This window comes from Gossypium hirsutum, chromosome D10, assembly GCF_007990345.1.
Source record: "Gossypium hirsutum isolate 1008001.06 chromosome D10, Gossypium_hirsutum_v2.1, whole genome shotgun sequence".
Lineage (NCBI taxonomy): Eukaryota > Viridiplantae > Streptophyta > Magnoliopsida > Malvales > Malvaceae > Gossypium > Gossypium hirsutum.
Window position 1 is genome coordinate 40,177,957 of NC_053446.1, and position 72,089 is coordinate 40,250,045.

Here is a 72,089-nt window from a genome sequence, read left to right on the forward strand (position 1 = left end):
CGAGCCGAAGAAGGAATGGGGAACGGCCAATATCCAGTTGGGCCGAGATGAAGGCCGTGATGCGACGTTGTTTCATTCCCTCCTACTACCATCGGGAACTCTATCAAAAGCTTCAAAATCTCACTCAAGGTTCAAAGAGTGTTGAGGATTATTTCAAAGAGATGGAGATCGCAATGATCCGAGCTGATGTCCAAGAAGATCGTGAAGCAACAATGGCGCGATTCCTTGCTGGTCTAAACCGAGATATCGCTAACATTGTGGAACTCCAACATTATGTTGAGATAGTGGACATCGTACACATGGCCATTAAGGTGGAGAAGCAACTCAAGCGAAAGAGTACCACTCGAAGTTTTCCTACCTCAAGCACAACTAGATGGGGGCAAAGTTCGAGTAAAACTAATCCACCAAGCCGTGCCAAAGAGCCAATGGTGCCTACCAAAGCAAACAAACCTATGGGCGATACGAGCAAAGGTAAGGCAACCGATTCATTTGCTAATCATTCAAGAGATATTAAGTGTTTTAAGTGCCTTGGAAAGGGCCATATTGCGAGTCAATGTCCCAACCGCAATGTCATGGTGGTTCGAGCAAATGGAGAAATCGAATCGGAGGAGGAAGAACTTGAAGATGAGCCCGAAATCGTTTCTGACAACGATGAAGAAGTTGAATACGCTCTTGATGGAGAACTCCTCGTTGTTAAAAGAAGTCTAAGCATCCAAAGCATCGACGATGAACAACAACGAGAGAACATCTTCCATACTCGTTGTCAAGTACAAGGAAAGCTATGTAGTGTCATCATCGATGGAGGAAGTTGTACGGACGTAGCGAGCACTCTCATGGTGGAAAAATTAAATCTACCAACCACCAAGCATCCAACTCCGTACAAACTTCAATGGCTCAACGATGGAGGAGAGTTAAAGGTGACAAAGCAAGTTCTAGTCTCCTTTTCCATTGGAAAATATTCTGATGAAGTGCTTTGCGATGTTGTTCCGATGCACGCGGGTCACTTGTTATTGGGCCGTCCATGGCAATTCGATCGTCGAGTTATGCACGATGGTTACTCAAATCGATATTCTTTCAAACATATGGGAAGAAATGTAACCTTAGCCCCATTGACACCAAAGCAAGTCTATGAGGATCAACTTAAGCTGAAAACTTCCGTGGATCAAATGAGAGAAAAAGAAAAGAGCAAAAATACAAAAGAAAAGAAAAATGAAAAAAAGAAAGAAAATTAAAAAAAAGAGAATGAAAAGAGAGTGAGAAAAGAAAAAGATGAAAAAGAAAAAGTGAATGAAAAATTGAATGTCTTTGCAAAAGTAAGTGATGTTCGAAAAGCGTTTTTGGCAAGACAATCGATCCTTGTACTTATGTATAAGGAAAATTTGTTTAATACTAACGATTTATCCGGAGATCCCCCTTCTTCTATTTTGTCTCTCTTGCAGGATTTCAAAGACGTTTTTCCGGATGAAGTGCCAAGTGGTTTGCCACCACTTCGTGGGATCGAGCACCAAATCGATTTTGTGCCTGGAGCCGTTATTCCAAACCGACTGGCATACTGAACCAATCCCGAAGAGACCAAAGAGCTTCAGCGTCAAGTTAACGAACTCATGGAAAAAGGATACATTCGAGAAAGTCTTAGTCCATGTGCCGTACCGGTTTTGTTGGTGCCAAAGAAGGACGAAACATGGCGCATGTGTGTCGATTGTCGCACCGTAAATAAAATCACCATCATGTATAGGCATCCCATACCGCGTTTAGATGATATGCTCGATGAGTTAAGTGGTGCCAAGTTATTCTCAAAAATTGATCTCAAAAGCGGATACCATCAGATTCGAATGCGCGAAGGTGACGAGTGGAAAACCGCTTTTAAAATGAAACATGGTTTGTATGAATGGTTGGTAATGCCATTCGGCTTAACCAACGCCCCTAGCACTTTTATGAGACTTATGAACTATGTTTTACGAAATTTCATTGGTAAGTTTTGCGTTGTGTATTTTGATGATATCCTCATTTATAGCAAATCGATGGATGAGCATGTAATTCATTTGCGAGCTGTTTTGGAAGTTCTTAGAAAAGAGACTTTGTATGCTAATCTTAAAAAGTGTACATTTTGTTCTAACAAAGATATCTTTTTAGGTTTCGTGGTTAGCTCGGAGGGCCTCGAAGTAGATAGCGAAAATGATACGCCCCGGCCTCGTTGATGAATCCGAGTCGTTTTCGTTGCCCGATCGTCCAAACGATGAAGTTTTGTTCGTCTTGAATCAAAGAGTTATATTTGTTCAATGAAGATGTTTATGGTTCATTTAAGGTTAAAAAGGAATTGGTTGGTAAGGTATTTCGGCTAAGAAGAAGGAAAAACAAATATTAAAGGTAGGGAATTTTTCGGTTTAAGGTGAAATGGAAAGAAAGGCTTAAAAACAAGAATGAACCAACACTAAGGAAAATGTTGACCCGAATCTTATATGTCTTTAAGGTGGATGAAACGGATGAAAAAGGACCTCGACCCACTATCTATCAAAAATAGGAACCTCGGTATCAAATGAACGCCACACTTTGGGTTGAAAGTGATAAGTTCGAGTTTTGTAAAGAGCAAGGTTGACGCCACTAACTAGTAGATAAGCCAACGAGTCTTTGACGAAATTGAGAGAAGAAAATCTCACAAATCTTCAATATATTATCAAAATGGCAAAAAGTCCCTTACAATTGAAAATAACCAACTATTTATACTAGTATCTTATGCTAGCCGAATAGTCCATTCATGAACTTAACAATTAAGTAATGTACCTAATTAAAACATGAAACTTCTAGAAAAATGTCCAATGATGTTCTTGTCCATGTTCGGCCGAATGGGAGGTGAGTGGTTAGCTTCATGAATATGCATTGATGTACTTGGATAAATGTTCTTCATGCATGCATGGCTAGATTCGGCTAACTCCTTTAATGGAGCCTTTAATTCATGTTGTTTCACCATGAGTGGCTTAATTAAATGAAGCTTCATGAAGGATCAAACTTGGTGTGAACAAGGAGCTTGAGTAGACTCTTGTGTGTGAACATCCAACTGAATGGTCATCATGGTGTGAACACAAGGTGTGAACACATGATCAATACATGAACCGTCCAATGCATGGTCCATCATTAATTTGATCCATGAATCTTCAAATACATGAATGACCATCATGAACATGCAAATGCCTCTTGATTGCCGTCCATTGAACCTTTCTATGCATGCACCTTGCATTAATTCCTTACATGCATGTGCCGTCCAAAGGGATGTACCTTCACATTCATTGAATCTACATGCATGAATCTGCCCAATGTATCTTCAAATTCGGGTGCACCTACATAAGACAAATGAACTTAATTAAAAACATAATGTGAACATCCTAATTAACATTGTGACAACTTGAATATTAATAAACATGACACATAAATTCGGCTGGACAGATTTAATAAAGTCTTAAGCTAAACATATTAAATTTGGCTAAGACAACTTTAAAAACATGAAATAAATCAAAACATAATTATGAGCTGTAATAACTTAAACTAAGTTAATAAATACTCTAATTATTCAACCAATAAAATAAATGAGCTGAATTGTAGCTAAATTGAGCTCGATTGAGCTGACTTGAGCTCGAGTGAGCTGGAAACGAGCTAAACGGAGCTCAACGAAAAGGAATTGAACTATTTCAGCTTGCATGGATTTGCAAGCAATGCTTAGGGAGCTGGTCCAAAAGTGTGCCCAAGGCGTGGCCGTATCATCCCCTCCCTCTTTAAAGCGATTTGTCCCCAAATCGAGCCATTGGTTCACTCGATCGCAGCAACTTTTACTTAGCTTTCCTCGGTCGAACGGGATGGATTGGAATTGGGACAACTGAAAGGAATAACCATGAGTTAACAAAAATGGTTTCAAATAAATTTGTAATCCAAATGCAAGCAAAATAGAATAAGAAAATCCCATGGGAGTGGACGGATGCAAAGCAACATGTTCACAACCATGCAAACAAACTAATTTACTCGTTAATGCCTCGTCAATTATTCGAAACGTAAATGAACATGTTCTAAGGCAATCAAATGTCTCAAATCGTTTCCACAAGTCATAACCAATATGTGAATAACGAATCAAATCAACAAAACAATCTTTGGCACCACCTAAAGAGAACAACGATGTTTCAAAAAGTTCATGAGCCTTACCTTTAAAAGTAGTAAAACAAAGATCATTTTTAAATAAAGCTGAACAGTTAAACACATCACAATTTAAATTCCTTGCAACAACCAATTCTTCAACAAAAATTTTATTACCAACCGAATAGGGCAGAGAAATTTTAAAGTTATCGTAAATCATACCTTGTTTACCTCGAGGGATGGAAAAACAAGGATCATTTTTACCTTTTTCGATCATCATAAATCTTCTCTCCTCGGAAATGTAGTCTAGTCGAATCTCTGTGGCTGAATTAACCTTAACGAAATGAAATGCGAACTTCAAATACAACCACAAAAATGGATTAAGGAATGAATTTAAATTGAAATCAAATTTTTCATACCTCAGTTCCTTATTCAACACCCAATTATCAAAACAATAGAAATTGTTCACACAAAATTGATGAAGCTGGACTTTCCCATAAAACGAACCAAAATAGATTCCAGGTTTAAAAACTTGATTTTGAGTATTCATGCCAAAATGTAGCAAAAATTTCATTAAACCAAACACGTTAAACCAATGGGATTTTTGCATACACAGGGACAAACAATTAAAACTTTTTACATTCATCAATTCATACTTGCACAAATTCATGGATTTTCCACAAAGCGTTAATTGGTGCACAAAATTGTCACAAATGAAGAATTTAATCGCCTTTCGTGAAAAACCGTCATCACGCAAAATTAAACCTTTGGTTTGTTGATTGGAACAAAAATCAACCACATTCAGGGAGTAGCAATTAATCAGACCAAAATAAAGAGAGCGTTTAGAAATTAAGTCACTAAAAAGTATTTCAACAATTTTCAAACCTGGGGGTCGTGACTCGATCGTTAACATTTCCTCACCTCTCTTACCTTTGAACTCTTGAGGCACGTTTTCATCTTCAACCTTACCTATACTGACCATATGAAAATGTCTTTCATCGGAAAGGTAGTGAAGTTGAAAATTATCGTTTGATATCTCGGGCACCTGGAAAGAAGAAACAGAACAAGAACAAGTTTCATATGGATTAGTCGAAATGCTCCTCACTTTTTCTGGTTCGTTTATCTCTTTTTCTCTCGTTTCTTTTCTAATCTCAACTTCTTTTTTTCTCTTTTCATTTCCTCTCTCATTTTCACTTTTATTTTCGACCTCACTCTCTTTTTGGATTTCTTTTTCTTTTTCAATCTCTTTTTCTTTTCTTTCGATTTCTTTTTCTCGCTCGTACTCTTGTACAATCTCAATTTCTTTTTCGAATTCTTTCTCTTCATTTTCTTTTTCTCTCGCTTTTTCGATTTCATTACAATGTGCAGTCGACACGAAAGAATCAAAAATATAATCATTTGCCCCAAAGGAAGAGAAAATATTTTCATAGGCTTCTCGTCCATTTCTTCGGGAACAATCCTCCGGGAAGGACTTTTTGAGTCATACGATGAATAACTCGTCCTCTCTCGTTTGTCATGTCGAGAAGTTGCAAGCTCTAGGTTGTCGCGTCTTGAATTCCTTGACGAATAGGAATCCCGATAAGAATCTCTTAGCGAATAGTCTTTGGACGCGTATCGCCGTGATGATCTCGACTCCGTTTCTCGACTTGGTGGATTTTGTTTTCGTCTGGCTCTTTCCTCCACTCAATCCAATCGATCATGCAATTTATCAAAATTTGATTTCACAATTCTACGTATCTCTTGCTTCAAATATTGGAAATCTGATTCGGAAAATTCTTGTGACATTTTTTTTAAATGATTAAAATAAAATAGAAAGTAAATACCTCACCACAAAAATCTCACGTTTCACTCACAATGAAAATTGGATAACACTCCACTCGTGTTTACACTCTTTAATGGCTTTTTTTTCTCTCTAATGCTCTCTCAACACTCGTGCCTTTTTACACTCAATCTCCTCTCGTGATTTCGTAAGCGACTCGTCGTGACCTTATCGTAGTTCAATGGGTCGGCTTCAAATGGCTTTACAAGGGATTGATGTTAGGTTACGGGTAGGCTAAAAGATACAAGAAAAGCTTTAGGCTAAGTGTGGCTTAGAAGATGAATGGAAGAAAATGCCAAACTTACAAACTCGAAACACTTTTTTTTTTTTATATCGAAATTTTTTTTTAATTGCGTGAAATTTCACTACGGGGGATATAAAAGGGTGTAAAATGAGATTTTGGAAAAATTTCTATTGAAGTGTCTCCAGACTTTTTTTTTACGGATCTTTCACGTTCTTTTCGTCCGCACCTAAACCGTATGCAATTTTTTTTTTCAATTTTTTTTTCCTTCTTTTTTTTTCGGATTTTTTTTTTTTCGAAACCTTTTTTTTTAACTTTTTTTTTTTGAAGCTACGATTTACGTACCTATTTCAAATTGACTTCGAGTGCTCGTACTTCTCGTTTTTACCAGCTCTGATACCAAATGATATGCCCCGGCCTCGTTGATGAATCCGAGTCGTTTTCGTTGCCCGATCGTCCAAACGATGAAGTTTTGTTCGTCTTGAATCAAAGAGTTATATTTGTTCAATGAAGATGTTTATGGTTCATTTAAGGTTAAAAAGGAATTGGTTGGTAAGGTATTTCGGCTAAGAAGAAGGAAAAACAAATATTAAAGGTAGGGAATTTTTCGGTTTAAGGTGAAATGGAAAGAAAGGCTTAAAAACAAGAATGAACCAACACTAAGGAAAATGTTGACCCGAATCTTATATGTCTTTAAGGTGGATGAAACGGATGAAAAAGGACCTCGACCCACTATCTATCAAAGATAGGAACCTCGGTATCAAATGAACGCCACACTTTGGGTTGAAAGTGATAAGTTCGAGTTTTGCAAAGAGCAAGGTTGACGCCACTAACTAGTAGATAAGCCAACGAGTCTTTGACGAAATTGAGAGAAGAAAATCTCATAAATCTTCAATATATTATCAAAATGGCAAAAAGTCCCTTACAATTGAAAATAACCAACTATTTATACTAGTATCTTATGCTAGCCGAATAGTCCATTCATGAACTTAACAATTAAGTAATGTACCTAATTAAAACATGAAACTTCTAGAAAAATGTCCAATGATGTTCTTGTCCATGTTCGGCCGAATGGGAGGTGAGTGGTTAGCTTCATGAATATGCATGATGTACTTGGATAAATGTTCTTCATGCATGCATGGCTAGATTCGGCTAACTCCTTTAATGGAGCCTTTAATTCATGTTGTTTCACCATGAGTGGCTTAATTAAATGAAGCTTCATGAAGGATCAAACTTGGTGTGAACAAGGAGCTTGAGTAGACTCTTGTGTGTGAACATCCAACTGAATGGTCATCATGGTGTGAACACAAGGTGTGAACACATGATCAATACATGAACCGTCCAATGCATGGTCCATCATTAATTTGATCCATGAATCTTCAAATACATGAATGACCATCATGAACATGCAAATGCCTCTTGATTGCCGTCCATTGAACCTTTCTATGCATGCACCTTGCATTAATTCCTTACATGCATGTGCTGTCCAAAGGGATGTACCTTCACATTCATTGAATCTACATGCATGAATCTGCCCAATGTATCTTCAAATTCGGGTGCACCTACATAAGACAAATGAACTTAATTAAAAACATAATGTGAACATCCTAATTAACATTGTGACAACTTGAATATTAATAAACATGACACATAAATTCGGCTGGACAGATTTAATAAAGTCTTAAGCTAAACATATTAAATTCGGCTAAGACAACTTTAAAAACATGAAATAAATCAAAACATAATTATGAGCTGTAATAACTTAAACTAAGTTAATAAATACTCTAATTATTCAACCAATAAAATAAATGAGCTGAATTGTAGCTAAATTGAGCTCGATTGAGCTGACTTGAGCTCGAGTGAGCTGGAAACGAGCTAAACGGAGCTCAACGAAAAGGAATTGAACTATTTCAGCTTGCATGGATTTGCAAGCAATGCTTAGGGAGCTGGTCCAAAAGTGTGCCCAAGGCGTGGCCGTATCAGAAAAGATTAAGGCGATTCAAGAATGGCCGAGACCGACGAGCATAAGCCAAGTGCGAAGCTTCCATGGCCTAGCAAGTTTCTATAGGCGATTTGTACCCAACTTTAGCACGTTGGCTGCACCGTTGACAAGCACTATCAAGAAGAATTCGACTTTTCATTGGGGCGAAGAGTAAGAAAATTCTTTTAATATTATTAAAGATTGTCTTACTAAAGCTCCGTTGTTAGCATTGCCTGATTTTTCTAAAACATTTGAAATTGAGTGTGATGCCTCAGGTGTTGGAATAGGTGCCGTGTTAACTCAAGACGGGAGATCGATCGCTTACTTTAGTGAAAAGTTGAATGGTGCCGTGCTAAACTACCCCGTTTATGACAAGGAGATGTATGCACTTATCCGCGCTCTCGAGACTTGGCAACACTATTTGTGGCCGAAGGAGTTCGTGATCCATTCGGATCATGAAGCGTTAAAGCACATTAAAGGACAACACAAATTAAACAAACGCCATGCCAAGTGGGTAGAGTATTTGGAGTCATTTTCCTATGTCATTAAGTATACAAAGGGTAAGGAAAACATCGTAGCTGATGCTCTTTCAAGAAGGTTCATGAACGGATTGGTGCAATGTATGGGAGTGTGCATGCACAATTGAGGTTCAATGGATGGCATTTAAAGGAGCACATGCATTTGGGACGTTCATGCAAGAGGGAGTTGCTGAAAGTTCATGTATTTGAAGATTCATGGATCATATTTATGGGGGAAAATACATGGGACGTTTCATGCATGATTCATGCATTTTGAAGATGACCATTCAAGTATTTTAGGCACATTAATGCGTCATTCAGCCAAGGGAGATGTAGGATCATTAAAGAGCTGCACATTCATGGAATTATGGAGATTCTTCAAGGCTAAGGATGCATGAATGCATCAAGTGAAGCATCATGATGGTTCGGCCAATTCATATACCATCTTCAAGCATGAACTGGATTTTAATGCTATTTGTGTGAACATGTTAAATACCTGTGTGAACAGAATTTAAGTTAGTGTTTACAACATAGATGCCGAATATCAATAGGCATTTTAGGCTTATAAATAGCTTACTTGTTTATTGTAAAAGGTTACAGAATTTGATCAATTAAACTTAATAGAACTTTTGTTCTTGTGAGGTTACCTCCTCTCTTCTTTCGTTCGAGTCTCGAAGCGACTTATCTAGCTTGCTAGTGGTGTCAATCCGAACTCCATTGAACTTATCACCAAATCGTTGTGGCGTTCAACCATCTTCCTATACCTTTGGTTCTTACCTCCATATAGGTAACGGGTCAAGGTCCGCTTCTATCCTTTATCAAAATTCACCTTAAGCAATATAAGACTCGGGGCAATACTTTTTAGTATTGAATCATTCTTAAAGTTTGAGTTCTTTATCCATTTCCATTTATTTATCATCTTTGTAACTTAATTCCTTGTTAAACCGAACCTATCTTTCATCAAACCAAAACCCATCCTTTGAACCCATTTTGCCTACCTTCCGCTTATAAAACATTCAAACTCCATCTATCTACAAATTTGAACGAGCTTCTCGTCGACGATCGGGCATCTTAAGTGAACCCGACTCAATTAATCAGGCCGGATCACATCATTTGGTATCAGAGCTTGCAAAATGAGGAGCACCGACGTTCGTAGCTATCTCGAAAGATAGGTTTGTAAAAAAAAGTTTCAAAAAAAAATCAAAAAAATCTCGAGTTGTAATTTTATTTTATTTTCTCTCTTCTTTATTGTATTTACCTTACTATTGTATTGGAGTATAAAAAAAAATCAAAATTCCAAAAAAAAGTAAAAAAAAGAACAAAAAAAAAGTAAAAAGTCTTGTGAGTTTTATTTTCATCTCTTATTACTCCGATCATCAAGTTTCCCTTCCTACCATTATTTACACATCCCAACGCCACACTTTAAACCAATTTTCTTCTTTATTCAGCCTACCCTACACCCGACATTATCCCTTGTAACCAATTTGAAACCGACCCTCAAGCAGCAAATTAAGTCTACCGAGACAAATCACGAAATTGTGAGAAGAGGTTGAGTGGAAAAAGGCACGAGTGAAATTACATCAAAGAAAAAGCCAAAATTTGAATGTAAACACGAGTGCGAGTGAAAATCATTATTTCCTTTTCGAGCGAATTTGTGAGGTTTGTGGTAAGGTATTTATTTTCTTTATTATTTTTTTCTAACATCTTCTTGTCATTACTTAATCATGTCTCGAGAAACATTTCCCGAATCAGAATCCCAATATTTTATGCAAGAGATGCGTAGAATGGTGAAATCAAAATTTGATAAATTGCATGATCGATTGGATCGAGTGGAGGAAAGAGCCCGATGGAAGCCAAACTCACCGGGTGAAGAGACGGAGACAAGATCATCACGAAGGCACACATCCATTGATTTTTTGGGAAGAGATTCATACCATGATTCCTATTCAACGAGGAACTCAAGACGAAGCAAAGCAAGTTTTGAGTTTAAAGCTTTCTGAGGTGACGAACGAGAAATCACAAGTAGTCCTTCGTATGCACCGAGGTATTTGTCCGCCAAGAATCAATCTCGAAGAGGTGATCATTTTTTGTATAAAAGTCGTTCCAATTATACCCAACGAGAGTCATTTCATGCTGATTCATTTGTAACATCTCCATCCTATAATGAAAGAGCGAGGCAAAAAGAAAAAGAAATAAGAAGAAAGGAAAGACAAGAAATGTTGATGAGAGAAAATGAGCATATATGGAATGAAATCGAGAGACGAAAAAAAGAAATGAAAGAAAAGGAACAAGAAATTGAAAAAGAGAGTGAGATTGAAGAAAGAAACGAGAGTGTAAAAGAAACGAGTGTCATGGAAAAAGAAATTGAGATTGAAAAAGGATGTGAAAAAGAGAAAGAAATCGAAAAAGAAATTGAGATTGAACAAAAGTGTGAGGAAAAGAGAAAATTGAAAAAGAAAGAAAAGACAATGAGTTAGAAAAAACAAACGAGAGAAAAGGAGGCAAAAGAGCAAGAAAAAGTGAGGAATCTGTTTACTAAACCACATGAGAATTTGTCTTGTTTTGTTTCCTCTTTTCAGGTCTCCGGAAGGCCAAGTGACGATAATTTTCAACTCTAATACCTCTCGAATGAGAGAAGGTTCATTTTGGCTAAAAAAGGTAATGTTCTCAACGATCCTAGTTCGCCTATGCCAAAAGGTAAGCAAGGTATGAATGTTGAAAATTTTAAAGCACTTCTGCCTTACTCGATTATTGATGGACACACTGTTGATGATTTGGTCTTTAGAAAGAATCTGAACTTTGACGTGGCTATTTGTCATTCTTTGATTGATGATGATCCATTTGTTTTGTCTAATGATAAGAAGATTCTTGCTTTTGAAAAATATCATTTTGATGGTATTGGTTGTTTATCTTTAACTTGCAATGGAATGCATGTTTTGGATGCGCAAGGTGAAAGTCCATATAAAATGATATGACCCTGGTCAAGGATGCCCTTGACCTCAGCTTGAATTCAGCTCCTCAAGCTCCATTTAGCTTGGTTCAGGTCACCGAATTTTTTTTTTAGCTCACATGAGCTTAATTCAGCTCGTTTGAGCTTGGTTTAAATTCAATTCAGCTCATTATTAGCTCTTTAGCTAAATTAACTTTATTTGCTGGAGTTTTAGACCATTTAAATAAGCATGTAAATAAGTTTCATTACAGCTTTTAAATATGTCTTAATTTATTACAAGTGTTTAATATGTCTTGATTTGGCTGAATTAAAGGTGTCTAGATGTCATTTAATTTGTCTAAATTATTACATGTTTTAAATTTGTCCAGCCGAATTTATGTGTTATGATTTGTTAATATTTAAGTTGTCTCAATGTTATTTAGGATGTTCACATTATACTTTAATTTAGTTCAGCTGAATTTGCTTGAAATTAATTAAGTTCATGTGTGTTTTTAGGTACAGCCGAATGTGGAGATTCATTCAAGCTAGGTGCATGAACGTCTACTTACAATGCATGATGTGGGAACACAATTAAAGATGATTCATGAATGGGCTGGTTCAATGAACGTAAGGATGATGCATGAATGATTTAATACAATGAATGGAAGAATGCATGAATATTCACTTACATGCATCGGTTGCTGTCCATTGATCTCCTAAGTACCTATTCGGCCAAAAGGCATCTCTTGGAGTGTCCATTCACACCTTGGCCAAACCTAGACATGTCCATTGCTCTCCCATACATTCACCAAGCCTTCAAGTTCATTTCCTTAGCCATGAAGTTGCCCATTGAAGTACCATTCGGCCGAACATGGACAAGGACACCATTGGTCATTTTTCTAGAAGGTTCATGTCTTAATTTAGGTTCATTACTTAATCATTAAGTTCATGAATGGACTATTCGGTTAGCATAAGAGACTAGTATAAATAGTTTGTTGATTTCATTTGTAAAGGACTTTTGACTTTTGACTTTTGACTTTTGATCATTTGAATGAACTTTGTTCAAAGAGTGAGTTTTCTCCTCTCTAAAATTCGTACGAGTTTCGATCTGACTTATCTAGCGTGCTAGTGGCGTCTATCGTTCTCTTTTGAACTTATCACCATCCTGGTGTGGCGTTCATCCACCTTTTTATACCTTTGGTTCCTACCTCTCTATAGGTAACGGGTCAAGGTCCATCTTCGACTTCCATTAAACCCACCTTAAGCAATATAAGTCCCGGGGCAATACTTTACATAGTATTGAATCGTTCTTAATACTTAAGTTCATTTTTCCATCTCCATCCTATTTATTAAATATAAACTTTATTTCTTTTCTTATTAAACTGAACCTACAAAATATCCGAATTTAGCCTATCTTTTGAACCCTTTTAAAAGTCTTCCGCTTAAACTGAAAACAATCTTCATCTTAAAACAATTTCGAACGAACTTCTCGTCGACGATCGGGCAATCAAGTGAATCGACTCAATCAACCGAGCCGGATCACATCATTTGGTATCAGAGCTACTAAAACGAGGAGTACCGATGTTCGTATCAGGCCGCAAGTAGGTTCGAAACGTGAAAAAAAAATCAAAAAAAAATTGAGTTGTAATTTAATTTTTTTCCCTTGTATTTAGCTTACTATTGTATTGGAGTAACAAAAAAATCAAAAAAAATTCGAAAAAAAAATTTGATTGAAAAAAAATTCAAAAAAAAAGTGAAAAAAAATCGAGCAGAAAAAAAAGAAAAAAAAAGGTGAGCAAAAAAAAAAATCAAGTTTAAAAAAAAAGTGAAAAGTCTTGTGAGTTTTTATTTTCTTCTCTTATTTACTTCGATCATCAAGTTTCCCTTCCTACCATTATTTACCATCCCAACGCCACATTTTAAACCAATTTTCTTCTTTATTCAGCCTACCCTACACCCGACATTATTCCTTGTAACCCATTTTGAAGCCGACCCTCTAAGCCGCAATAAGTCTTCTTGAAACAAAATACGAATTCACGAGAGTGAGACGAGCGGAAAAAGGCACGAGTGGTGAGTACATTAGAGCGAGCAAAAGCCATTTAACGAGTGTAAACACGAGTGGAGTGTTATCCAATTTTCATTGTGAGTGAAACGTGAGATTTTTGTGGTGAGGTATTTACTTTCTATTTTATTTTAATCATTTTTTAAAAAAAAAAAATCATGTCACAAGAATTTTCCGAATCAGATTTCCAATATTTGAAGCAAGAGATACGTAGAATTGTGAAATCAAATTTTGATAAATTGCATGATCGATTGGATCGAGTGGAGGAAAGAGCCAGACGAAAACAAAATCCACCAAGTCGAGAAACAGAGTCGAGATCATCACGGCGATACGCGCCCAAAGACTACTCTCTAAGAGATTCTTATCGGGATTCCTATTCGTCAAGGAATTCAAGACGCGACAACCTAGAGCTTGCAACTTCTCGACATGACAAACGAGAGAGGACGAGTTATTCATCGTATGACTCAAAGAAGTCCTTCCCGAAGGATTGTTCCCGAAGAAATGGACGAGAAGCCTATGAAAATATTTTCTCTTCCTTTGGGGCAAATGATTATATTTTTGATTCTTTCGTGTCGACTGCACATTGTAATGAAATCGAAAAAGCGAGAGAAAAAGAAAATGAAGAGAAAGAATTCGAAAAAGAAATTGAGATTGTACAAGAGTACGAGCGAGAAAAAGAAATCGAAAGAAAAGAAAAAGAGATTGAAAAAGAAAAAGAAATCCAAAAAGAGAGTGAGGTCGAAAATAAAAGTGAAAATGAGAGAGGAAATGAAAAGAGAAAAAAGAAGTTGAGATTAGAAAAGAAATGAGAGAAAAAGAGATAAACGAACCAGAAAAAGTGAGGAGCATTTCGACTAATCCATATGAAACTTGTTCTTGTTCTGTTTCTTCTTTCCAAGTGCCCGAGATATCAAACGATAATTTTCAACTTCACTACCTTTCCGATGAAAGACATTTTCATATGGTCAGTATAGGTAAGGTTGAAGATGAAAACGTGCCTCAAGAGTTCAAAGGTAAGAGAGGTGAGGAAATGTTAACGATCGAGTCACGACCCCCAGGTTTGAAAATTGTTGAACTACTTTTTAGTGACTTAATTTCTAAACGCTCTCTTTATTTTGGTCTGATTAATTGCTACTCCCTGAATGTGGTTGATTTTTGTTCCAATCAACAAACCAAAGGTTTAATTTTGCGTGATGACGGTTTTTCACGAAAGGCGATTAAATTCTTCATTTGTGACAATTTTGTGCACCAATTAACGCTTTGTGGAAAATCCATGAATTTGTGCAAGTATGAATTGATGAATGTAAAAAGTTTTAATTGTTTATCCCTGTGTATGCAAAAATCCCATTGGTTTAACGTGTTTGGTTTAATGAAATTTTTGCTACATTTTGGCATGAATACTCAAAATCAAGTTTTTAAACCCGGAACCTATTTTGGTTCGTTTTATGGGAAAGTCAAGCTTCATCAATTTTGTGTGAACAATTTCTATTGTTTTGATAATTGGGTGTTGAATAAGGAACTGAGGTATGAAAAATTTGATTTCAATTTAAATTCATTCCTTAATCCATTTTTGTGGTTGTATTTGAAGTTCGCATTTCATTTCGTTAAGGTTAATTCAGCCACAGAGATTCGACTAGACTACATTTCCGAGGAGAGAAGATTTATGATGATCGACAAAGGTAAAAATGATCCTTGTTTTTCCATCCCTCGAGGTAAACAAGGTATGATTTACGATAACTTTAAAATTTCTCTGCCCTATTCGGTTGGTAATAAAATTTTTGTTGAAGAATTGGTTGTTGCAAGGAATTTAAATTGTGATGTGTTTAACTGTTCAGCTTTATTTAAAAATGATCTTTGTTTTACTACTTTTAAAGGTAAGGCTCATGAACTTTTTGAAACATCGTTGTTCTCTTTAGGTGGTGCCAAAGATTGTTTTGTTGATTTGATTCGTTATTCACATATTGGTTATGACTTGTGGAAACGATTTGAGACATTTGATTGCCTTAGAACATGTTCATTTTCGTTTCGAATAATTGACGAGGCATTAACGAGTAAATTAGTTTGTTTGCATGGTTGTGAACATGTTGCTTTGCATCCGTCCACTCCCATGGGATTTTCTTATTCTATTTTGCTTGCATTTGGATTACAAATTTATTTGAAACCATTCTTGTTAACTCATGGTTATTCCTTTCAGTTGTCCCAATTCCAATCCATCCCGTTCGACCGAGGAAAGCTAAGTAAAAGTTGCTGCGATCGAGTGAACCAATGGCTCGACTTGAGGACAAGTCATTCTAAAGAAGGGGGGAATGATATGACCCTGGTCAAGGATGCCCTTGACCTCAGCTTGAATTCAGCTCCTCAAGCTCCATTTAGCTTGGTTCAGCTCACTGAATTTTATTTTAGCTCACATGAGCTTAATTCAGCTCGTTTGAGCTTAGTTTAAATTCAATTCAGCTCATTATTAGCTCTTTAGCTAAATTAACTTTATTTGCTGGAGTTTTAGACCATTTAAATAAGCATGTAAATAAGTTTCATTACAGCTTTTAAATATGTCTTAATTTATTACAAGTGTTTAATATGTCTTGATTTGGCTGAATTAAAGGTGTCTAGATGTCATTTAATTTGTCTAAATTATTACATGTTTTAAATTTGTCCAGCCGAATTTATGTGTTATGATTTGTTAATATTTAAGTTGTCTCAATGTTATTTAGGATGTTCACATTATACTTTAATTTAGTTCAGCTGAATTTGCTTGAAATTAATTAAGTTCATGTGTGTTTTTAGGTACAGCCGAATGTGGAGATTCATTCAAGCTAGGTGCATGAACGTCTACTTACAATGCATGATGTGGGAACACAATTAAAGATGATTCATGAATGGGCTGGTTCAATGAACGTAAGGATGATGCATGAATGATTTAATACAATGAATGGAAGAATGCATGAATATTCACTTACATGCATCGGTTGTTGTCCATTGATCTCCTAAGTACCTATTCGGCCAAAAGGCATCTCTTGGAGTGTCCATTCACACCTTGGCCGAACCTAGACATGTCCATTGCTCTCCCATACATTCACCAAGCCTTCAAGTTCATTTCCTTAGCCATAAAGTTGCCCATTGAAGTACCATTCGGCCGAACATGGACAAGGACACCATTGGTCATTTTTCTAGAAGGTTCATGTCTTAATTTAGGTTCATTACTTAATCATTAAGTTCATGAATGGACTATTCGGTTAGCATAAGAAACTAGTATAAATAGTTTGTTGATTTCATTTGTAAAGGACTTTTGACTTTTGACTTTTGACTTTTGATCATTTGAATGAACTTTGTTCAAAGAGTGAGTTTTCTCCTCTCTAAAATTCGTACGAGTTTCGATCTGACTTATCTAGCGTGCTAGTGGCGTCTATCGTTCTCTTTTGAACTTATCACCATCCTGGTGTGGCGTTCATCCACCTTTTTATACCTTTGGTTCCTACCTCTCTATAGGTAACGGGTCAAGGTCCATCTTCGACTTCCATTAAACCCACCTTAAGCAATATAAGTCCCGGGGCAATACTTTACATAGTATTGAATCGTTCTTAATACTTAAGTTCATTTTTCCATCTCCATCCTATTTATTAAATATAAACTTTATTTCTTTTCTTATTAAACCGAACCTACAAAATATCCGAATTTAGCCTATCTTTTGAACCCTTTTAAAAGTCTTCCGCTTAAACTGAAAACAATCTTCATCTTAAAACAATTTCGAACGAACTTCTCGTCGACGATCGGGCAATCAAGTGAATCGACTCAATCAACCAAGCCGGATCACATCATAAAATGTTCATTCTCACTGATCATGTTGAAAAGGAATGGAAATGTATTGATGAATACGCCATTGGCAAGATATTTGATGAAGGGCGAATAAATCAGCACCAACAAAATCTGGAATTGTGTGATCAAAAGTTGACATATCATCTGCTTGGTTGTGTTGATCATGTGGATTATCTAATTTTTGGTGTGAAATTTCCATGTTTTTGTAAATCTTTTCGAATGAAATTTAAAGGGTTTGCTTGTTTGAATTTGAGTATGTTAACACCCTCGTTGTTTAATTTGTGTAAATTGTTGGAGATAAAAGGACTCTTTTTGCCATTTGGATCGAGTAGTCAAAATCATGTCTTTAATCCTGGAGTTTGCTATTATGAATCATCCATGAAAGAAAGCAAGCATCGTAAAATTTGTTTGAATGAATGTGTAAACAATCTTTGTTTGTATGATACTTTGTCTTTAAGTTTGAAAATGAGCCATGTGAATCTTGCTGGTTTGTTAAGTCAAAATCAAAATTTTGTTTTCGGAGGATGTTCTCAACTGTGGACTAAAAGATCCGAACATGTTTTGAATGATAATGATTTTGAGTTGCTTAGTGCTCTTTCTATGAAGTCGGTCATGAAATTGCCAAATCAAATTGAAATGGCAAGAGAAAATTTTGTCTTTGACCCCGGTGAACACCATTTTATATCATTGCCTAAGGTAATCGAACCATGGAAAGTTGACTTCCAAAACCATAGCTATCAAATGCCTTGTGATTTATGTTTGTTTCCATTGAAGAAAAAGGTAAGAACGATTTCTATTTTCGACCCCGGTATTGGATTATTTGTTCAAACTGTGAATCAAATCTCAAAAAGTTCCTTTGTGTTTAATCTTCATCGTGTCACTAATTCGTTTTATTCTTTTAAAGGTGACAATGTGAAGTGGTACCCTCCTAAAGAGGGAGGGCATGCGAATGAGCTTCTTTTGATCCAAGTTAATTGTGGCTTTCAGAATCTTCAACGATTTTTCGCGAGTAAATGGCCCGATTTAGGGACAAATCGCTTTAAAGAGGGAGGGGATGATACGACCATGCCCCGGGCACACTTTTGGATCAGCTCCCTAAGCATTGTTTGCAAATCCATGCGAGCTGAATTAGTTCAATTTCATTTCGTTAAACTCCGTTTAGCTCGTTTCCAGCTCACTCGAGCTCAAGTCAACTCACTCAAGCTCAATTCAGCTCAATCTTAACCCAATGAGCTTATTTTTAGCTTTCTTTAGCTTGCATTTATTTTGCTGAAATAAACCATTTAATTTGTCATTAGTTAAATTAGTTGTTTATCTTAAGTTAGTTAATTTGTTAAAATCTGGACAAATAATTAATTAAGTGTTTTAATTATATCTAAATTAAATACTTAATTAATTATGATGTTTTAAATATGTCTAAAATTGTTAATATGTATGGCCAAATTTAATGTGCAAATTATTGAGTTCATATGCTGCTAATTTAATGTGTTTGAAATGCATTTAACTTGCTGATTTAATTTGCTGCAGGTTCATGAAGGGATTGGTGGAATGTATGGGAGTGTGCATGCACAATTGAGGTTCAATGGATGGCATTTAAAGGAGCACATGCATTTGGGACGTTCATGCAAGAGGGAGTTGCTGAAAGTTCATGTATTTGAAGATTCATGGATCATATTTATGGGGGAAAATACATGGGACGTTTCATGCATGATTCATGCATTTTCAAGATGACCATTCAAGTATTTTAGGCACATTAATGCCTCATTCAGCCAAGGGAGATGTAGGATCATTAAAGAGCTGCACATTCATGGAATTATGGAGATTCTTCAAGGCTAAGGATGCATGAATGCATCAAGTGAAGCATCATGATTGTTCGACCAATTCATGTACCATCTTCAAGCATGAACTGGATTTTAATGCTATTTGTGTGAACATGTTAAATACCTGTGTGAACAGAATTTAAGTTAGTGTGAACAACATAGATGCCGAATATCAATAGGCATTTTAGGCTTATAAATAGCTTACTTGTTTATTGTAAAAGGTTACAGAATTTGATCAATTAAACTTAATAGAACTTTTGTTCTTGTGAGGTTACCTCCTCTCTTCTTTCGTTCGAGTCTCGAAGCGACTTATCTAGCTTGCTAGTGGTGTCAATCCGAACTCCATTGAACTTATCACCGAATCGTTGTGGCGTTCAACCATCTTCCTATACCTTTGGTTCTTACCTCCATATAGGTAACGGGTCAAGGTCCGCTTCTATCCTTCATCAAAATTCACCTTAAGCAATATAAGACTCGGGGCAATACTTTTTAGTATTGAATCATTCTTAAAGTTTGAGTTCTTTATCCATTTCCATTTATTTATCATCTTTGTAACTTAATTCTTTGTTAAACCGAACCTATCTTTCATCAAACCAAAACCCATCCTTTGAACCCATTTTGCCTACCTTCCACTTATAAAACATTCAAACTCCATCTATCTACAAATTTGAACGAGCTTCTCGTCGACGATCGGGCATCTTAAGTGAACCTGACTCAATTAATCAGGCTGGATCACATCATCAAGTCCAACCTAGCTCGAGCAAGGAGCCTTTGGAGCTGCCTCAGGGTCCAATCACCCGATCACGAGCTAAACAATTCAAGGAGGCTGTTTCGGCCTTAGTAGATCATGTTTGGGGCGAGACTTTGGTTGGACGCATTGATGAAGCTTGGACAAACTCGATGAGCCTTCCTTGCACTTTGTTACGAGCTGAATTAAGCTCCACTTCAGCTCATTAAATTCGAACCAGCTCAAAATTAGCTCAAAATAACTTAGTCAATAATATAGTAGCTGAAATAATTAATTGAGTTAGTTAAATTAGTTATTTACAAGCTTAATTAATTTTCGTTATTAAATTGGTCTTAAATCTGGTCAAACTTAATTATGCATGATATTTTAGTTATTATGACATGTTATTAATTTTGTCTTAATTTATACAGCTTATAAATATGTTTTTAAGCTTGTTTTTAATATGTTAACTTTATTACTTGTTTTAATTATGTCCTAAGGCTGCCGAATTTAATGTGCAGCATTTTTGTGTTAAGTTAATGTGTCTAAACATGAATTTGAATTATTTTATGAATGTTGCTGCAGGTACATCATCCATGAACGTTTTTGGAGCATGAAAGGTATTAAAAGAGGGTACATGAAGGGGACGGCACATGCATGAATGGGAGAATGAAGTTGGCTGCTGTTTGAAGTCTCCTAAGTGACCATTCACCCGAATTTATTGCTTACACACTGTTGAATACATCATGGCTGTTCGGATCAAGGTGTTCACATTCAAAGACTCTTCAAAACTTGGTTTTCACACTCAAAGTGACTACTCAACATCTTCTTAATTACTGGTAATTTTTCAGCAATAGTTGCCAATTAAATGAGCTCCTTTAAGCACATCAACCGAATGTAGCTGCTGCCATTTACTCCCTCAAGCTCCAAGTTCAATTGTCCATCTAGAAGGTGACCATTGGAGCTCCAAGTTCAGCCGAATCTAGCTAGCCCATTTAAGTAATTCATTTGCTTAATTTTTAAGGAATTTAAGTGACCATTCGGCTAGCCTAGTGGATTATTATAAATAGATGAATTTTCACTTTGTAAGGAACTTTTGACATTTTAATTAGCGAATTGCTGCCAAATTTGTGAGGCATTTTCTCTCAAATTTCGTTCTAGACCCGTGAGACTTATCTAAGGTTTTAGTGGCATCTTTTCGAGTCTTTTCCAAACTTATCACTCCTTAAACCCGAGTGTGGCGTTCACCTTTGATACCTTTGGTTCATACTTTCCTAAGTATCGGGTCAAGGTCCTTTTCAACCATTTCCAATTCATTTAGGTCCTATAAGTTTCGGGTCGACACTTTTCTTTAGTGTTGGTTCATTCTTGACCTCTTTGAACCATTTCCAATTCGTACCAAATTTCATACCATTTCGTACCAATTCCCAAATACCAAAACGTACCAAAACCAAATACCATTTCTTAATTATCCTAAACCGAACTCTTCCATTCTATTCATACCATTTCGACTTAAACCAAATCCACATCCAACTTTGCACGAACTTATCTTACTTCTTAGTACACAAATATATTCTAACTCCTTCTCATCTAATCTACTTCTTCGTTTACAATCGGGAACTAAACGACACGGACTCAACTACTAAACCGAGATCGTATCACATGCATCTTGCTTAAATGCACTCCCACATTCGGCCAACCTACAAAAGGGATAAATGGACTTAAATTAATTTGTATTCAGCTGAACATAATTAAGAACATAATCTGGACAATTTAAATTCACATAATTAAAACTAGACACAATTAATTAAGTTAAGACATAATTAATTCGGTTAGGACAAGACACATTAAAAACATGGAATAAAAACATATTTATAAGCAGTAGGATTTAAGAAGACTTAATAACATGTAATAAAACACAATTAACATGCATACTTAAATTCGTCCAGATTTTAGACCAATTAAACAATGATAATTAATTAAGCTATGTATAACTAATTAAACTAATTCAAATAATTAATCCAGCAACTATATTAATGTCTAAATGAAATTGAGCTGAATTAAATTTTATTAAGCTGAAATTAAGCTAAGTTCAGCTTGCAACAAGGTTCATGGAAGACTCGAAGGGCTGGTCCGAATCTCCTCGATGTGTCCCGCTAGGGTATCGTCCGACACTTTGTCTACTAAAGCCGATAGTGCCCCTTTGAAGTGCTTGGCTCACAATCGAGTGATAGGACCTCAGGGCAGCTCCAAAGGATCCTTGCTCGAGCTAGTTATGACTTGGGGCATGGCCGTATCAATTCCATTCCGTCCATCACCGTCCCCAACCTAAGTATTCACATAAGTTTTGGGATAACACACCTCTATTGTGTTAGTTCAACTTTGAATCCTTAGCCACTTCCATCCATTGAATTCTGAAGCATTCCAAAGCCCCTATTGAACATATTTTGAGCCTATATCTCTTCTTCTCGATAACCTTATTTTGAAAAGCTAACATCCTACTCCATTCACGATCGGGCAAACCATTACGACTCAATTCTCTCATCGAGGTGTGCGCGTATCTCTGGTTGCAACGAATGCATAGATTCATGCACGATTGGCTACATTGCATAATGGCTGGATGTTTGGCTTCTCCAAGAAACTATTCGGCCAAGGAGTAGCTGCCCATTAAATTTCAAGCTGGCCGAACAACTCCCCAAGGCAGCTTTGAAGGTGTTCACATTTTCCAACTTTCCCATTCACACCTTGATTTGTCCAATCAGCTTCTATACATGTATGGGTAAAGTCATGAACGTCCAAGGGGGGAATGACACATTAATTCAGCACATTGAATGAATAAAGTGCTTGCACAAAGGGGAAAACGAATTTATAAGGTACATGCTGCCTTTCATGAACCAGCTCATCATTAATGCTTCAATTATGAGGGATGCATGGGACATGCACCTAGCATTCGGCCAAGGGGGGATTCAAGGGATCTTAAAGGCTGGACATTCATGGCCTTAAGAATTTGATACGATGTAGCCTAACGAAACAGACTATCTTCGTATGTTACGGATCTAGGAATGTTGTAAGCACGTTCCTGCAACAAGAAAACAGCAAGGAATTAAAGAAATAATCATGGGTAAATATGGGTAAAAGAAAAGAACGAAAATGGAAGGAAAATAAAGTTGTTGGCGATTAAAACAAAAAAAATTCAATCGGTGAAGTCGAACGCTTCATGAAATGGCCAAGGCAGCAACTTGAGTGTTCAACAATGGCAAAAGTAATCGTTGGGAATAGAATAACGTTAAACTCGAAAGAACCTGCACAATCTACTGAGCAAACCCGAATCGAATCTGTTCAACGTCAAAAGGACTTGGACCCTCTAGATAGCGATCTAGGAACCTGAAGTATCAAGAAAATTTGACACAACAAACTAAGTCTGAAATGCCAAGGAAAGTTCAATGAAGAACCGAAATTGAGAGAAATTCTTTCAGAACTAATGCATTTGTGTCCTATTTCAAACTGAGATGAGCTGGAAACAATCTTTCAGAACTATTTCAAACAATAATAGACAGCTGAAATGAGCTGGAAACAATCTTTCAGAACTATTTCAGAACTATTGAAAACTTATTATCAAGCGGTAAACATAATGCAAACACACTTATATACTCAATGGAACTAATGCAAATGTTACACTTCAGTATGTAACACATTATAGAGCTTAGTTTCTACACTAATACAAGCTGTAAACACTTGCAATCTTATTCATTAAAACACAAACAACATCGAATTAATACCAAAACATACTTAAATACACACATAATACATAGTAGAATCTAAATACGTCACATATTAGCATGCAACATGTTATAAAGCCTATGTTCTAAGGCATGAACATGATCGAATAAATCTGGAATCATAGCACAAGTAAGGAACAAGGCTTCCCTAAATTTCTTTACCTTAGATCGAGTAATAGGTCCTAATGGTAAGACCTCCGGATCAGTTTGCTTTGTTGGTGTGAGCGTGCGCACATCATCCCCCCTTCTGGAAAAGGATTTGTCCTCAAATCTGTAGAATCATCATAAGGGGTTAAATCAGTAACATTAAATGTGGCTCTCACATTGTATTCTCCCGGCAAGTCTAACTTGTAGGCGTTGTCATTCACTTTCTCCAACACCTGAAAAGGACCATCACCACGCGGTAACAGGTTGGACCGCCTCTGGGCTGGAAATCGTTCCTTTCGGAAATGAACCCAAACCCAATCTCCTACTTCGAAGATGACTCGCTTTCTGCCCTTGTTTGCTTGCTTTGTATACTGTTGAGTCCTTCGTTCGAGGTTCTCCTTAACCTGTTGATGCAATTTCTTCACGTATTCTACTTTTGCTTTACTGTCCCTGTTCATCACTTGTTCCTGCGGCAAAGGCAACATATCTAGAGGCGTAATAGGATTAAAGCCATAAACAACCTCAAAAGGTGACATCTTAGTAGCAGAATGTACAGCATGTTTATAAGCGAATTCAACGTGTGGCAAACAATCTTCCCAAGTTTTGATGTTCTTTTTAACGATGGAACAAAGTAAAGTAGATAAAACTCTGTTAACAACCTCAGTTTGCCCATCAGTCTGGGGATGACAAGTAGTAGAAAACATAAGTTTCATACCTAGTTTGCTCCAAAGAGTCCTCTAGAAATGACACAAAAACTTCACATCACTGTCAGAAATAATCGACCTAGGAATACCATGTAATCGTACAACATCTTTAAAGAACAAGTTAGCCACATTAACAACATCATCAGTCTTATGACATGAAATGAAATGTGCCATCTTCGAGAACCTATCAACCACAACAAATATACTATCCCGACCTGTTCTAGTTCGAGGTAATCGCAAAATAAAGTCCATTGAAATATCAGTCCAAGGGGATTCAGAAATAGGTAAAGGTAAGTACATACCATGTGGTGAAACCTTCGATTTTGCTTTCTTACATGTCACACAACGTTCACAGTAGCGTTCAACGTCCCGGCGCATCTTAGGCCAGAAAAGATGCTCTTTTAAAGTGTGTAATGTTTTAGTGACCCCAAAATGACCCATCAATCCACCTTCATGTGCTTCACGGATCAGTATATCACGCATTGAACCCTGTGGAATGCATATCCTATTTTCTTTGAAAACATATCCATCATGCCTGTAGAATTTTCCATCTGCACCTTTCTCACAAGCATTATACTTATCGCAAAAATCATGATCATCAGAGTATAACTCTCGAATATATGCAAATCCAATCAAATGTGAATCAAGATAACTCAATAGTACATATCTACGTGATAATGCATCAGCAACGACATTATCTTTCCCTTTTTGTATCAAATGACATAAGGAAAAGATTCTAAGAATTCAACCCATTTAGCATGTCGTTTGTTCAATTTATGCTGACCTGTGATATATCGTAAAGCCTCGTGGTTAGTGTGGATCACAAACTCCTTAGGCAACAAGTAATGCTGCCATGTCTCCAATGCCCGAATCAGTGCATACATCTCTTTATCATAAACCAGATAATTCAATGTTGCTCCACTCAGTTTCTCGCCAAAATATGCAACGGGCCTCTTTTCCTGTATTAAAACTGCGCCTATACCAACTCCAGAAGCATCACATTCAATTTCAAAAGTTTTATCAAAGTCAGGTAAGGCTAACACTGGTGCTTTTGTCAAACAATCCTTAATTTTTAGAAAGGCATCTTCTTGTTCTTTACCCCACAAGAAGCTGGAATTCTTCTTAATAATTTCGGTTAAGGGTGTGATAATAGAACTGAAGTTAGGAACAAACCGTTGATAAAAACTAGCTAAACCATGAAATGATCTAACCTGAGTAATCGATGTTGGTCGTGGCCATTCCTGAATTGCCTTTATTTTCTCATGATCAACTTCAACACCCTGTGCACTCACAATATAACCAAGAAATGTAAGTCTGTCAGTACAAAACACACATTTCTCTATGTTACCATACAATCTTTCTTCTCTCAAAGTCTGCAATACAGCTCTCAGATGTTCTACGTGATCCTGCAAAGTCTTGCTATAAACTAAAATGTCATCAAAGTTGATACGAGCTCGTTTCGGATGTAAAGACGAGTCGTAATCTTTCCCGATCGAAATTAGGTAGTGTCGGAATTGAATCAAATTCAAGTCTTGGTGTTTGAAGTTGGATGGCTTTAGGAACAAAGGAGTTTAATGGGTTATTGTTTGCTGGGTAATTCGATGAAACAAGATCGAACCCTTATTATCAAATAAGGACCCGGGCTTAAGGTTTCAAAGAAAGAAATGGAAATAGGATAAAAATCGAGACCCTCTATTTAGCAAAATAGGAACCTACGGTATGAAGAACGCCACACCAATGGGTGATAAGTTCGAACAAAGTCAGATTGACGCCACTCGTTAAAGATAAGTCAATTTGAGCTTTGGAGAATAAAGAGAGTGAATTTCTCACTAAAATTATGTTTCATTCAGAAATTTGGCAAAAAGTCCTTTTACAAGAAATTCAACAACTATTTATAGCCTTTCTACTAGTAGCCGAATGGACAAATTCAAGACTTAGTTTCTAAGTAAACAATAAACTAAAATTCAGCATGAATGCAAAATTATTAGCCCATGTAGATTCGGCTGAATGAGAGCTCCAATGGTCATCTTCTAGATGGGAAAATGCACCTTGAACATCTTGGATGTGCATGAATAGGCTAGGTTCGATCAATGATCATAATGGGGTCATTCATGAAGCAACTATTGCTGAAAAATTACCATCATTAATTAGCAACTTGAACAGTCATTTGGAAGTGTGAATGGACGGTTTTGAATGACCATAAGGTGTGAACATCATGAACCAAATAGCCACAATGTACCCAGCAATGTGAAGGAAATAAATGGCAGCTTTGGAGAATGGAAAATCATCTCTTTTGGCCGAATGGTCACTTAGAGAACTTCAACAATCAGCACACCATCTTTAATATAGTCCATGCATGTATCATTTGGTGCATTGAACCCAACATGCATGCATCTTCACATCCATTGAATCTTCATGCATGAATCTGCCCAATGAATCTTCAAATTCGGCTGTACCTAAAAAACACACATGAACTTAATTAATTTCAATCAAATTAAGCTGAACTAAGTAAATACATAATGTGAACATCCTAATTTAACATTGAAACAACTTAAATATTAATAAAGCATGACACAAATTCGGTTGAACAGATTTAAAACATGTAATAATTTAGACAAACTAAATGAAATCAAGACATCTTTAATGTAACTAAATTAAGACATATTAAACACTTATATTAAATAAAAACATATTAATAAGCTGTAATAAGACTTAATTAAATGCTTATTTAATTGGTTTAAAATCCAGCAGCAATTTAATTAGCTAGAACGAATTTCAACTTCAAAGAAGTTGAAAATATTCAGCTCGTCTTTAAGCTCTTTGCTTTCATTTTCCTCAATCCGTTCCACCAATGCTAAAATAGCATCTTTAAATCGTTTAGCTCTAGCTCGCGTTATCGGACCAATGGGCAGCTTAATAGCTTCTTGTTCGTTCTCCATTTGGTTCGTAGGCAAGCTCACATCAAAAGTACACAACACAAAACTTTCCAATAAAAGATCGCAGAACATGATTCATTAGTCGCATAAAAGTACTAGGTGCATTACTTAAACCAAAAGGCATCACTAACCATTCATACAAACCTAGCTTTGTTTTGAAGGCTGTCTTCCATTCGTCGCCTTCTCGCATGCGAATCTGATGATATCCACTCTTCAAGTCAATTTTGGAGAAGATGACGACTCCGCAAAGCTCGTCCAACATGTCATCAAGTCTAGAATAAGATGACGATACTTAATTGTAATTTGATTCACAGCTCTACAATCTACGCACATCCTCCAAGACCCATCTTTCTTCGGTACTAACAACACCGGAACAGCACATGGACTCAGACTTTCTCGAATATAACCCTTGTCCATCAATTCTACAACTTGCCTTTGAAGCTCTTTCGTCTCTTCAGGGTTAGTACGATAAGCTGGTCGATTTGGAATGGTAGCACCTGGAATGAAATCAATCTGGTGCTCAATGCCACGAAGAGGTGGTAATCCCTTCAGTGTTTCTTTTGGAAACACATCCTCAAACTCTTGCAAAAGGGACACAATCGATGCAGGCAAATCAGTAGGGAACTCAGCAAATAAACAATGATCTTTAAACATTAAAATAAACAAGGATTGGTGAGAGGAAAGACATTTCCTGATTTCTCGACTGCTTGCATATACACTTATCTTTTTCTTCTTCTTTGCAACTTCCTTACTCTTTTTCAAGCTTGTTTGATCTTCAATTACTTGACTCGGTGTCAAAGGAGCCAAAGTAATCTTCTTACCTACATGCATAAAAGAGTATCGATTTGTAAAACCATCATGCATTGCCCTCTTGTCATACTGCCAAGGGCGCCCCAAAAGAAGGTGAGTAGCATCCATCGACACAACATCACAAAGGACCTCGTCCTTGTAATTTCCAATTGAAAATGGTACAACCACTTGTTTCGTCACTTTAAGTTCTCCACCGTCATTCAACCACTGCAACTTGTACGGATTCGGATGCTTTGTCATCTTAAGACCTAATCTGTCAACCATCACTGAACTAGCAACATTAGTACAACTACCGCTATCAATAATCACAACATATACCTTATCTTGAACCTTGCATCGTGTGTGAAAGATAGTCTCACGTTGTTGCTCGTCTTGCACCTGTTGCACATTCAAACTACGTTTGACAACCATGATCTCCATAAATTTACCAGATTCAGCAACTTCTAGGTCATTCTCTTCATCTTCTTTAGTCGGGAGTTCATGTACTTCTTTCTCAGAATCTAACTCGATCTCTCCATCTTCTCGCATCAACATAACCCTCCGATTAGGACACTGGCTAGCAACATGTCCTCTACCAAGGCACTTAAAGCACTGAATATCTCTTGATTGTTCTGGTGCCACCATTGGTTGTTTGCCACGTCCATTATCAGCAATGGGAGGCTTTGGTTTGCTGGATTCGCCTGGCTCTCGAATCCGTAGTGGTGGTTGTGGTGCTTGTTTCCTGGTATTGTTAGGGGTATATAAAGGATTCGAAAAAGATTTAAATGGAGTATTACCTCGAGTAGAAGCTTTTCTACGTTGTTGTCACTCAATTTTGATCGCCATATGCACCATGTCATCCAACTCAACTGATGTGAGCTTGCCTACGAACCAAATGGAGAACGAACAAGAAGCTATTAAGCTGCCCATTGGTCCGATAACGCGAGCTAGAGCTAAACGATTTAAAGATGCTATTTTAGCATTGGTGGAACAGATTGAGGAAAATGAAAGCAAAGAGCTTAAAGACGAGCTGAATATTTTCAACTTCTTTGAAGTTGAAATTCGTTCTAGCTAATTAAATTGCTGCTGGATTTTAAACCATTTAAATAAGCATTTAATTAAGTCTTATTACAGCTTATTAATATGTTTTTATTTAATATAAGTGTTTAATATGTCTTAATTTAGTTACATTAAAGATGTCTTGATTTCATTTAGTTTGTCTAAATTATTACATGTCTTAAATCTGTTCAACCGAATTTGTGTCATGCTTTATTAATATTTAAGTTGTTTCAATGTTAAATTAGGATGTTCACATTATGTATTTACTTAGTTCAGCTTAATTTGATTGAAATTAATTAAGTTCATGTGTGTTTTTTAGGTACAGCCGAATTTGAAGATTCATTGGGCAGATTCATGCATGAAGATTCAATGGATGTGAAGATGCATGCATGTTGGGTTCAATGCACCAAATGATACATGCATGGACTATATTAAAGATGGTGTGCTGATTGTTGAAGTTCTCTAAGTGACCATTCGGCCCAAAAGAGATGATTTTCCATTCTCTAAAGCTGCCATTTATTTCCTTCACATTGCTGGGTACATTGTGGCTATTCGGTTCATGATGTTCACACCTTATGATCATTCAAAACCGTCCATTCACACTTCCAAATGACTGTTCAAGTTGCTAATTAATGATGGTAATTTTTCAGCAAGAGTTGCTTCATTATTGACCTTATTAAACTCCATTGGCCGAATGTAGCTGCTGCCAATTTTCCAAGTTCGTTGAAGCTCTTCCTTGGTCTATATTCAGCCGAACATTGATTCAAGACCATTCATGGATCTTAGCTCAAAATTAGTTCAATGTTTACTTAGTTTTTAAGTATTGAACTTGACTATTCGGCTACTAGTTACTTAAGCTATAAATAGTTCTTGAATTTCTTGTAAAAGGACTTTTTTGCCAAATTCTGAATGAAATATAATTTTAGTGAGAAATTCACTCTCTTTATTCTCCAAAGCTCAAATTGACTTATCTTCAACGAGTGGCGTCAATCTGACTTTGTTCGAACTTATCACCCATTGGTGTGGCGTTCTTCATACCGTAGGTTCCTATTTTGCTAAATAGAGGGTCTCGGTTTTTATCCTATTTCCATTTCTTTCTTTGAAACCTTAAGCCCGGGTCCTTATTTGATAATAAGGGTTCGATCTTGTTTCATCGAATTACCCAGCAAAAAACAACCCATCAAACTCCTTTGTTCCTAAAGCCATCCAACTTCAAACACCAAGACTTGAATTTGATTCAATTCCGACACTACCTAATTTCGATCGGGAAAGATTACGACTCGTCTTTACATCCGAAACGAGCTCGTATCATCAACATAATGTTGCATTTCAACAATGTTTGCTATTTCAGAATTTAAACCTGCCAAAAACCGAGCCATAGTCGCCTCACGGTCCTCAACTATGTTTGCACGCATCATGGACATCTCCATCTCCTTGAAATAGTCCTCAACGCTCCTGTTGCCCTGTTTCAAGGTTTGTAATTTCTGAAATAAATCTCGATGATAGTGAGAAGGAACAAATCGTCTCCGCATGATACGCTTCATATCTTCCCATGTTCTCACTAGACCTTCACCTGTACGTCGTCGACTAATCAGTAATTGGTCCCACCATACTAGTGCATAGTCAACAAACTCCATAGCTGCTAGTCGAACTTTTTTCTGTTCTGAGTAGTTATAACACTCAAAAACGTGTTCAACCTTGCTTTCCCACGTCAGATAAGCATCTGGATCTGAACATCCCTGAAAAGAAGGTATGGCAACTTTAATGTTAGAAATATTATCGTCAACTGTGCGTCCTGGTCGTTATTCACCCTTGGTGAATGTTTAATGTCATTTTCATCATTATGTTCATTATGGACAGATTGTGAACCACCCCCTTCAATCTTGTCCAAACGAGAGTGTATAGGCTCTAATGCATTTTCTAATAGACGTTGCAAGGTGCGAGTAATAGCTTGCATTTGCAAATCTGGTGGTTGATCTCCACCACGACTACGATCTTCTATTCCTGTCATCTAAAGCAACACACAAGAATACAGATAATGAGTTAAGTAAAACAAAAGTAAAAGTCCTCACAGCACACTCTCAAAACCTCTCAGTTTTCACTCCAAAGAACTGTGCACTCAAAAATAACACTCAACGCTCGTGTTTCACTCGGGAGAATGCATGAATGACTCTTTTGTCTCCCCTTCTGTTCTCACAACGCTCAATGCCTTTTTCCCTCACAATTTCTCGTTTTTTTTAGTTCTTTAAAGGACTAATCCAACATTTCAGAACCTGTTATAATTGCATTGGCTATAAGGAAAAAACACACGGTTAGAGAGAAAAAATAAATAAACAAAGGGAAAGGATAAGAAAAGAGTAAAAGGATAAGAAAATAAAATAAACAAGGGGAAAGGATGGAATTTAAATAATTTAGTTTCTTACTGCAAAGAAGTGCTTTATAACATTCCTAGCACCGAACAAATAAGAATAGTTCGTTTCGGTTGATATCCAAGCACTTCTCAATTACAGAGTACAAAACTAAACATTATTCAACATTTCAACATAACAAAACACACTTTTTCTTTCCCAAACTTGATGAATTTCAATTCCTCTTTTTTTTTAATCTGATTTTTCTTTCTCTTTTTGTTTTTTGTTTGTTTTTTTTTGAAATTTCGAAATTGATATATATATTTTTTTGTTTTGAATTTCGAAATTTTCTTGTTGGAGAAGAAAAGTACAACAATTCCAACCCTAGGCTCTAATACTAGATGATACGATGTAGCCTAATGAAACAGACTATCTTCGTATGTTACGGATCTAGGAATATTGTAAGCACGTTCCTGCAACAAGAAAACAGCAAGGAATTAAAGAAATAATCATGGGTAAATATGGGTAAAAGAAAAGAACGAAAATGGAAGGAAAATAAAGTTGTTGGCGATTAAAACAAAAAAAATTCAACCGGCGAAGTCAAACGCTTCATGAAACGGCCAAGGCAGCAACTTGAGTGTTCAACAATGGCAAAAGTAATCGTTGGGAATAGAATAACGTTAAACTCGAAAGAACCTGCACAATCTACTGAGCAAACCCGAATCGAATCTGTTCAACGTCAAAAGGACTTGGACCCTCTAGATAGCGATCTAGGAACCCGAAGTATCAAGAAAATTTGACACAACAAACTAAGTCTGAAATGCCAAGGAAAGTTCAATGAAGAACCGAAATTGAGAGAAATTCTCAAACGTAATTGTTTTCATAAAATCATCTACCCTGAATACATCATTTTAATATGTATTCATAAGTACAAAAGAGGGGTGTTGAATGGAAATTCGTGGCTGTAATCAAAAGGGTTTAAAATAAGAAGTTATAACTCCTTTTGGCGTCATTTTAATAGCAGCCATACATTTAAAATTCAAACGACAACCTCCCTTGTTCTTATCCTTGTATAATCGGCTACACATGCACACACACACTCTTGTGCACAAGCGGTCATGTGCTCCTCACATGTTTGGACGCCACATGGGCTGCGACAAATGCATAGGACACTTGCCTTTACATAGGACACGTTTCGGCTGCTTCTGGACTCATCAGCTGGAGTTGAGCTGGTGGAGCTGAGTTTGAGCTAGCTAGAAATGTACTGAGCTGAAATGAGCTGGAAACAATCTTTCAGAACTATTTCGAGCTGAGATGAGCTGCATGCACATATTTGAGCTTCAACCGAGCTAGAAATGAGGTCTTAAGCTGCTGTCTATTATTGTTTGAGCTTCAACCGAGCTAGAAATGAGATCTTAAGCTGCTGTCCTTTACGTTTCCTTATGGTAAACAAAACAAACATGCATTAAAGTAATGCAAACTTATTGAAAACTTATTATCAAGCGGTAAACATAATGCAAACACACTTATATACTCAATGGAACTAATGCAAATGTTACACTTCAGTATGTAACACATTATAGAGCTTAGTTTCTACACTAATACAAGCTGTAAACACTTGCAATCTTATTCATTAAAACACAAACAACATCGAATTAATACCAAAACATACTTAAATACACACATAATACATAGTAGAATCTAAATACGTCACATATCAGCATGCAACATGTTATAAAGCCTATGTTCTAAGGCATGAACATGATCGAATAAATCTGGAATCGTAGCACAAGTAAGGAACAAGGCTTCCCTAAATTTCTTTGCCTTAGATCGAGTAATAGGTCCTAATGGTAAGACCTCCGGATCAGTTTGCTTTGTTGGTGTGAGCGTGCGCACATCAGAATTCTTCATGGCTAAGCATACATGCATGCACCAAGGGGGGAGGAAGTGTACATTCGGCTAATGCATGAATCTGCCAAATCCGTGAACCATCTTTAATGTTTTAGTGTGATCCTTTTTAATTGTTGTGTGAACACATTAGTAGCCGAATATCAATAGGCATTTTAGGTTTATAAATAGTTGCTTTGTAAACTTTTGGAAGAACTTTTGCCAAATTATTAATCGAACTTTTGTTCTTGTGAGGTTTCTTCCTCTCTATTTCATTTGAGTGTCGAATTGACTTATCTAGCTTGCTAGTGGCATCAACCCAAACTCTTCTTTGAACTTATAACCAACCTTGGTGTGGCATCCTCTAATCTTTTTATACCTTTGGTTCCTACTTCTTTATAAGTAACGGGTCAAGGTCCATCTTCTACCTTTCATTTATCCATCTTAAGCAATACAAGTTCGGGGGCGATACTCTTTATAGTATTGAATCAATCTTAAAGCTTGAGTTCACATACCTTTCCATCCTCTCTATCTAATACGATCTCGGTTTAGTAGTTGAGTCCGAGTCGTTTAGTTCCCGATCATAAACGAAGAAGTAGAATAGACGAGAAGGAGATAGAATATATTTGTGTTCAAAGAAGTAAGATAAGTTCGTGCAAAGTTGGATGTGGATTTGGTTTAAGTCGAAAAGGTATAAATAGAATGGACGAGTTCGGTTTAGGATAATTAAGAAATGGTATTTGGTTTTGGTACGTTTTGGTATTTGGGAATTGGTTCGAAATAGTATGGAATTGGTGCGAAATGGTATGGTATTTGGTACGAATTGGTAATGGTTCAAAGAGGTCAAGAATGAACCAACACTAAAGAAAAGTGTCGACCCGAAACTTATAGGACCTAAATGAATTGGAAATTGTTGAAAAGGACCTTGACCCGATACTTAGGAAAGTATGAACCAAAGGTATCAAAGGTGAACGCCACACTCGGGTTTAAGGAGTGATAAGTTCGGAAAAGACTCGGAAAGACGCCACTAAAAAGCTTGGATAAGTCTTACGGGTTTCGAACGAAATTTGAGAGAAAATGCCTCACAAATTTGGCAGCAATTCGCTAATTAAAATGTCAAAAGTCCCTTACAAAGTGAAAATTTAGCTATTTATAATAATCCACTAGGCTAGCCGAATGGTCACTTAAATTCCTTAAAAATTAAGCAAATGAATTACTTAAATGGGCTAGCTAGATTCGGCTGAACTTGGAGCTCCAATGGTCACCTTCTAGATGGACAATTGAACTTGGAGCTTGAGGGAGTAAATGGCAGCAGCTACATTCGGTTGATGTGCTTAAAGGAGCTCATTTAATTGGCAACTATTGCTGAAAAATTACCAGCAATTAAGAAGATGTTGAGTAGTCACTTTGAGTGTGAAAACCAAGTTTTGAAGAGTCTTTGAATGTGAACACCTTGATCCGAACAGCCATGATGTATTCAACAGTGTGTAAGCAATAAATTCGGCTGAATGGTCACTTAGGAGACTTCAAACAGCGGCCAACTTCATTCTCCCATTCATGCATGTGCCGTCCCCTTCATGTACCCTCTTTTAATACCTTACATGCTCCAAAAACGTTCATGGATGATGTACCTGCAGCAACATTCATCAAATAATTCAAATTCATGTTTAGACACATTAAATTAACACTAAAATGCTGCACATTAAATTCGGCAGCCTTAGGACATAATTAAAACAAGTAATAAAGTTAACATATTAAAAACAAGCTTAAAAACATATTTATAAGCTGTATAAATTAAGACAAAATTAATAACATGTCATAATAACTAAAATATCATGCATAATTAAGTTTGACCAGATTTAAGACCAATTTAATAACGAAAATTAGTTAAGCTTGTAAATAACTAATTTAACTAACTCAATTAATTATTTCAGCTACTATATGATTGACTAAGTTATTTTGAGCTAATTTTGAGCTGGTTCGAATTTAATGAGCTGAAGTGGAGCTTAATTCAGCTCGTAACAAAGTGCAAGGAAGGCTCATCGAGTTTGTCCAAGCTTCATCAATGCGTCCAACCAAAGTCTCGCCCCAAACTTGATCTACTAAGGCTGAAACAGCCTCCTTGAATTGTTTAGCTCGTGATCGGGTGATTGGACCTTGAGGCAGCTCCAAAGGCTCCTTGCTCGAGCTAGGTTGGACTTGAGGCATGGCTGTATCACTATCTACTATTTGCTTTATTTCTTTATTAAACTGAACCTATCAAATATTAAGCCTAGCCTATCTTTGAATCCCTTTTATCTACTTCATGATGCGAACCTGGTTGCATCATGTTTCAACACAACTCAACGTCATCAAGAGTGGCCTAAACTTTAGGGGCCCAAGTGCAAAATGAAACTCAATCCAGCTCAATCGAGTTTAATTCAGCTCAATTTTAGCTCAATGAGCTTGTTCTTAGCTCAATGAGCTCATTTTTAGCTTACTTTAGTTTGTGTTTATTTTACTGGAATAAATAAATAAATTGCTGCTAGTTAAATTAGTTAATTAGTTTAAGTTAATAAATTTGTTAAAATTTGGACATATTAATTTTTTATGTTAAATGTGTTTTATTTGTTTTTCTTAATGCATATTTTAATTTGTCTAAGTCTATTGCATGTTTTTAATGTGTCTTAGTCAATGCCGAATTTAATGTCTTGTTAAGATCATATTAAATTTGTCATAAGTTAATTATTATGTTAAATTAGTGTGTCTAAATTATATTAATGCATGTTCAGTTGAATTTTGTGTGATTTAATGTTGTTCATGTGTTTATGTAGGTGAGCTGAATGTGAAAATGTGTTTAATGCAAGGTTCATGAATGGCTTGGTGCAATGTATGGGAGTGTGCATGCGCAATTGAGGTTCAATGGAAGGCCTTTAAGGGAGCACAAGTACTTGGGACATTCATACAAGAGGGGGTTGCTGAATGTTCATGCATTTGCACATTCATGGACCGAATTTATGGAAGAACATACCCTGGGACGTTTCAGGCATGTTCCATATATTTTCAAGATGGACAATCAAGTTTTCAAGGCACTTTAAAGCTCCATTCAGCTAAGGGAGATGTTGGAACAATAAGGGGCTGCACATCCATGGAATTAAGCTCTCTTCAAGGTTAAGAATGCATGAATGCATCTAGCGAAGCAACATGATGTTTCGGTCAATCCATGAATCATCTCCAAGCATGAACCAATTTTTAATGCTTCATTCATGCTCATTTAGCCGAATTTAGCTACAGCAAATTAATGATTTCTTTCTAGAATTTTCTAACATATTCATGGCTGAATTCTTAGCCATTAAGTTGCCCATTCGGCTAGCCGTGCCTGGTTCTATAAATAGTTGATTAATTTCATTGTAAAAGAACATTTGACATTATATTGAATGAACTATTGTTCCTGTGAGGTTTTCTCCTCTCCAATTTTGTATGAGTCTCGAGTGACTTATCTAGCGAGCTAGTGGCGTGAATCCGAACTCCATTGAACTTATCACCGAACCGGTGTGGCGTTCAACCATTTTATTATACCTTTGGTTCTTACCTCTATATAGGTAACGGGTCAAGGTCCGCTTCTATCCTTCATCAAAATTCACCTTAAGCAATATAAGATTCGGGGCAACACTTTTTAGTATTGAAACATTCTTGAAGCTTGAGTTCAATTTCCATTCCATTTTATCTATCAATTTATAAATTATTTCTTTATTAAACTGAACCTATAAAAAACATCAATCCAAGCCATCTTTTGAACCCAAATTGCCTGCTTCCGCTTATACATCTCCATAACTCAATTTTCACACGACATCAAAATAAAGACTTCTCGTCGATGATCGGGCAACTACATGAAACGACTCGATTAACCCGAGCCGGATTGCATGATTTCCGCTCATACTTAACTAAATTATTTCTTTTAAACAATTCCAAACGAACTTCTCATCGTAAACGATCGGGCAACTTAAGTGAACTCGACTTAACCTTTCGAGCCAGATCACGTTAGCTCAAAAGAACATTTCAAAATCTTACTCAAAATTGGGATGCATAACCCAATGCCAGGATGAAAAATAGAAATGGATCTTACCTTGTTCTTTGTTGGAAACAAACCCCAACCACGAAACAGTCGAATGGTATAGTTTCAAAAGTTAGAATTCCATAATCCAAGTCCCTTAGACAATGACATAGAACAAAAATCACCGGGATCAAAGACAAGGTTTTCTCTTATCATTTCACTTTGACTTGAAAGTTTCATGACTAGCATTGTAGGAAGAACATGAAGCAATTTTAAGTCATTATCCAGCAAATCATACTCGAACCTTTTAAGCCAAAATATAGAACAATTTCTAGAATCAAAAATTTGATTTTGACTTTACAGGCCAACGAAATTCACATGTTTTTTTTCGAACAAAATAAAGATAAAACTTGGAGCAAATAGAAGGGGTCAACACATTGATTCAAAAAAAAAATTGATACTCACCTTCACTCGACATCATCTTAGGAATAAATGCTCCGGGTTTAAAAACACGGTTTTGATCAGTTGTTCCGCAACGTAATAAAAGAATCATTTTCACCAAGACATCACACATGCCAAGCAAACAGGATTTAGACATATATACATTCAAGCAATCAAACCCTTCATATTTCATTTGCACATATATTCTTATACAATAGGGTTTTGTGCAAAAATATAAAGAATTTACATAACCATCACAATCGACTAAATCAAGCTTTTTATTTGAATAATTGCTATAATACACATCCAAAGTTTGCTCAGGCTGAATTAATCCAACGTCATCAATAGATTTTTCAATGCAAAACACATCAAGTAAACAACTCTTCATGCTTCCACTTAAAATGGTATTGTCAACAACAACTAGGGAATGACAATTAACCAAAGCAAAATAAGGAGGTCTTTTGAAAACTATGTCACCAGAAACTTTCTCAACAACAATCAACTTTAATGGTCGTGATTCAAAAACATTGATGAGTCTTACCTTTACATGATGAATCAAGAATTTTATAACCAGCAACATAGAATGAACAAGGAACTATTTTAAATTATAATCAAGATCTCTAAATTTTGTCTCCGTAGTCAATGGCCAAGCAACAAAAAAACATAAATGATTCACACAAAATTTAGAATGCTTGAGTTTCTCACATATCAAACCAAAATAACAAATCTTGGGTTTGAACACACGAGCTTGTTCACTTGATTCAACATGCAACAAGGGTTTCTTGGTTTCCAATGTCCCACTAATGTTAATCAAAGAAGATGTGATCAAGCAATCATTCAAACAGTCATAAAATTCAAGTCTCACTCGATCAAACTTACACAAGCATGCAAAATTTACCCAATGAAGCAAAAACGTTTCACCACCAACACTGATGCGATCCCGACTACATCATGTTACAACACAACTCGATGCCATCGAGATTGGCCCAAACTCGAGGGGCCCAAGTACAAAATGAAGATTTTAATTTCAGTTTGTCAATTTGGTTGCTGAAAAATAAGTACTTTGATTCATTAATTTTTAGTTATTTTAGTTTTTGTTTTTAATTATGTCATAGTTTGCACATCATTAATATGTCTTCTGCATTTAATAAAGTCATGCATTATGTAACTTTCATGTTAGTTAAGTTTGCATTTCAAACCATGCATTTAAGCATCTTAGTTTAATAAATGAGTTGCTGGACATTTATTCAACTCATCTTAGTTTAATTAATTAGTGTTTTTGTTGAACTTTATTTAATAAGTGTTGCTCTTAATTAATCTAGTTACTAGGAATATTTATTGATGCATGAGTTTAAGTTTATTTATTTATGCTTCTTTAATTAACTAGTTGCTGGAATAGTTAATGCATATGTTTAGTTTATTTACCTAAGTTAAGTATTTATTCTTGATATGTTTAATTAGTGTTTAATATGCTTAATGAGTTATTTTAATGTGTTTATTGCAGGAGTTTCTTTAGCTCACAATCGTTAAATTTCAAAGCTGTTACAACTTAATTAAAGTGACCTTTCAAGTGCTATTTGAATACAAAAGAAGGAGCCGTTATAAAGGGGGTTTAATACATTATTTAAGGAAGTTTCAAAGAGCATTATATACTCTTTAAATTTCAGCAGCAACCCTTTTCAGCTACCAGCTATTTTTGTTCTTTCAAAAGAATAAATTAAGCATTCAAATCATCATTAAGGAGCTGATGTCTATTCGGCTAGCCAATGGACAGTTCAAGAGTCATTTTCAAGCCTTCATGGACATTTATTCAGCTGAATTGAAGAGAATTCAATGAAGGAGTTATTTGTTTCAAGAATGCCAAGAGACTTGAACTTTAATTCAGCTTTTAATTAGCACATTAAGATGAATGCTTGTGACTATTTGGCCACCCAATTTTTAGCACTATAAATAGGTGAAATCAGATTTTGTAATGGGCTTTTGCTAAACTTTTGCCAATTTTTTTAATGAAAATTTGTTTCTATGAGGTTAACTTCCTCTCCAATTTCGTGCGAGTCTCGAGTGACTTATCTAGCGAGCTAGTGGTGTCATCCTGAACTTGTTTTTGAACTTATCACCAACCCTGGTGTGGCATTCATCCATCTAAATATACCTTCGGTTCCTACTTGATACAATCCGCCTCAGTGTTGAGTCGAGTCGTATTTAGAATCACTCGATCGTCTACGAAGAAGTAAGGAACAAATGAATAGCTAACAAGTATAATTGGTGAAATAGGCTAAATATTGTTTTATAATATCAAAGGTTCAGAAAAATGGCTAAATAGATGATGTGATCCGGCCCGATTGATTGAGTCAGGTTCACTTAAGATGCCCGATCGTCGACGAGAAGCTCGTTCAAATTTGTAGATAGATGGAGTTTGAATGTTTTATAAGCGGAAGGTAGGCAAAATGGGTTCAAAGGATGGGTTTTGGTTTGATGAAAGATAGGTTCGGTTTAACAAAGAATTAAGTTACAAAGATGATAAATAGATGGAAATGGATAAAGAACTCAAACTTTAAGAATGATTCAATACTAAAAAGTATTGCCCCGAGTCTTATATTGCTTAAGGTGAATTTTGATGAAGGATAGAAGCGGACCGTGACCCGTTACCTATATGGAGGTAAGAACCAAAGGTATAGGAAGATGGTTGAACGCCACACCGATTCGGTGATAAGTTCAATGGAGTTCGGATTGACACCACTAGCAAGCTAGATAAGTCGCTTCGAGACTCGAACGAAAGAAGAGAGGAGGTAACCTCACAAGAACAAAAGTTCTATTAAGTTTAATTGATCAAATTCTGTAACCTTTTACAATAAACAAGTAAGCTATTTATAAGCCTAAAATGCCTATTGATATTCGGCATCTATGTTGTTCACACTAACTTAAATTCTGTTCACACAGGTATTTAACATGTTCACACAAATAGCATTAAAATCCAGTTCATGCTTGAAGATGGTACATGAATTGGCCGAACCATCATGATGCTTCACTTGATGCATTCATGCATCCTTAGCCTTGAAGAATCTCCATAATTCCATGAATGTGCAGCTCTTTAATGATCCTACATCTCCCTTGGCTGAATGAGGCATTAATGTGCCTAAAATACTTGAATGGTCATCTTGAAAATGCATGAATCATGCATGAAACGTCCCATGTATTTTCCCCCATAAATATGATCCATGATTCTTCAAATACATGAACTTTCAGCAACTCCCTCTTGCATGAACGTCCCAAATGCATGTGCTCCTTTAAATGTCATCCATTGAACCTCAATTGTGCATGCACACTCCCATACATTGCACCAATCCGTTCATGAACCTGCAGCAAATTAAATCAGCAAGTTAAATGCATTTCAAACACATTAAATTAGCAGCATATGAACTCAATAATTTGCACATTAAATTTGGCCATACATATTAACAATTTTAGACATATTTAAAACATCATAATTAATTAAGTATTTAATTTAGATATAATTAAAACACTTAATTAATTATTTGTCCAGATTTTAACAAATTAACTAACTTAAGATAAACAACTAATTTAACTAATGACAAATTAAATGGTTTATTTCAGCAAAATAAATGCAAGCTAAAGAAAGCTAAAAATAAGCTCATTGGGTTAAGATTGAGCTGAATTGAGCTTGAGTGAGTTGACTTGAGCTCGAGTGAGCTGGAAACGAGCTAAACGGAGCTTAACGAAATGAAATTGAACTAATTCAGCTCGCATGGATTTGCAAACAATGCTTAGGGAGCTGATCCAAAAGTGTGCCCGGGGCATGGTCGTATCATCCCCTCCCTCTTTAAAGCGATTTGTCCCCAAATCGGGCCATTTACTTGCGAAAAATCGTTGAAGATTCTGAAAGCCACAATTAACTCGGATCAAAAGAAGCTCATTCGCATGCCCTCCCTCTTTAGGAGGGTACCACTTCACATTGTCACCTTTAAAAGAATAAAACGAATTAGTGACACGATGAAGATTAAACACAAAGGAACTTTTTGAGATTTGATTCACAGTTTGAACAAATAATCCAATACCGGGGTCGAAAATAGAAATCGTTCTTACCTTTTTCTTCGATGGAAACAAACATAAATCACAAGGCATTTGATAGCTATGGTTTTTGAAGTCAACTTTCCATGGTTCGATTACCTTAGGCAATGATATAGAATGGTGTTCACCGGGGTCAAAGACAAAATTTTCTCTTGCCATTTCAATTTGATTTGGCAATTTCATGACCGACTTCATAGAAAGAGCATTAAGAAACTCAAAATCATTATCATTCAAAACACGTTCGGATCTTTTAGTCCACAGTTGAGAACATTCTCCGAAAACAAAATTTTGATTTTGACTTAACAAACCAACAAGATTCACATGGCTCATTTTCAAACTTAAAGACAAAGTATCATACAAACAAAGATTGTTTACACATTCATTCAAACAAATTTTACGATGCTTGCTTTCTTTCATAGATGATTCATAATAGCAAACTCCAGGATTAAAGACATGATTTTGACTACTCGATCCAAATGGCAAAAAGAGTCCTTTTATCTCCAACAATTTACACAAATTAAACAACGAGGGTGTTAACATACTCAAATTCAAACAAGCAAACCCTTTAAATTTCATTCGAAAAGATTTACAAAAACATGGAAATTTCACACCAAAAATTAGATAATCCACATGATCAACACAACCAAGCAGATGATATGTCAACTTTTGATCACACAATTCCAGATTTTGTTGGTGTTGATTTATTAGCTCTTCATCAAAAATCTTGCCAATGGCGTATTCATCAATACATTTCCATTCCTTTTCAACATGATCAGTGAGAATGAACATTTTATATGGACTTTCATCTTGCGGATCCAAAACATGTATTCCATTGCAAGTTAAAGACAAACAACTAATATCATCAAGAAAATAATATTTTTCAAAAGCAAGAATCTTTTTATCATCAGACAAAACAAATGGGTCATCATCAATCAAAGAATGACAAGTAGCCACGTCAAAGTTTAGATTCTTTCTAAAGACCAAATCATCAACAAAGGACCCATCAACAATCGAAAAAGGCAGAGGTGCTTTAAAAATTTCAAGACTCATACCTTGCTTACCTTTTGGCATAGGCGAACTAGGATCGTTGAGAACACTACCTTTTTTAGCCAAAGTGAACCTTCTATCCATGGAAAGGTATTGAAGTTGAAACTTGTCAATCGGTTCCTTGGAAACCTGGAAAGAAGAAAATTTACACGGCAAACTTGCAAATGGGTTAGTTAGAACATTCCTCACTTTTGCTCGATTGCTTTCTCCCTTTTCACTCTTCTCTTTTTCAAACTCTTTTCTAATCTCAACTTCTTTTTTTCTCTCTTCATTTCCTCTCTCATTTTCAATTTTATTTTTGACCTCACTCTCTTTTTGGATTTCTTTTTCTTTTTCAATCTTTTCTTCTTTTCTTTCGATTTCTCTTTCTCGCTTGCATTCTTGTTCAATCTCAATTTCTTTTTCGAATTCTTTCTCTTCATTTTCTTTTTCTCTCACTTTTTTGATTTCTTGTTCCTTTTCTTTCATTTCTTTTTTTCGTCTCTCGATTTCATTCCATATATGCTCATTTTCTCTCATCATCATTTCTTGTCTTTCTTTTCTTCTTATTTCTTTTTCTTTTTGCCTCGCTCCTTCATTATAGGATGGAGATGTTACAAATGAATCAGCACTAAATGACTCTTGTTGGGTATAATTGGATCGACTTTCATAAAAAAAATGATCACCTCTTCGAGATTGATTCTTGGCAGATGAATACCTTGGTGCATACGAATGACTACTTGTGATTTCTCGTTCGTCACCTTGAAAAGCTTCAAACTCAAAACTTGCTTTGCTTCGTCTTGAGTTCCTCATTGAATAGGAATCATTGTATGAATCTCTTCTCGAATAATCATTGGATGTGTGCTTTCGTGATGATCTTGTCTTCGTCTCTTGACCCGGTGAGTTTGGCTTCCATCGGGCTCTTTCCTCCACTCGATCCAATCGATCATGCAACTTATCAAATTTTGATTTCACCATTCTACGCATCTCTTGCATCAAATATTGGAATTCTGATTCGGAAAATGTTTCTCGAGACATGATTAAGTAATGGAAAAGAAAATGTTAAAAAAATAAAGAAAATAAATACCTTACCACAAACCTCACAAATTCGCTCAAAAAGAAAAATTCACTCACTCTCGAGTTTGAACTCTCTTTTAGGCTTTTGCTCACTCTAATGTACTCACGCTCTCTTGCCTTTTACCACTCAACCTCGTCTCACAAATTCGTAATTCGTCTCGATAGACTTAATTTGCTGCTTGAGGGTCGGTTTCAAAATGGGTTACAAGGGATAACGTCGGGTGTAGGGTAGGCTAAATAAAGAAAAAATTGGTTTAAAGTGTGGCGTTGGGATGGGTAAATAATGGTAGGAAGGGAAACTTGATGATCGGAGTAATAAGAGATGAAAATAAAACTCACAAGACTTTTCACTTTTTTTTGTTCTTTTTTTTTTTTTTGCTCACTTCTTTTTTTTTTGAATTTCGATTTTTTTTTATACTCCAATACAATAGTAAGGTAAATACAATAAAAAAAGAGAAAATAAAATAAAATTACAACTCGAGATTTTTTTGATTTTTTTTGAAACTTTTTTTTACAAACCTATCTTTCGAGATAGCTACGAACATCGGTGCTCCTCGTTTTGCAAGCTCTGATACCAAATGATGTGATCCGGCCTGATTGATTGAGTCAGGTTCACTTAAGATGCCCGATCGTCGACGAGAAGCTCGTTCAAATTTGTAGATAGATGGAGTTTGAATGTTTTATAAGCGGAAGGTAGGCAAAATGGGTTCAAAGGATGGGTTTTGGTTTGATGAAAGATAGGTTCGGTTTAACAAAGAATTAAGTTACAAAGATGATAAATAGATGGAAATGGATAAAGAACTCAAACTTTAAGAATGATTCAATACTAAAAAGTATTGCCCCGAGTCTTATATTGCTTAAGGTGAATTTTGATGAAGGATAGAAGCGGACCGTGACCCGTTACCTATATGGAGGTAAGAACCAAAGGTATAGGAAGATGGTTGAACGCCACACCGATTCGGTGATAAGTTCAATGGAGTTCGGATTGACACCACTAGCAAGCTAGATAAGTCGCTTCGAGACTCGAACGAAAGAAGAGAGGAGGTAACCTCACAAGAACAAAAGTTCTATTAAGTTTAATTGATCAAATTCTGTAACCTTTTACAATAAACAAGTAAGCTATTTATAAGCCTAAAATGCCTATTGATATTCGGCATCTATGTTGTTCACACTAACTTAAATTCTGTTCACACAGGTATTTAACATGTTCACACGAATAGCATTAAAATCCAGTTCATGCTTGAAGATGGTACATGAATTGGCCGAACCATCATGATGCTTCACTTGATGCATTCATGCATCCTTAGCCTTGAAGAATCTCCATAATTCCATGAATGTGCAGCTCTTTAATGATCCTACATCTCCCTTGGCTGAATGAGGCATTAATGTGCCTAAAATACTTGAATGGTCATCTTGAAAATGCATGAATCATGCATGAAACGTCCCATGTATTTTCCCCCATAAATATGATCCATGATTCTTCAAATACATGAACTTTCAGCAACTCCCTCTTGCATGAACGTCCCAAATGCATGTGCTCCTTTAAATGCCATCCATTGAACCTCAATTGTGCATGCACACTCCCATACATTGCACCAATCCGTTCATGAACCTGCAGCAAATTAAATCAGCAAGTTAAATGCATTTCAAACACATTAAATTAGCAGCATATGAACTCAATAATTTGCACATTAAATTTGGCCATACATATTAACAATTTTAGACATATTTAAAACATCATAATTAATTAAGTATTTAATTTAGATATAATTAAAACACTTAATTAATTATTTGTCCAGATTTTAACAAATTAACTAACTTAAGATAAACAACTAATTTAACTAATGACAAATTAAATGGTTTATTTCAGCAAAATAAATGCAAGCTAAAGAAAGCTAAAAATAAGCTCATTGGGTTAAGATTGAGCTGAATTGAGCTTGAGTGAGTTGACTTGAGCTCGAGTGAGCTGGAAACGAGCTAAACGGAGCTTAACGAAATGAAATTGAACTAATTCAGCTCGCATGGATTTGCAAACAATGCTTAGGGAGCTGATCCAAAAGTGTGCCCGGGGCATGGTCGTATCAATAGATGTGTTCGGTAATAGTAAAAATGATGGAAGAATAATGGCTCGAGAAACAAGTAAAAACCAACACTAATAAGTGTCAACCCAACACTTATACGTTTAAAGAGATGGATAGAAAATTCAATCAAAACCTTGACTCACTATCTAGAAAGATAGGAACCTCGGTATAGGGTTTGAATGCCACACTTGATAAAGTGATAAGTTTGGGATAAAACAAAGAACGAGTTGATGCCACTAGCTTTATAGATAAGCCAACAAGCCTTTGAACAAAATCGGAGAAAAGTAATTCTCACCAAATGAACAGAGTTTCATTCAAAAATCATCCAAAAGTTCCATACAAAATCTGAATACACCTATTTATAGTGCTAAAATAGGGTAGCCAAATAGTCACAAGCATTCACTTAATGTACTAAATTAAAGCTAATTTAAAGTTCAAGACTCTTGGCATTCTTGAAACAAATAACTCCGTCATTGAATTCTCTTCAATTTAGCTAAATGAATGTCCATGAAAGCTTGAAAAATGACTCTTGAGCTGTCCCATGGCTAGCCGAATAGACATCAGCTCCTTAATGATGATTTGAATGCTTAATTTATTCTTTTTAAAAGAACAAAAATAGCAGGTAGCTAAAGGGTTGCTACCAAAATTTAAAGAGTATAAAATGCTCTTTAAAACTTCCTTCAATGTTGTATTAAACCCCCTTTGTAACAACTACTTCTTTTATATTCAAATAGCACTTGAAAGGAAATATGGCATTGCTTATCGAAACAACGAAACTTGAAGGATTGCGGATCTAGGATTATAGCAAACATCCTTCCTGCAGCATAAACAACACACAAACAAAACAAAAGAAAGGGAACAAAATTCAAAATTGGAGATGAAAAACTCGAAAGAACCTGCACAATAGACTATGCAAACCCAAATCGAATATGTTTCACGTCGAAGGACTTGGACCCTCTAGATAGCAATCAGGAACCCTAAGTATCAAGGAAGTTTTGACACGACAAACTAAGCCTGAAATGTCAAAGAAAGTTCAATGAAGAACCAAAATTGAGAGAAAATTCTCACAAGTAATTGTTTAATAAAAATTATCTAACCCGATTACATTGTTTGAACATCTATTTATAAGTACAAGGAAGGGGTTGTCGAATTTGAACTTGTGGCTGTAAGTAAAGAATTCAAATTTGAATATGAAGGAGTTATATCCTCTCTTGGCACCATCAAATACCAGCCACACATTTAGTATGTGTGAAACATTTGAAATTCAAACATTTGAACTCTTGTTCTTATCCCTTTGAATTTGGCGTCATATGTAGAGAAGAGGGCTGATTTCGGCCACACATGCACACACATGTGTCAAGGCTGTTACGTGTGTGATTCTCATGCTGGGATGCCACCTAGGCTACCACATGTGTATGGGATAGTCCCCGATACGTAGGACACTTTCCTGCTACTTTTGGACTCTCAGCTAGAGTTGAGCTGGTGGAGCTGAAATTGAGCTAGCTAGAAATGTACTGAGCTAAAATGAGCTGGAAACAAACTTTCAGAACTATTTCGAGCTGAGAAGAGCTGCACGCACATATTTGAGCTTCAACCGAGCTAGAAATGAGGCCTTAAGCTCCTGTCCATTATTGTACCTATATCAAAACATATCAAACTTCCATCAAAGTCTGGTAAATTTAATGGAAAACACAATTACAAGATGGAACACCTACAATTCTTATTCTTTAACACACTTACAATTTAGAAACAACTTAGAAACAATACAAATACTATGAACCCAATTGCAGAAACGTACTTAGCATAACATATACATACTTAAACGCATGAACTAGTAATATAACCAAGATATGTCACATATCAGCATGCAACATGTTATAAAGCCTATGTTCTAAGGCATGAACATGATCGAATGAATCTGGAATCGTAGCACAAGTAACGAACAAGACTTCCCTGAATTTCTTTGCCTTAGAAAGGGTAATAGGTCCTAATGGTAAGACCTCTAGACCGGTTTGCTTTGTTGGCGTAAATGTGCTCACATCATCCCCCCTTCTTGAAAAGGATTTGTCCTCAAATCTGTATAATCATCATAAGGGGTTAAATCAGAAACATTCAATGTGGCACTCACATTGTATTCTCCCAGCAAGTCTAACTTGTAGGTGTTGTCATTCACTTTCTCCAAAACCTGAAAAGGACTATGTTAGTGCGGTAACAGCTTGGACCGCCTTTGGGTTGGAAAATGTTCCTTTCGGAAATGAACCCATACCCAATCACCAACATCGAAGGTGGCTCACTTTCTACCCTTATTTGCTTGGTTTTCATACTGCTGATGTAATTTCTTCACGTATTCTGCTTTTACTTTACCGTCCCTATTCATCACCTATTCTTGTGGCAAAGTGATATGGGGTTGCGCGCGGACGAATATCGAGTTGTCAAGTCACGGGAAAAGTCCAACGAGAGCTATAAACACTTGGGCTGAAACAGAAATAGAAAATATAAAATTAAACTTAAAAGACCAAGAAAACCAAATTGAAATAGAGTGATACTTGGGCGGCAAGAAAGGATGAATAAAGAACGTTTCTTGATGCCAAAGATTGGAATAGCTGGAAACGCAACAAGAACAATTAAACCAAGTTAATCAATAATTTGACACAAACAAAAATAATTAAAAAAAACAAACAGCAAAAAAGATGGATAAAGTCCTAAGAAGCCTTGAAATTAAGAAAGATTTCACAACTCCCTTCAAATGGCACTAATCTTCCCTCCAATGTAAAAACACGGCAAGAAGAAGGTTGAAGATGGCTCCCACAATCAAAAAGATTTTTAATACTACTTCTAAAGAAAACTCAAGAGAGAATTCTTGGAGAAACTCAAAGAGAGTTTTCACTCCACAAAAAAAATCTGAATTCAATATAATGTATAAGGGTGGTCGGCCAAGCCATATATATAGGCCTCCTAACTACTTTCCTATCTGATAGAGGGTTGCGCGTAGACCAAGATCGAGTTGTCAAGTCACGGGAAACTCCTATGAAAACTCTAAACATTTGGATCTGAAACGAAACAGTAAAACTTAATTAGAATCAATTAGATCTGGAAATTAAAAATCCCCAAATTAATAAAGAACAGCCAAGAATCAAAACACTTATGAATAGATGTTCTTGGAAGCCAAGAACACGAAATTAAGCCCCAAGATTAACTTCCAATCAGCTGAAACTATCAAAGAACACAAAACAACAACTAAATTAAAAACAGATTGCGAAATCAATGGACACTAGTTCTAGGGATTGGACGGCAAGAAAAGGGGGATTTTTGTGAATCAAAAATGTTTCTTTATGTCCAAGGAAGTGCCGAAACAGATCTTGAAGTTTGGAATGGCTGAAACGAAACAAGAACAATTAATCCCAAATTATTCAACAAAACGGCACAAGCAGAATTTAATAAAGAAGAATGAACAGCAAAAGAATAAAGAAAAATCCTAAGAAGCCTTAAAATCGATAAAGATTTCACAACTCCCTTCAAACGGCTCTAATCTCCCCTCCAATGAAGATCAATGGCAAGAAGAAGGCTGAAGATGGCTCCCACAATCAAAAGATTGTTAAAACAACTTCTAAAGAAAACTCAAGAGAGAATTCTTGGAGAAAAACTCAAGGAGAATTCTGCACTTAAACAAATCTAAAATTTTTAATATATTTGAGAAGTGAATCACAAGGTGGCCGGCCAAGCCTTTATATAGGCCTCTCAAGTGTTTTCCTAATCTAATTAGAAAACTAAAAATAAAAAAAACTCCTAATTATTTTAATATTTAAATGGAAATTCGGCCAAGGGCTTTTAATTGGGCCTCTTGGACTAAATATCTGCATAAAAATTTAAACTAAGTATTTAAAAAAATAAAACTTTACAAATTGGGCCACTTTGACAATTTGGCATGATTTTCAAGTAAGTATGGTTTGTCTTCTTGTTTGGGCTTGGAATCATCTTATTGGGCCTTGCCTTCAAGAACTTGGGCTTGTATTCCATCTTCTACCGAAATTGGTTCGTTGATGCTTGTAACGGAGATCCAATGCGCTTTGGCTGCAAGATTTGGTTTCTTGGACCAAGATTTCCAAGATTTGAAATCTTGATTTTCTTGATTCTTGAAATCGCTCCAAACAGCAAGATTGAGCCAAGATTCGGTTTCTTGATTTTCTTGAAAACAAGAAAGTGAATCTTGATTTTCTCTTTCTTTCGTGTACACATCCTAAGGCCTTTGTGACTCGTATCATTCCCCCTTCCTCAAAAAGATTCATCCTCGAATCTGAAAAATCAAATGGAGATAATTCAGCCACATTGAATAAATCGTGAGTAATTATCTTAAACTGTTTCCACAAACCATGAATAAATTGCGAGTAATAAATCCAATGGTAAACGTAATCGTCACAAGTAGGTATTTGAAAGGCTTCACATGGTTCATAGAGTTGCACAATCATATCATGCATTAATCGACGGGCTATAGATTCACTCACACATGCATCAAAAAAAATAATCTTTTTATCAACCATTAAAACAGATAGATCATCAAGAAATAAAATAGGATAGTCAAGCACGTTTCGATCTAAGTGTTTTACAAAAATTAAATCATCAACACGATCTTTGTCACTATCCGAGGAGTACAAAGGTGTTTCAAAAGTTTCAAGCATCTTACCTTTATAAGGAGAAGAATAAGGGTCGATTTTACCTTTTTCATTGAATACAAACCTTCGCTCATCGGGGGCATAGTGTAGTCGAAGCTCCGTTGTTGAGTTAACTCAAATTTTATGTATAACCACAGAAATTGTTTAAGGTATGATACGAGCACGCCTCGGGCACACTTTTGGACCAGCTCCCTAAGCATTGTTTGCAAATCCATGCGAGCTGAATTAGTTCAATTTCTTCTCGTTGAGCTCCGTTTAGCTCGTTTCCAGCTCACTTGAGCTCAAGTCAGCTCATTCGAGCTCAATTCAGCTCAATCTTAACCCAATGAGCTTATTTTTAGCTTTCTTTAGTTTGCATATATTTTGCTAAAATAAACCATTTAATTTGTCTTTAGTTGAATTAGTTGTTTATTTTAAGTTAATTAATTTGTTAAAATCTGGAAAAATAATTAATTAAGTGTTTTAATTATATCTAAATTAAATACTTAATTAATTATGATGTTTTAAATATGTCTGAATTTGTTAATATGTATGGCTGAATTTAATGTGCAAATTATTGAGTTCATATGCTGCTAATTTAATGTGTCTGAAATGCATTTAACTTGCTGATGTTATTTGCTGCAGGTTCATGAATGGATTGGTGCAATGTATGGGAGTGTGCATGCACAATTGAGGTTCAATGGATGACATTTAAAGTAGCACATGCATTTGGGACGTTCATGCAAGAGGGAGTTGCTGAAAGTTCATGTATTTGAAGATTCATGGATCGAAAGTACATGGGACGTTTCATGCATGATTCATAAATTTTCAAGATGACCATTCAAGTATTTTAGGCACATTAATGCCTTATTCAGCCAAGGGAGATGTAGGATCATTAAAGGGCTGCACATTCATGGAATTATGGAGATTCTTCAAGGTTAAGGATGCATGAATGCATCAAGTGAAGCAACATGATGATTCGATCAATCCATGCATCATCTCCAAACATGAACCAAATTTTTAATGCTTCATTCATGCACATTTAGCTGAATTCAGCTACAGCAAATTAATGATTTCTTTCTAGAAATTTCTAGCATATTCATGGCTGAATTCTTAGCCATTAAGTTGCCCATTCGGCTAGCTTAGTCTTTGCCTATAAATAGCTTACTTGTTTATTGTAAAAGGTTACAGAATTTGATTATTAAACTTAATAGAACTTTTGTTCTTGTGAGGTTACCTCCTCTCTTCTTTCATTCGAGTCTCGAAGCGACTTATCTAGCTTGCTAGTGGCGTCCATCCAAACTCAATTGAACTTATCACCAAACCGGTGTGGCGTTCAACCATATTTTTATACCTTTGGTTCTTACCTCTATATAGGTATTGGGTCAAGGTTCGCTTCTATCCTTCATCAAATTTCACCTTAAGCAATATAAGACTCGGGCAATACTTTTTAGTATTGAACATTCTTGACGTTTAAGTTTTATTTTCCATCTCCATCAATTACCTTTTTCTAACCTACCTTGTTTTTATTCTAAACCGAATTTATCAACACCAAACCACTCATCTAAACCCCTCTCAAAGCTTCCGCAACCTTTAGCCAAAATCACCCAATTTTGACAACTCCAACTACTCCTCGTAGACGATCGGGCAACTTTGCGAAACGATTCGATTAACCCGGGCCGAATCACATCAAGGTACGAATATAAATTGAAAACAAACTTGGCAAATTTTGTTACCTTATTCAAAAACCAAGTATCAAAACAATAGAAAGTATTTTTCAAAACAGATTTGCACAAATTCGAGGATTTTACACAAGGAAAATTAAGAGAATAACAACTCACGCTTCCTTTTGTAATGACCTTATCATTCACAATTGAAGAATAACAATTAATCGGATCAAAATGAACGGATCTTTTAATGTGACAGCCCAAAATTGACCCTAGTCGGGAAGTGGTTTCGGGACCACAAAACTGAGTCTTATAAATAATTAAAGATTATATTCTGTGTTTATGATGTGCGTAAATGCTTGTGTGATAGTTCCATACTTTAATTTGGTCAGTGTATGTGGAATTTATTAGTAGGGACTTATGTGAGACAATTTAGAAATATGCTAGGCAAGTGTTCAAGTGGCCCATTAATATATGTGGGAAAGTGTTTGTCCTTGCATGTCAAATTAGCCAAATTAAAGCATAGTGGCTGGCCATGCTATGGGTGGAAACATGTCACCAACATGTTATGCTAGTGATGTATGCTAAGAAAAATAAAATAAAGAGCATGGTAATTAAACAATGAAAAGGAAGGGTGATGAAAAAAAAAATGGTCTCATCCATACCCCCCCTTGTTGCCGTGAGTTGAGGAAAGAAAACAAAAAAAAATGTGTTCATTCTTGAACACCTTTGGCCGAATAGAGGAAAGAAAGGAAGGGGAAGAGCTTGAGAAAATCGGCTATGGTGGTTTGCTAGACTAAGGTATGTTTGATGTTGTTCTTGAGATGCATGCATGTTTTAGTAGTTGACTTGAGTTCTAAAAACCCATGGTTCAATTTTGTGGATTGATGATGATTTTGTGTTTTGCCATTGATGAGTGCTTGAGATTTTTGATAGTTGTTGATGAAAAGTGAAAGATATGTTAAAGATTAATATGTTAAATTAAGGCTTGGTAAGCTAGCTATTAAGGTGAAATGCTAATGTTAGTATTTGATTTGGTAATAATCTGTTTGGGGACAGCAGCAGTAAGGTGATTTTGGAAAATAGCCATAATTTGTAGGAGTTGAATTAGAAGCTGAGTGAATTATGCCATTAAAGCTTGAAGAGTCTATTTTCTTACAAAAGAAACTATAAAAACAAAAGAGTTACCGATCTTGAGATATTTGAAGTATTGTGGGGCTGAGTCAAAATGACTACTAGATTCCCTGTTCTGTTTTTAGGAAATCATTATAAATTGTACAAAAATGATTATAAGATAAAATTTATATGCTTAGACTCCTTAATGAGTCTACTTTCAAATGAGATCAAATACAACACATTTTGAATTCTGTAAAATGAGAAATTTAATTCGTAGGGAAGAGTGGTCAGAATAGTCAAACAGTGAAACAGGGGAAACTTTAAGAAAAATCTGGTATTGATTGGCCAAGCTAAAAATTCTGAAAATTTTATGGATGGAAGATATACGAGTCTATATTCAGGGAAAATTAACGGCTAGTGATTTGGAGTTTTGTATCTCCAGTTATAAACAATTTAGCGACTACTGCTCAGGAAAACAGCTCGTAGTGAATATGTGATTTTGTTGTAAACATTAATGAAAATTTGCCAATGAGTTATTTATTGACTATTATAAAGCTTACTATAATCTATGTGTGTGAAGGTCAAATCAATATATATATTATTCTGAAAGTAATACTTGAATAGTCGATTAATGACTATTTTAAATTTTGTTGAACTTAAGCTCAAGAGCAAAAGGGAACTAGATCCGATAAAGGCAAAGAAAAGATCACTGAGTAGTCGAGTTGGAACCGTCTTACCCAACACAAGGTAAGTCATTAAGCATGTAGTTGGTATTATTTCAAATGGTCATAATGTTTATGTATTGATGCTGAATGGAATGAATAAATATACATATATATATGCATGTACGTATGTGATGATGAAATTGTTGAATGAAAAGAAAAGAGGTAAGATGTACTGAGTTGTTGATCTCGGCACTAAACGTGCGGGTATAACCATTTATGACCATGAGATTGGCGCTAAGTGCGCGGGATTAAATTGTACAGCACTAAGTGTGCGATTTGACTATGTTGCACTAAGTGTGCGAAATGAATATGATGCACTAAGTGTGCGAATTGACCATGCGGCACTAAGTGTGCGAGTTTGACTATGTAGCATTAAGTGTGCGATTTGATTACGTAGCACTAAGTGTGCGAGTTGATTATATAGCACTGAGTGTGCGGACTCAATATACATTCGTGAATCATTATGGACACTATGTGTGCGACACTATTGAGTCGATCGCGGACAGCGGATCGGGTAAGTGTCTTGAGTACATGGCTAATAGGTGCTATGCTTATACTTGGTGTTGAGCTCGGTAAGTTTGAACCTATGTGACAACTATACTTGAAGTCACGTACATAAAATTTATCGTAGGATGGGTGAAAGGCCGTTTAGTCGTTTGATTGTAACGAAAATAAATTGATTTATGAAAATGCTTCAATGTCCTATTGATGAGTATATGGAATGTGAATGCATGAATTGATATGAAATTGAATCGATAGGTTGGAGGAACTATGGTATGGTTCGGAATGGATGGAGTAATTAGCCTCATTCCATTTTGTTTTCTCTTGTGATAATGTTATTGATGGATGGTAGTGCATAGCTTATGACTTACTGAGTTATAAACTCACTCAGTGTTTTCTTGTCACCTATTCTAGGTTTCTTGGACACATCTCTTTTTGCGTGATCGGGCCGTCATCGAAGTCATCACACCGGATAGCAAGTTTTGGTACTTTCTTCTTAGTTGGCTTAGAAGAACATTTTGGCATGTATAAGCTATTACGTTGTGTTTGAAATTTGGCATGTAAACTTTAAGCCATGCGAAAATGGCACGAATGTTCGATTGAGTTGGATCAAGGGTAGGCATGAAATGGACCTAGTTACTTTCGTAACAGATGCTGGCAGCAGCAGTGTCATGAGATTGAAAAATCACTAAAAATAGTAGGAGTGGAATTAATTGATGAATAAATTATGTAATCGAAGCTCGATGAGTCTGTTTTCATGAGGAAGTAACGAAAAGATCATATGGGCAGTATATTAAGAGATAATCAGATTTTTGTGGGACAGGGCCAGAACGGTTTCTGGATTCCCTGCTCCGACTTTGGAAATTCATTATAAATTAACCAGAGATAATTAGGGGTCGTACCATATATGTATAGATTCCTCTCTGAGTCTAGTTTTCATAGAAACAAACGACATCAGTATTGAAGCCCCGTGCAGGGAGATATCCAAGTCGTAATGGGCAAAGGTCAGTGTAGTCGACCCCTGCAACATGGGATGATGTGAGCTTGCCTACGAACCAAATGGAGAACGAACAAGAAGCTATTAAGCTGCCCATTGGTCTGATAACGCGAGCTAGAGCTAAACGATTTAAAGATGCTATTTTAGCATTGGTGGAACGGATTGACGAAAATGAAAGCAAAGAGCTTAAAGACGAGCTGAATATTTTCAACTTCTTTGAAGTTGAAATTCGTTCTAGCTAATTAAATTGCTGCTGGATTTTAAACCAATTAAATAAGCATTTAATTAAGTCTTATTACAGCTTATTAATATGTTTTTATTTAATATAAGTGTTTAATATGTCTTAATTTAGTTACATTAAAGATGTCTTGATTTCATTTAGTTTGTCTAAATTATTACATGTTTTAAATCTGTTCAACCGAATTTGTGTCATGCTTTATTAATATTTAAGTTGTTTCAATGTTAAATTAGGATGTTCACATTATGTATTTACTTAGTTCAGCTTAATTTGATTGAAATTAATTAAGTTCATGTGTGTTTTTAGGTACAGCCGAATTTGAAGATTCATTGGGCAGATTCATGCATGAAGATTCAATGGATGTGAAGATGCATGCATGTTGGGTTCAATGCACCAAATGATACATGCATGGACTATATTAAAGATGGTGTGCTGATTGTTGAAGTTCTCTAAGTGACCATTCGGCCAAAAGAGATGATTTTCCATTCTCCAAAGCTGCCATTTATTTCCTTCACATTGCTGGGTACATTGTGGCTATTCGGTTCATGATGTTCACACCTTATGGTCATTCAAAACCGTCCATTCACACTTCCAAATGACTGTTCAAGTTGCTAATTAATGATGGTAATTTTTTAGTTCATTGTTTACTTAGAAACTAAGTTTTGAATTTGTCCATTCGGCTACTAGTAGAAAGGCTATAAATAGTTGTTGAATTTCTTGTAAAAGGACTTTTTGCCAAATTTCTGAATGAAATATAATTTTAGTGAGAAATTCACTCTCTTTATTCTCCAAAGCTCAAATTGACTTATCTTCAACGAGTGGCGTCAATCTGACTTTGTTCGAACTTATCACCCATTGGTGTGGCGTTCTTCATACCGTAGGTTCCTATTTTGCTAAATAGAGGGTCTCGGTTTTTATCCTATTTCCATTTTTTTCTTTGAAACCTTAAGCCCGGGTCCTTATTTGATAATAAGGGTTCGATCTTGTTTCATTGAATTACCCAGCAAACAACAACCCATCAAACTCCTTTGTTCCTAAAGCCATCCAACTTCAAACACCAAGACTTGAATTTGATTCAATTCCGACACTACCTAATTTCGATCGGGAAAGATTACGACTCGTCTTTACATCCGAAACGAGCTCGTATCATGGGAGACTTTGACTAATAAACTGTACTAATTGGCCGTACCAAAAATTCTAGAAAAAAATACATAGATGGGCACATGAGTCTAGTTTCTGGGAAAAAGTACGAAACTGATTTTCGAGTTACGAAACTCAAGATATGATTTTTAAAACGACTAGTACACAGATTGGGCAGTGTCTGGAAAATAAATTTTATAAGGGGTTAAAGTCAGTTAACACCTCGTGTTCGACTCCGGTGTCGGTTTCGGGTTCGGGGTGTTACATTTAAGAACTAAGGCACCAATAATTTTCAAATCTGCACGGGACTCTATTGCTAAAATTTCCTTACCTCGCTTACCTTCGGGCGCATGTAGTGTGAATTCATCTTAAACCTTGCCTATGTTGATCGTTTGAAAGTGTCTTTCATTAGAATGGTATTGAAGTTGAAAGTTATCTTTCGATCTTTCGGGAACCTGAAAAGTAGCAATACAAGAAAAATTCATATCTTGGTTAGTGGAAACATTCCTCACTACCCTTTCCTCGTCTTTTTCTTTTTTTTCTTCAATTTCTTTTTCAATTTTCTTGTCTGTATCACATTCCTTTCCACTCTCAATCTCTTTTTGCTCTTTTTCATTCTCTTTTTCGTTTTTTGATTTCTTTTTCTGTCTTTCTTTCATTACAAGATAGAGATGTTACAAATGAATCAGAACGAAAAAACTCTCGTTGGGTATGTACGGAATGACTTGCATACGAAGAATGATCCCCTTGAAAAACTTCACTCTCGACACTTGCTTTGCATCGTCATGAATTCCTCATTGAATGGGAGTCATGATATGAATCTCTTCTCGAATATTCGTTGGATGTTCGCCTTCTTAGCACTCTCATTTCTGCCCTTTCACTTGAATTAAGTTGTCCTCGTTGGGCTCTTTTCTCCACTCGCATCTCATTGATAGTAGCACTCAATGTTCAAAGTATGGCAGCCCATTCGTCTAACTGTTTTTGGATCATTTTCAATTTATTATGGACATCATTCTCACCTTGACCAACCTTAGATGATGCGATCCTGGCCGCATCATGTTATGACACAACTCGATGCTACCGAGATTGGCCCAAACTCGAAGGGCCCAAGTGCAAAATGAAGTTTTTAATTTTAGTTTGTCAATTTGGCTACTGGAAAACAAGGACATTGATTTATTAATTTTTAGTTATTTTAGTTTGTGTTTTTAATTATGTCATAGTTTGCACATCATTAATGTGTTTTGCATTTAATAAAGTCATGCATTATGTAACTTTCATGTTAGTTAAGTTTGCATCATTAAATTAAGTCAAGTTAGTTTAATTATGTAACTTTCATGTTAGTTAAATTTGCATTTCAAAACCATGCATTTAAGCATCTTAGTTTAATAATGAGTTGCTGGACATTTATTCAACTCATCTTAGTTTATTTAATAAGCGTTGTTCTCAATTAATCTAGTTCCTAGGATTACTTATTGATGCATGAGTTAAGTTCATTTAATTATGCTTCTTTAATTAAACTATGATACGAGCTCGATTCGGATGATGTGATGAGTCGTATTATGTTCCCGATCGAATTTAGGTAGTGTCGATTTAGTTCAAAATTCAATAAGATGAGTTATATTGGTTTTAAATGAATTAGGAAGCAAAATGGGGATAAATGGTTTCCAATGAAACAAAAACGAACCCTTATTAACAAATAAGGACCCGGGCTTAAAGGTTTCAAAGAAAAGGAAAGAAATGGTAGATAAAATCGAGACCCTCTATTTAGCAAAATAGGAACCTTCGGTATAGTTGGAACGCCACACCTTATGGTGATAAGTTCGAAACAAAGTCAGATTGACGCCACTCGTAAAGATAAGTCAATTGAGCTTTGAAGAATAAAGATGATGTGAGCTTGCCTACGAATCAAATGGAGAACGAACAAGAAGCCATTAAGCTGCCCATTGGTCCAATAACGCGAGCTAGAGCTAAACGATTCAAAGATGCTATTTTAGCAATGGTGGAACGGGTTGAGGAAAATGATAGCAAGGAGTTTAAAAACGAGCTGAACATATTCAACTTCTTTGAAGCTGAATTTCGTTCTAGCTAATTAATTTGCTGCTGGAATTTTAGACCATTTAAATAAGCATTTAAATAAGTTTCATTACAGCTTTTAAATATGTCTTAATTAATTTAAGTGTTTAATATGTCTTGATTTGGCTGAATTAAAGGTGTCTAGATGTCATTTAATTTGTCTAAATTATTACATGTTTTAAATTTGTCCAGCCGAATTTATGTGTTATGATTTGTTAATATTTAAGTTGTCTCAATGTTATTTAGGACGTTCACATTATACTTTAATTTAGTTCAGTTGAATTTGCTTGAAATTAATTAAGTTTATGTGTGTTTTTAGGTGCAGCCGAATTTGAAGGTGAAATGGGACAGATTCATGCATGAAGATTCAATGGATGTGAAGATGCATGCATATTGGGTTCATGCACATAACGATACATGCATGGAATGCATTAAAATTGGTGTGCTGATTTTTAAGTTTTCTATGTGTCCATTCGGCCAAAAGAGATGATTGTTCATTATCCAAAGCTGCCATTTATTTCCTTCACATTGCTGGAAATCTTTTGGCCATTCGGTTCAAGGTGTTCACACCTTAAGGCTCTTCAAAACCGTCCATTCACACCTGATATGGCTGCTCAAGTACTCTCTTTATTATTGGTAATTTTTCAGCAAGAGTTGCCTCTTGAATGCTCATTTAAACCCATTAGCTGAATGTAGCTGCTACATGCATCTCCAAGATCCATTTGCTTAAGGTGGAAGCTTCATAGTTGGTCACAATTCAGCCGAATCTACATTGCCCATATTCATGAAGTTAAGCTGAATTTTAGTTCAATGTTTGCTTAGAAATTAAGTCTTGAACTTGTCTATTCGGCTACTAGTTGAAAGTCTATAAATAGTTTCTATTTTTCTTGTAAAAGGACTTTTTGACAAATCTCTGAATGAAATATAATTTTAGTGAGGCAATTCACTCTCTTTATTCTTCAAAGCTCAATTGACTTATCTTTACGAGTGGCGTCAATCTGACTTTGTTTTAAACTTATCACCATAAGGTGTGGCGTTCCAACTATACCGAAGGTTCCTATTTTGCTAAATAGAGGGTCTCGGTTTTATCTACCATTTCTTTCCTTTTCTTTGAAACCTTTAAGCCCGGGTCCTTATTTGTTAATAAGGATTCGTACTTGTTTCATTGGAAACCATTTATCCCCATTTTGCTTCCTAATTCATTTAAAACCAATATAACTCATCTTATTGAATTTTGAACTAAATCGACACTACCTAAATTCGATCGGGAATACAATACGACTCGTCACATCATCCGAATCGAGCTCGTATCAAAAGAGAGTGAATTGCCTCACTAAAATGATATTTCATTCAGAGATTTGTCAAAAGTCCTTTTACAAGAAATTTAACAACTATTTATAGCCATTCTACTAGTAGCCGAATGGACAAATTCAAGACTTAGTTTCTAAGTAAACAATGAACTAAAATTCAGCATGAATGCAAAATTATTAGCCCATGTAGATTCGGCTGAATGAGAGTTCCAATGGTCATCTTCTAGATGGGAAAATTGATGTGATCCGGCCCAGATTAATTGAGTCGTTTCACGTAATTGCCCGATCGTCTACGAGGAGTAGTTGGAGTTGTCAAACTTGGGTGATTTAGGCTAAGGGTTGCGGAAGCTTTGAGAGGGTTTAGATGAGTGGTTTGGTGTTGATAAATTCAGTTTAGAATAGAAACAAGGTAGGTTAGAAAAAGGTAATTGATGGAGATGGAAAATAAAACTTAAACGTCAAGAATGTTCAATACTAAAAGTATTGCCCGAGTCTTATATTGCTTAAGGTGAAATTTGTGGAAGGATAGAAGCGAACCTTGACCCAATACCTATATAGAGGTAAGAACCAAAGGTATAAAAATATGGTTGAACGCCACACCGATTCGGTGATAAGTTCAATGGAGTTCGGATTGACACCACTAGCAAGCTAGATAAGTCGCTTCGAGACTCGAACGAAAGAAGAGAGGAGGTAACCTCACAAGAACAAAAGTTCTATTAAGTTTAATTGATCAAATTCTGTAACCTTTTACAATAAACAAAATAAACTATTTATAGGCTCTCTAATGCCTATTAAAATTCAGCTACTAATGTGTTCACACAACAATTAAAAATGTTCACACTTCAAGCATTAAATCTCTGTTCATGGATAGTGTAAGTTCATGCATGGTTGAATAATCATGTTTCTTCCCAAAACCCGTTCATGCATGCTTAACCAATAAGAAAGCTTCCTTGTTCCATGAATGTGCATCTTCAATTCATATCCAACCCCTCTTGGACAAATGCTAGGTGCATGGGTCATGTATCTCTCTTAATTAAAGCTTTAATGATGGGCTGGTTCATGAATGGAAGCATGTACCTTCTAAATTCGTTCTCCCCTTTGTACATGCACATTATACATTCAATGTGATGAATTAAGGTAATATTTCCTCCCTTTGGACGTTCATGAATCCACCCATACATGTATAGGAGATGATTGGTCAAATTGAGGTGTGAATGGCTTAGATGCTGCCTTGGGAATACGATCGGCCAAGCTTGTGCTTTAAATTGCTGGACACCTTTTGGCCAAATAGGTGCCTTGGGGAGCCAAATGGATAAGCCACCATTCATTGAAAGAGGCCTTACATGCACCGTCCCATACATTGAACCTATCATGCATGAACCTTGTTTAATTACTCTCCAAATTCAGCTCACCTACAAAAACACATGAACCAAAATTAAATCACATAAAATTCAGCTGAACAAACATTAATATAATTTAGACACACTAATTAAACATAAATTAAATTAGACAAATTTAATAAAGTCTTAACAAGACATATTAAATTTGGCCAAGACACATTTAAAACATGTAATAAGTCAAAACATAATTATGAGCTGTAGTAATTTAAACTAAATTAATAAATTACTTAATTTATTCAGACATTAAAATAAATGAGTTGAAATAAACTTAAGCCAAGCTCAAACGAGCTAAAGTAAGCTAAATTGAGCTCAAACGAGCTAAATTAAGCTCATGTGAGCTAAATCGAGCTGGGAAAAACTAAGATTGAGCTTGTTGAGTTGAGATTGAGCTTCATCTTGCACTTGGGGCCCTCGTGTTTAGGCCAATCATGATAGCAACGAGTGGTGCCACAACATGATGCGATTGAGATCACATTATACCCTCCCTCTTGAAGACGATTTGTCCTCAAATCGGGCCATTTTCTCAAAAAAAATTTTACATCGTCACCAGCCCCTTTGTCGATGGAATTGGCATAGTTGCTCCCAAAAACCTGGAAATCAGACATGCCTTGAGTAGGACACAATTTATGTTTATACCCTCCCTCTTTAGGAGGGAACCACTTCGAAGTGTCACCTACACAAAAATTAAATAGATTAGTGACACCATGGTTTATAAGTTCAAAAGGTCTTCTTAAGATCTTATGCAAAAATTGAACCAATGAACCAGTGCCGGGATCAAAAGTAAAAACCGTTCTTACCTTTTTCTCCAATGGACACAAACCTAAATCACAAGTCAGTCGAAAAGCATAATCTCGAAAATCAAAATTGCAAAATCCAAACCCTTTTAACAAGAACAAAGAATAATAATCTCCGGGGTCAAAAATAAAGCTTCCTCTTGATTGGCTTGACGTTAACTTAGGAATGTATATCCCGGGTTTAAAAACGCGATTTTCATTGGTCGTTTCGTAACGCAACAAAAATTTCTTCTTCACCAAGACTTCACACATGTCAAGCAAATAGGAGTTAGGCATACATACATTCGAGCAATCAAATCCTTCATATTTCATTCGCACACGTAAACAAGAAAAGTTCACACCACAATTTAGATAATTCACATGATCATCACAAGCACACAGATTAGATGTCAACTTTTCATCACACAATCCCAAATTTTGTTTGGGCTTACCTGGACTTACTTCTTGATCAATCTTGACAATGATAGGCTCATGAGCAGAAAGATATTTCACATTACTATGTAAAACACATTTATCAACAATCAAATTATGATTTCCAATCAGATCAAGATGAAAAACTTTCTCACAAACTAAGTCTTTGCTAATCTCGTCATCAAGAATCAAGTAAGATTGAGAAGACTCAAATACAGTAGCTCCCTTACATGGCTTACCTTTAAGCACTTGTGAACTAGGGTCATCTACGATCTTACCTTTCTCGACTAATCGAAATCGTTTCTCCTTAGAAAAGTATTGAAGTTGAAATTGATCGATGGGATTTCGAGAAACCTGAAAAGTAGAAACAAAACAAGGAAAATTCATAGGATGGTTAGTAACAACACTCCTTTCTTCTTCACTCTCGTTTCTTCCTTCAATCTCACTCTCTTTTTCGGTTTCCTTTTCTTTTTCGCACTCGTTTTTATTCTCAATCTCATTTTCAATTTTCTTTTCTATCTCACACTCATCTTCTTTTTCTTTCATTTCTTTTTCTTTTTCATTTTCTCGCTCACACTCTTTTTCTTTTTCACATGATGTTTCGATTTCATTACAAAAGTATAAATCATCAAAAAGAGAAACCTTTTGTTGAGAATAAGAAAAGGGTTCTTCACACAAATGGCAATCTTCTCTTTGTGATAGATCTTCCGTAGCCGAGTACTTTGACACTCTTGAAGCACGTTCGCCTCTTCGTAAATAATCCTTTGTAGATGAATAAATTGAGGCACTTGTAGAGACACGTTTACTTTTTCGTTTATCATCTCGGAAGGACTCAAACTCGGAGTTTGCTTCTCTTGGTCTCGAACGCCTTGTTGAATAAATGTCTTGATAAGAGTCTCTTGTCGAGTAGTGTCGTCGGGATGATCTTAACACCGTCTCATGACTCGATGAAATTTGTTTTTGTTGGGCTCTTGTCTCTATTCGATCCAATCTATCATGCAATTTATCAAAATTTGATTTCACAATTCTACGTATCTCTTGCTTCAAATATTGGAAATCTGATTCGGAAAATTCTTGTGACATGATTTTTTTTTTAAAAATGATTAAAATAAAATAGAAAGTAAATACCTCACCACAAAAATCTCACGTTTCACTCACAATGGAAATTGGATAGCACTCCACTCGTGTTTACACTCTTCTAGGCTTTTTCTTTGATGTAAAACACACGTGCCTTTTACCTCTCGACCTCGTCTCACAATTTCGTAATTCGTCTCGATAGACTTAATTTGCTGCTTGAGGGTCGGTTTCAAAATAGGTTACAAAGGAATGATGTGGGTGTAGGGTAGGCTAAACAAAATAAAATCAAGGCTAAGTGTGGCGTTGGGATGGGTAAATAATGGTAGGAAGGGAAACTTGATGATCGGAGCAAATAAGAGAGAAAAATAAAATAAAAACTCGCAAGACTTTTCACTTTTTTTTTTAACTTGATTTTTTTGGTCACCCTTTTTTTTTTGCTCGATTTTTTTTTTCACTTATTTTTTTGAATTTTTTTTTTTCAATCAATTTTTTTTCAAAATTTTCTTATTTTTTTTGTTACTCCAATACAATAGTAAGCTAAATACAAGGGAAAAAATTAAATTACAACTCAAATTTTTTTTTTGATTTTTTTTTCACGTTTCGAACCTACTTGCGGCCTAATACGAACATCGGTACTCCTCGTTTTAGTAGCTCTGATACCAAATGATGTGATCCGGCCCAGATTAATTGAGTCGTTTCACGTAATTGCCCGATCGTCTACGAGGAGTAGTTGGAGTTGTCAAACTTGGGTGATTTAGGCTAAGGGTTGCGGAAGCTTTGAGAGGGTTTAGATGAGTGGTTTGGTGTTGATAAATTCGGTTTAGAATAGAAACAAGGTAGGTTAGAAAAAGGTAATTGATGGAGATGGAAAATAAAACTTAAACGTCAAGAATGTTCAATACTAAAAGTATTGCCCGAGTCTTATATTGCTTAAGGTGAAATTTGTGGAAGGATAGAAGCGAACCTTGACCCAATACCTATATAGAGGTAAGAACCAAAGGTATAAAAATATGGTTGAACGCCACACCGATTCGGTGATAAGTTCAATGGAGTTCGGATTGACACCACTAGCAAGCTAGATAAGTCGCTTCGAGACTCGAACGAAAGAAGAGAGGAGGTAACCTCACAAGAACAAAAGTTCTATTAAGTTTAATTGATCAAATTCTGTAACCTTTTACAATAAACAAAATAAACTATTTATAGGCTCTCTAATGCCTATTAAAATTCAGCTACTAATGTGTTCACACAACAATTAAAAATGTTCACACTTCAAGCATTAAATCTCTGTTCATGGATAGTGTAAGTTCATGCATGGTTGAATAATCATGTTTCTTCCCAAAACCCGTTCATGCATGCTTAACCAATAAGAAAGCTTCCTTGTTCCATGAATGTGCATCTTCAATTCATATCCAACCCCTCTTGGACAAATGCTAGGTGCATGGGTCATGTATCTCTCTTAATTAAAGCTTTAATGATGGGCTGGTTCATGAATGGAAGCATGTACCTTCTAAATTCGTTCTCCCCTTTGTACATGCACATTATACATTCAATGTGATGAATTAAGGTAATATTTCCTCCCTTTGGACGTTCATGAATCCACCCATACATGTATAGGAGCTGATTGGTCAAATTGAGGTGTGAATGGCTTAGATGCTGCCTTGGGAATACGATCGGCCAAGCTTGTGCTTTAAATTGCTGGACACCTTTTGGCCAAATAGGTGCCTTGGGGAGCCAAATGGATAAGCCACCATTCATTGAAAGAGGCCTTACATGCACCGTCCCATACATTGAACCTATCATGCATGAACCTTGTTTAATTACTCTCCAAATTCAGCTCACCTACAAAAACACATGAACCAAAATTAAATCACATAAAATTCAGCTGAACAAACATTAATATAATTTAGACACACTAATTAAACATAAATTAAATTAGACAAATTTAATAAAGTCTTAACAAGACATATTAAATTTGGCCAAGACACATTTAAAACATGTAATAAGTCAAAACATAATTATGAGCTGTAGTAATTTAAACTAAATTAATAAATTACTTAATTTATTCAGACATTAAAATAAATGAGTTGAAATAAACTTAAGCCAAGCTCAAACGAGCTAAAGTAAGCTAAATTGAGCTCAAACGAGCTAAATTAAGCTCATGTGAGCTAAATCGAGCTGGGAAAAACTAAGATTGAGCTTGTTGAGTTGAGATTGAGCTTCATCTTGCACTTGGGGCCCTCGTGTTTAGGCCAATCATGATAGCAACGAGTGGTGCCACAACATGATGCGATTGAGATCACATCAAAAATGCACCTTGAACATCTTGGATGTGCATGAATAGGCTAGGTTCGGTCAATGAACATAATGGAGTCATTCATGAAGCAACTATTGCTGAAAAATTACCAGCATTAATTGGCAATTTGAACAACCATTTAGAAGTGTGAACGGATGGTTTTGAAAGGCCATGAAGTGTGAACATGGCTGAACCGAACAGCCATAGTGTGAACAGCCTTTATACTTCCTTGAGAAGAGAATCGGCCAACCTTGAAAAGATGAAAAGCTTGGTCACTTTGGCTGAATAGTTGCCTTGAAAAAAACTCCAAAGATTAATCAGCTTTAATGCATTAAATCAGCTGCACATGCATCTTCAAATTCATTGAATCTCCATGCATGAATCTACCCAATTCATCTTCAAATTCGGCTGCACCTAAAAACACACATGAACTTAATTAATTTCAAGCAAATTTAGCTGAACTAAATTAAAGTATAATGTGAACATCCTAAATAACATTGAGACAACTTAAATATTAACAAATCATAATACATAAATTCAGCTGGACAAATTTAAAACATGTAATAATTTAGACAAACTAAATGACATCAAGACATCTTTAATTTAACTAAATCAAGACATATTAAACACTTAAATTAATTAAGACATATTTAAAAGCTATAGTGAAACTTATTTAAATGTTTATTTAAATGGTCTAAATTCCAGCATCAAATTAATTAGCTAGAACGAAATTCAGCTTCAAAGAAGTTGAATATGTTCAGCTCGTTTTTAAACTCCTTGATATCATTTTCCTCAACCCGTTCCACCATTGCTAAAATAGCATCTTTGAATCGTTTAGCTCTAGCTCGCGTTATTGGACCAATGGGCAGCTTGATGGCTTCTTGTTCGTTCTCCATTTGGTTCGTAGGCAAGCTCACATCATTCCCCTCCTCTTCAGAATGATTTGTCCTCAAATCGGAATCTGCATCAAACGGAGACAAATTAGAAACGTTAAAAGTCGCGCTAACATTATATTCACCAGGCAAGTCCAATTTATAGGAGTTATCGTTAATTCGCTCAAGGACTTGAAACGGTCCATCCCCTCTCGGAAGAAGTTTGGATCGCCTTTGCATAGGAAATCTCTCCTTGCGCATATGCAACCAAACCCAATCTCCTGGTTCAAACACAACTCACTTACGACCTTTGTTAGCATGTTGCTCATAGTTCTTGGTCTTGGCCTCAATATTGTCTCGAACTCGTTGGTGCAATTGCTTGACGAAATCAGCTTTGCGCTTCCCATCTACATGAACAAGTTGATTAGAAGGCAATGGCAATAAATCAAGTGGAGTTAATGGATTGAAACCATAGACAATTTCAAAAGGGGAAAATTTGGTAGCTGAATGAACAGCTCGATTATACGCAAACTCCACATGTGGTAAGCATTCTTCCCAAGCCTTCAAATTCTTCCGAATAATAGCTCGAAGCAATGTAGACAGAATCCGGTTGACCACTTCGGTTTGGCCGTCCGTTTGCGGATGGCAAGTGGTTGAAAACAGCAACTTCGTTCCAAGACGCCCCCATAGTGTCCTCCAAAAATGGCTAAGGAATTTTGCGTCTCGGTCAGACACGGTCGTTCTAGGCATGCCATGCAACCTGACCACCTCTTTGAAAACTAAGTTAGCAATATTAACGGCATCATCAGTTTTATGACATGCTATAAAATGGGCCATTTTTGAGAACCTATCTACAACCACAAATATTGAATCTCGGCCATTCTTACTCCTAGGTAAACCTAGCACAAAATCCATGGAGATATCAGACCACGAATAGGTAATGGTTTATACAAACCGTGGGGCTTAATTCGTGACTTAGCCCATTTGCACGCAATGCATCTATTACAAAATCGTTCGACATCTCGTCGCATCTTGGGCCAAAAGAAATGTTCGTGCAATGTAGCTAATGTCTTAGCAACACCAAAGTGCCCCATTAATCCTCCGCTATGGGCTTCTTCGATCAACACTTCTCGTACGGAACCTTGGGGTATACAAAGCTTTCCTTCTCAGAATAAGTACCCATCATGTCGATAGTACTTCTCGTAGGCTCCCTTGGCACATAATCTAAAGAATTCACCAAAGTCAGCATCGTTGACATATAAATCTTTAAGAAATACAAACCCCATTAACTTAGCATCCAAAATATTTAGCAACGCATACCTTCGAGATAGTGCATCAGCCACTACGTTTTCCTTACCTTTCTTATATTTAATAACGTATGGAAAAGATTTGAGAAATTCTACCCACTTAGCGTGTCGCTTATTCAACTTGTGTTGCCCCTTTAAATACTTCAAGGACTCATGATCGGTGTGTATGACGAATTCCTTGTGCCAAAGATAGTGTTGCCACGTTTCTAAGGCTCAGATCAACGAATAGAGCTCCGTGTCATATGTTGGATAGTTTAAGACAGCACCATTCAGTTTCTCGCTAAAATAGGCAATAGGACGACCATCTTGCATCAACACAGCTCCAATGCCTAAACCTGATGCATCACATTCTAACTCGAAAGTTTTATCAAAGTTAGGCAAAGCTAATAACGGTGCATGAGTTAGACAATCTTTAATTTTAAAAAAGGATTTTTCTTGTTCCTCTCCCCAAATGAAGTTGGAATTCTTACGAATAACCCCGGTTAAAGGTGCGGCTAAGCTGCTGAAATTTGGCACGAATCGACGGTAAAAACTTGCTAGTCCATGGAAACTTCAGACTTGGGAGACATTCGTCAGACGGGGCCACTCTTGGATCGCCTTGATCTTCTCTTGATCGACTTCAAGACCCTCCGAGCTAACAACAAAACCTAAAAACACAACCTTGTTAGTGCAGAAATCACATTTCTTCAAATTAGCATACAAGGTTTCTTTTCTCAATACTTCCAAAACAGATTTTAAATGTAAAATATGTTCATCCAAATTTTTACTATAGATCAATATATCGTCGAAGTATACTACGCAAAATCTACCAATAAAAGGTCTTAAAACGTGATTCATAAGCCTCATGAATGTGCTTGGGGCATTCGTTAAGCCAAAGGGCATAACGAGCCATTCGTAAAGCCCATGCTTCGTTTTGAACGCAGTCTTCCACTCATCTCCCTCACGCATCCGTATTTGGTGATAACTGCTCTTAAGGTCGATTTTTGAAAATAAACTCGCGCCACTTAGCTCGTCAAGCATATCATCCAATCGTGGTATAGGATGACGATACTTGATAGTTATTTTGTTTATAGCACGGCAGTCCACGCACATCCTCCACGTTCCATCCTTCTTCGGAACTAGTAAAACAGGCACGGCGCATGGACTAAGGCTTTCACGCACATAGCCCTTTTCAAGGAGTTCATTTACTTGCTTTTGTAATTCTTTCGTCTCTTCAGGATTGCTCCGGTAAGCAGGTCGGTTTGGAATTGTGGCTCCCGACACAAGATCGATTTGGTGTTCAATTCCACGAATAGGTGGTAACCCACTCGGGATTTCTTCCGGGAATACGTCTTGAAATTCCTGCAACACAGACAAAATAGAAGAAGGCAATTTGTCATCAAATTCGTTAGTTCCAAGCAAGCTCTCCTTGTACAAAAGAACCAACAATGGTTGTTTCAATAGCATCGATTTTCAAACTTCCCTCTCTTTTACAAACAAATTCTTTTTTTCAATCTCATCACTCATTTCTTTTTCTTTTGAATCACTCTCTCTTTTTTTATCACTCATCTTTTTGTTTTTCTTCTTTTCTTCACTCTTTTCTTTATTCTTTTCATTTTTTTGCTCTCTCTCGATTTCTTTCGATTTTTCAATCAAACTCCTCATTTTGAGTTGATCTTCGTACACTTGTTTCGGTGATAACGGAGCTAGAGTCACCATTCGTCCCATATGTTTGAAAGAGAATCGATTTGTGTAACCATCATGAATTGCTCGCTTGTCGAATTGCCACGGACGTCCCAAAAGAAGATGCCCCGCATGCATCGGTACAACGTCGCACATCACTTCATCTTGATATTTTCCGATTGTGAATGAAATGAGCACTTGTTTTGTTACCTTTAATTCTCCACCATCATTAAGCCATTGGAGTTTATACGGATGGGGATGTTTGGTGGTGGCCAATCCGAGTTTCTCCACCATCAACGTGCTAGCCACATTTGTACAACTTCCCCCATCGATTATCACGCAACAAATCTTACCTTGCACTTGACATCGCGTATGGAAGATGTTCTCGCGTTGTTGATCATTTTCGGCACCTTGCAAGGTGAGACTTCTTTTCACAACCAAGATTTCTCCATTCTCAGCTTGTTCGATGTCTTCCTCTTCTTCGAGTTGTTCAACAGCCTCGTTCTCTTGTTCACTTTCGGATTCAATTTCTCCATCATCTCGAACAAACATCGCATTTCGGTTCGGACATTGGCTTGCGATGTGGCCCCTTTCAAGACATTTGAAGCATTTGATGTCTCGGGATCTATTTGGTTGGGCATCCATCTTTCCTTTACTCGATTTGGCAATCGGTTTGTTGAATTTGGTAGCTCCACTTACTTCTTTATTTCGACTCGGCAAGTCTCGTTTGTTGGACCCTTGCCCCCACTTAGTCGTAGAAGAAGTATTATGGAAAGAACGGAACGTACCTTTTCTCTTTAATTGTTTTTCAACCTTTATGGCCATATGGACCATATCAATGACCTCGACATAATGGTGTAGCTCCACAATATTTGCAATATCTCGGTTAAGGCCGGCGAGAAATCGAGCCATGGTGGCTTCTCGATCTTCCTCCACATCGGCGCGGATCATGGCCACTTCCATTTCCTTGTAGTAATCCTCCACGCTTCGTTGGCCTTGAGTTAAGCTTTGGAGCTTTTGATACAACTCCTGGTGATAGTAAGCAGGAATGAATCGCTTTCTCATTATGGCTTTCATTTCTGCCCATGTAGACACGGGACGTTCGCCATTGCGTCTTCGGCTCATCGTGAGTTGATCCCACCATATTATGGCATATTCGGAGAATTCTATAGCAGCTAACTTTACCTTCTTGCTTTCTGAGTAATTGTGGCACTCGAAAACTAACTCCACCTTCTTCTCCCATTCAAGATAGGCCTCGGGATCCGACCTTCCTTGAAAAGCAGGAATCGTCATTTTAATGTTTTTTAAATCATCATCGGTCCTCTCTCGATCTCTTGGTCCCCGTGCTCGTTGGCCTTGTCGCCTTGCACTTTGTCGCGAAGCTCGATCACTTTCAACGTCACTTGCTTCATATAGATCATTTGCATGTTGC

The 72,089-nt window shown here is 36.2% G+C and overlaps 1 protein-coding gene across 1 annotated transcript; it reads right to left on the minus strand.

Annotated features, from left to right (window-relative positions):
- Positions 1–23,051: 23,051 nt before the first annotated feature.
- On the minus strand, positions 23,052–48,747 carry LOC121222076 (uncharacterized). Its single transcript, XM_041101973.1, has 13 exons — positions 48,611–48,747; positions 48,330–48,501; positions 32,238–32,264; positions 31,254–31,454; positions 30,734–31,182; positions 27,960–29,126; positions 27,740–27,867; positions 26,013–26,065; positions 25,444–25,939; positions 24,717–25,363; positions 24,157–24,632; positions 23,971–24,079; positions 23,052–23,108 (listed from the first exon to the last, which is right to left on the minus strand). Exons 1-13 carry the CDS (start codon positions 48,745–48,747, stop codon positions 23,052–23,054), a joined length of 4,119 nt encoding a protein of 1,372 aa, XP_040957907.1.
- Positions 48,748–72,089: the final 23,342 nt, after the last annotated feature.

Coding starts and splice junctions, on each gene's coding strand:
- LOC121222076 (XM_041101973.1), bottom strand. CDS start 48,747: ATGAAAACCAAGCAAATAAGGGTAGAAAGTGAGCCACCTTCGATGTTG. Junction 48,502..48,610: donor ACTAACATAGTCCTTTTCAG/GTTTTGGAGAAA, acceptor ATGATTATACAG/ATTTGAGGACAAATCCTTTT. Junction 31,183..31,253: donor ACATTAAACATTCACCAAGG/GTGAATAACGAC, acceptor CCTTCTTTTCAG/GGATGTTCAGATCCAGATGC.